This window comes from Triticum urartu, chromosome 1 (genome assembly GCF_003073215.2).
Source record: "Triticum urartu cultivar G1812 chromosome 1, Tu2.1, whole genome shotgun sequence".
Lineage (NCBI taxonomy): Eukaryota > Viridiplantae > Streptophyta > Magnoliopsida > Poales > Poaceae > Triticum > Triticum urartu.
Genome location: NC_053022.1, coordinates 255,227,201 through 255,299,289, shown reverse-complemented (window position 1 = coordinate 255,299,289; position 72,089 = coordinate 255,227,201). Strand labels below are relative to the sequence as shown.

Genomic DNA, 72,089 nt, shown 5'->3' with positions numbered 1-72,089 from the left:
AGAATGCACCCACAACTATTGAACATCACATTGCAGAATTGAACCAAACAAAACAGTTAACTAAACACCACAACAAATGAACCAAACGTTAACTGAGCACCACATTGAACAATATAACATACTCCTAATGGAAGATCAGACGGTTAACCAAACCAAGCCTGCTTAACAACATGGAAATATAACAATTGTATTTGTTTCTCATGTATTTAGTACAGCCAAATTCGATATATTTCTCACATGGTATACAATAACAGAATGCACCCACAACAATTGAACATCGCATTGCAGAATTGAACCAAACAGCCAACCATGTCGCTCGTTGGCACGCGAGGCGTCGACGGTGGCCTCGACGGTGAGGTGCTCCTCCAAGATCTGGGGGTCGACACGAATGGCAGCCATCGCGACCTCATCCGCGCATGCGGCCGTGATTTGCTTCTCCGCTGCCAAATGGTTCTTGGGATCCTGGCTATACTGCGTGCACCATGGCCTAGGGTGGCGCTTATTTGGTGGAGGGGTCAGTGATTTGGGTGGAAGGTGTCACGCCGGTGGTCGGGGCATGTGGGATGTGGAAGGAGAAGGAGGATGGGGGTCGGGTGTGGATTACCTGAAGGAAATATGCCCTAGAGGCAATAATAAAGTTATTATTTATTTCCTTATAATCATGATAAATGTTTATTATTCATACTAGAATTGTATTAACCGGAAACATAATACATGTGTGAATACATAGACAAACAAAGTGTCACTAGTATGCCTCTACTTGACTAGCTCGTTAATCAAAGATGGTTATGTTTCCTAACCATGAACAAGTGGTTGTTATTTGATTAACGGGATCACATCATTAAGTGAATGATCTGATTGACATGACCCATTCCATTAGCTTAGCACCCGATCGTTTAGTATGTTGCTATTGCTTTCTTCATGACTTATACATGTTCCTATGACTATGAGATTATGCAACTCTCGTTTGCCGGAGGAACACTTTGTGTGCTACCAAACGTCACAACGTAACTGGGTGATTATAAAGGAGCTCTATAGGTGTCTCCAAAGGTAAATGTTGGGTTGGCGTATTTCGAGATTAGGATTTGTCACTCCGATTGTCGGAGAGGTATCTCTGGGCCCTCTCGGTAATGCACATCACTTAAGCCTTGCAAGCATTGCAACTAATGAGTTAGTTGCGGGATGATGTATTACAGAACGAGTAAAGAGACTTGCCGGTAACGAGATTGAACTAGGTATTTGGAATACCGACGATCGAATCTCGGGCAAGTAACATACCGATGACAAAGGGAACAACGTATGTTGTTATGCGGTCTGACCGATAAAGATCTTCGTAGAATATGTAGGAGCCAATATGGGCATCCAGGTCCCGCTATTGGTTATTGACCGGAGACATGTCTCGGTCATGTCTACATTGTTCTCGAACCCGTAGGTCCGCACGCTTAAGGTTACGATGACAGTTATATTATGAGTTTATGCATTTTGATGTAACGAAGGTTGTTCGGAGTCCCGGATGTGATCACGGACATGACGAGGAGTCTCGAAATGGTCGAGACATAAAGATTGATATATTGGAAGCCTATGTTTGGATATCGGAAGTGTTCTGGTGAAATCGGGATTTTACCGGAGTACCGGGAGGTTACCGGAACCCCCCGGGAGCTATATGGGCCTTAATGGGCCATAGTGGAAGAAGAGGAGAGGCAGCCAGGGCTTGGGCCGCGCGCCCCTCCCCCCTAGTCCGAATAGGACAAGGAGAGAGGGGGCCGGCGCCCTCCTCCTTCTCTCTCTCTCTTTTCCACCTCATGAATCCTATTCCAACAAGGATTGGGGGAGAAGTCCTACTCCCGGAGGGAGTAGGACTCCTCCTGGCGCGCCATATGTGGCCGGCCGGCCTTCCCTTCTTGGTCCTTTATATACGGAGGCAGGGGCACCCCAGAGAGACACAAGTTGATCCACGTGATCTTATTCTTAGCCGTGTGCGGCGCCCCCAGCCACCATAATCCTCGATAATATTGTAGCGGTGCTTAGGCGAAGCCCTGCAGCAGTAGTACATCAAGATCGTCACCACGCCGTCGTGCTAACGGAACTCTTCCCCGACACTTTGCTGGATCGGAGTCCGGGGATCGTCATCGAGCTGAACGTGTGCTAAAACTCGGAGGTGCCGTAGTTTCGGTGCTTGATTGGTCGGGCCGTGAAGACGTATGACTACATCAACCAAACGCTTCCGTTGTCGATCTACAAAGGGTACGTAGATCACACTCCCCTCTCGTTGCTATGCATCACCATGATCTTGCGTGTGCGTAGGAAATTTTTTGAAATTACTACGTTCCCCAACATTACCTACCTGGATAGGCGAGGCCGAGCAGCGTGGAGGAGGGTCGCCGATGAGGAGGCGGCGCTGCAAACAAGGAGTTAAGGTTTCAACTTGGAAAGGAAGGCGGAAACAGGGGAAATGTGGATTTTGGTAAGGGCGAGGGGCAGGGAGGTAGATATTTCCGCGGAAGCCGAAAATTTGGAATCGCTTCAGCGAAAAAACTAGCGCGCAAGGTGTCATCAGACACGGTTCCTTATTCAGAACTGTGTACGATATGTGAACATCACAAACGATTCAAATAGCTTAACCCGTGTGTGTTGAGTTTGAACGTCAAAAATTTTGGTTTTAATTTCCCTGGTTATAGTAGTCATCCACGTCACTGCATAATTTGGGTACACAAAGGAGACTAACTTCTTAATCGAGCAAGTTCAACAATTAAACAGAACTAGCTGACCTAAACATTACTCTAACAAATTAAAGACCGGCGCTCTTAATTAAACAAAACAAAGAGTACTACTACGGCTGGTGCTCGTTGATCTCCGCCGCTGCCTCCATGTCCAGCTCGCGTCTGACGGTCTCCTGGGGAAGGGGCTCCATGGCATCAATTGCACCATACTCGACAAGCATCTCGCCATCCGCATCCGCCATATCTTTGAAATAGGCCGCCATGAGCTGGGTGTGGGAGGCCGCTATCTGGGCTCTAGCGATCTCCGTCGTGGCAAGGTATGCCGCGCAGGAACGGGCGGCTTCTCGAACTCTCTCGGCGATTGCCAACTCTTCGGTCGTGGGTTGTCGACCGTTGTCGGAGAAGCTTTGTTCGATTTGTGCGGTGACCGCCACGAGCTGGGCGTGGACGGCCTCGACATGGTAGTGGGCGGCCTTCATCAGGGCTAAGGCCGCCGCTGCAGAACGGACAGCTGTTGTGCCACTCTTGCCAGTTGCTATCCCCGAGGCAGATGTTTCTGCCGCCGCCTAAGAAGCAACAGCGGCCATTTGGGCTGCCTTGGTCGCCCGGACGCAGACTGTGGTCGCCCCCACGAAGCTTCTTAGAATGCGCCTGGCGGCTGCGGTTGCGCTCTCGTCGGAGTGGACCGCCAAAGTTGCCCTCACGACGTGGGTCTCGTCCCCATCTTTCACCGATGACGAATGAATAGTGAAATGATATTTGGGGAGTGAGCTAGTGTGCTTGAAACGTCGGCTGTGGACTGTAGCCGACGCACCTTCTCTCGTAAGCCATAGGCGTAGTATACACCCACGGTGCTCCAAGATATTTTGTGTTGCGTCTCACACGGTTGGTGATAATAAACTGTGTGTGATCTACTTGATTTATTGTCTTGATCTGAATTGCGTAATGGGGTCACAACTACAAAGGATGGTGTTTGAATTGCTAGAACTTTTATCTGTAGTGAACATGCAACTATAGGTGTGTCGTAAAAAAATTGGAATTATTCAGCATTCGTTTGGACATTTTTATACATTAACTTGGCTTTGTAGGCATTCAGGTGCATAATTCTAATTTGAACTACATGCAAATGCTCCAGTGCATATAAACGGGTTGAAAAATCAAATCTGTGTCCTTGGTTGCATGCTTAGGTCCCATGCAAGAAATAGGAATGAATGTCACACACCCTGCCACCGTCACTCGGCCGCAAACATTGAGATACCTGGTTTTTAAATTCTAGTAAATTCAAAACTCGTTTGAAATTCATGAAACTTGGCATGCTATCATGGAGCGGCATCAACATGTTGTGGTAAAAAATTTGTCCCATTTGGGGCAGGTTTGGGTATAAGCTTCTCATAAACCAGAGCTTCTCATAACAACCGTGATGGTTTCGGTAGGGAACGTGCCACCTTTTGGGACGAAACGATATCCGTTGCCTCTTATTGCTTTCAAAAAATTCAAGTGTCAACATAGAACAACAATATTGTTGTGTTTAATTTTAGAATTTTTCGGGGTTCATTTGGACATTTTTATACATTAACTGGGTTTCCCAGGCATTTTATGTGCATAATTCAAATTTGAACTACATGCAAATTCTCCAGTGCATATAAACTGGTTGAAGTATCAAATCGGTGTCCTTGGTTGTATGCTTAGGTCCCATGCAAGAAATGAGAATGAATTTCAAACACCCTGCCACCGTCACTCGGCCGCAAACATTGAGATACCTGGTTTTTAAATTCTAGTAAATCCAAAAATCATATGAAATTCATGAAACTTGGCATGCTATCATGGAGCGGCATCAACATGCCATGGTAAAAAAAATGTCCCATTTGGGGCAAGTTTGGGTATAAGCTTCTCACAAACCAGAGCTTCTCACAATAAGCGTGATGGTTTCGGTAGGGAACGTGCCACCTTTGTGGACGAAATGATATCCATTGCCTCTTATTGATTTCAAGAAAATTCAAGTGTCAAAATAGAACAACATGAGTGGTGTGTTTAATTTTGGAATTTTTCGGGGTTCGTTTGGATATTTTTATACATTAACTGGGTTTCTCAGGCATTTTATGTGCATAATTCAAATTTGAACTACATGCACATTCTCCAGTGCATATAAACTGGTTGAAAAATCAAATATGTGTCCTTGGTTGCATGCTTAGGTCCCATGCAAGAAATGGGAATGAATTTCAAACACCCTGCCACCGTCACTCGGCCGCAAACATTGTGATATCTGGTTTTTAAATTCTAGTAAATCCAAAAATCATATGAAATTCATGGAACTTGGCATGCTATCATGGAGCGGCATCAACATGCCGTGATAAAATTTTTGTCCCATTCGGGGCAGGTTTGAGTATAAACTTCTCATAAATCAGAGCTTCTCACAACAAGCGTGATGGTTTCGATAGGGAACGTGCCACCTTTGGGGACGAAACGATATCTGTTTCCTCTTATTGCTTTCAAAAAAATCCGAGTGTCAACATACAACAACAGGAGTGTTGTGTTTAATTTTGGAATTTTTCGTGGTTCATTTGGACATTTTTATACATTAACTGGGTTTCCCATGCATTTTATGTGCATAATTCAAATTTGAACTACATGCACATTCTCCAGTGCATATAAACTGGTTGAAAAATCAAATATGTGTCCTTGGTTGCATGCTTAGGTCCCATGCAAGAAATGGGAATGAATTTCAAACACCCTACCACCATCACTCGGCCGCAAACATTGAGATACCTGGCTTTTAAATTCTAGTAAATCCAAAAATCATATGAAATTCATGGAACTTGGCATGCTATCATGGAGCAGCATCAACATGCCGTGATAAAAAATTTGTCCCATTTAGGGCAGATTTGGGTATAAGCTTCTCATAGACCAGAGCTTCTCACAACAAGCGTGATGGTTTCGGTAGGGAACGTGTCACCTTCGGGGATGAAACAATATCCGTTGCCTCTTATTGCTTTCAAAAAAAATCGAGTGTCAACATAGAACAACGGGAGTGTTGTGTTCAATTTTGGAATTTTTTGGGGTTCGTTTGGACATTTTTATACATTAACTGGGTTTTCCACGCATTTTATGCGCATAATTCAAATTTGAACTACATGCACATTTCCCAAGTGCATATAAACTGGTTGAAAAAACAAATATGTGTCCTTGGTTGCATGCTTAGGTCCCATGCAAGAAATGGGAATGGATTTCAAACACCCTGCCACCGTCACTCGGTCGCAAACATTGAGATACCTGACTTTTAAATTCTAGTAAATCCAAAATTCGTATGAAATTCATGACACTTGGCATGATATGATGGAGCAGCATCAACATACCGTGGTAAAAATTTTGTTCCATTTGGGGCAGGTTTGGGTATAAACTTCTCACAAACATTAGCTTCTCACAACAAGCGTGATGGTTTCGGTAGGGAACGTGCCACCTTTGAGGATGAAACGATATCCGTTGCCTCTTATTGCTTTCAAAAATTTTCTAGTGTCAACATAGAACAACAGGAGTGTTGTGTTTACTTTTGGAATTTTTCGGGGTTTGTTTGGACATTTTTATACATTTACTGGATTTTCTAGGCATTTCATGTGCATAATTCAAATTTGAACTACATGCACAAGCTCTAGTGCATATAAATTGGTTGAAAAATCAAATATGTGTCCTTCGGGGCATGCTTAGGTCCCATGCAAGAAATGGAAATGAATTTCAAACACCGGGACACTATTGATTGCCAAAAAACGTTGAGATACTTTGTTTTTAGATTCTAGTAAATCCAAAACTCATCTGAAATTCATGATACTTGGCATGCTATAATGGAATGGCACCCGACATGCTGTGGTATTTTTCGTGTCCATTTTAAGAGAAGGCGCACTCGAATAACAGCCAACAAAGGCATTTTGAAACAAATAGTGTTTGTTTTGTTAACCACTGTAACATCTCTAACGTTTTGTATAATTTGAATTGTGTGTGTTCTGTTAACCATTCACGTGACGCCATGCCTCACTCTTTTAATGGCTAGGAGGTGCCGTCGGACAGGTGCTTGAGTGCTTGACTAAATGGAAGGCATGTGAGCTGTACTCCAATGCGGAGGCTCACCGAGAACCGTGCAAGCTATACGCCGCGTAGACTCACCGGGAAGCGGGCCCTTTGACTTTCATGGCCACCTGCCTTGCTCGCATCCTCTACATTAATGGCGCCCAAGCCATTGTTTAATATTATTTTTAAATATAAAACGCTAATCGCAAACGGTAGCTTCCCCAGGAAGCCAAGAGAAAATGTGTCGAGTAGGATTTATGCAGCTCTTGATCGCAAACGTTTTAGATAGAACACCCATATGCAAAATGAGAGCTATGGTCTTTCCCCTTAAGTCGAGGGAAAACCCACAGCGCAGGATTTGTGCATCCCTTCAACGCAAACGGTTGTTTTGGATGACCCGTGTGCAACCACGTACAAACAATTTGGTAAGATTTGCATCTGTCATATTGGGTATGTTGCCAATTGTCAAACTGGAAAGATTTACATTTGTTGAGTAACGTTACCATTTGTCAATCCTTGTAACACTGCGATTTGTCAAAATATGCAGCTAGAAATCACTAGCACTATCTAATTTTTGCAACTAAAATTCAGTAATTAAGCATAGATTTTATTTATAGATTAAGCATTCGTTCTTAATTTATAAAAATAATTCAAATCGACAGCTAAACCGGTGAAACTTTTCCCCAATTATTGCCAACCACGTACTGAAATAGCTAGTTCAACTAGATATACTAGCTAATTTTAAGTATGTTGTATAGTTCGACCACACGTTTATAATCAGATGAACTGAACAAAATAGCCCCTAAATACTAATACTACCACGAAGGGGCTTTGTGCTATTTCTGGCAGTCTCTCCTCTGCCGAGCGCGCTCAGTAAGATGCAGTTACGTGCGGCACAATGGAGTTACACGCTGCAAATTAGAACTGCCATCAGGGCTTGCCGATATTCCTGGCCGTTCGGCTTCCCCTTTAATTCCCGCGGCCATTATAACCTTAGTCTCTTCAACCTTTCGATCGCGCCCCACAACACAACAAGCACACCCATGACGACACATAGAGAGGGGATGTCCAGCGGCACTCCAATGGAGTTCGGCGAGGATAGAGTGGAGACCCACGCGAGGGAGACAGATCTCTCGGTGGTGTACACCATCGACCCAGCCGTGGTGGACGACTACATCAACAACGTTGAGCAGTTGCTTGCTCGCTACAAGTACAAGGTGGTCGGCATCGACCTCCACTACACCGCCGGTCGTCCCGACATAGATTAGAAGGTTGTCGTCGCCTAATTGTGCGTGCGCCATCATGTCCTCATCTACCACTACTGCATGGCCACAGGGCCTTGCAACCGTTTCAATAGGTTTTTCAACAGCACCGACTACAAGTTCACAATGGTGGAAACCACCGATGATGTAAACGCGCTCAGTGTTACGGGCTTGGCCTGCAAGAACCTTGTCGAAATCCGTGACCACTATAGGGTCTGAGGCAGCACGAAGGACTCCCTGGTCGAACTCGCCTCGGCCATCATCGACCCCTACTACGAAAAGATGAAGCAGGATGCCCAGAGAACAAGTCCTCTGGCATAGGGCCTGGATGACGCAACTAGATGAACCTCACCTCAGGTTCGCGGCCAAGAGCGTGTACACATGCTACGAGATGCACAGGCGGATCGTTGACATGAGGAAGTGCCTCGTTACCCAAATCGGCAAGCCCGGATCGAGCCACAAGCAGAGCAAGCGTCACAAGAAGTAGATGATGATCAGATGATCGTTTATGCTAGTTAATCATGCATGTAATATATAGTTTACTTTATTGCTGTATGGAAATGTCATGTGTGTAGTAGCCACCTATGTAATTATGCATGTAATAGTTTACTTTGATGTGTGCAAATGCCATGGTTGTAGTAGCCACCTATGTAAATGGATGTTTAATTTGGTTATGCAAGCATGTCCTTATAAGTGTGTGTGTGTGTGTTGTTGTTGTTGTTGTTGTTGTTGTTGTTGTTCTGTATACAATCCCATCACACAACACACACGTCTTATTAGCAGCAACTGTCTGTGTTATTATCGGTCTTCACACACATTTCTAATTACAGACCTGTTTGCCGCGTATCACCACATCTTGTTAAGTTGAACTGTTTCTGTTCTCATGTCTCAACGCAAACAGGTCATCCGAGTGAACCGCATGTCGTATATCACACACACCTTCATCTGGCTGACCGTTTCTTTTATGTTGCCTAATCACAAACAATTCATCCGAGTGAACCATATGCTGTATATCGCACACACCTCCATTTAGCTGCCCATTTCTTTTGTTCCTCCTCATCGCAAACAGTTAACTGAACTGAACTGTATGCCCTGCATCGCACACGCAACTAAAATCTGAACCGTGTTTGATGGCTCCGCCATCGCAAATGGTTTGCACCTTTTTTGACGGTTTTTTACACCATCGTTTGTGATTATGGCATCGCACACAGTTTCGTCGAAGGGTCTCTGATCATAGTGTCGTGTTAGCAGCATCCTGCAGTAGTGCCACTTTCTAATACAAAAATAATCTTTGCAAATAATGCACAGAATAAGTGCACAAAGCATAGGCCAATTATACCCTTTTACCTGTTTGACTAAAACATAGCACAAGCTCCTTCCAAATCGGCATGAATCCTAGCTCATAACACAGCCGCCGCCCCAGCTGTCCCGCCACCGCCGCCGTCGCCCCTACTGCTCTCCGGTGGCCCCTGCTAGCCCGCCGCCGTATCCCCTGCTGCTCCCTGGAGGCCTTTGCTGCTCCCGGCGTCTCGCGCTCACCTTGAGGTGGACCAACACAACGCAGCAGCACATAGCAGCGACGGCGGCAGCACACAACAGCAGCTTCACAAAGCATCATGGTCACAACCCAGCCAACAACAGAGCACGTGCACTGGTAGGAGCAGCCGCTCGAGTCACCGCCGCTCCTCATGCTGGTACGTCAAGCTCGGCCTCGACCGCTCCCCTCCTCGCCTAGATGCGAGTAAATTGCATGAAACCACTACTTTGAAGGCTAGGTTTGCAGAAAACACTACGTTACATTTTTTGCAAAAAACACCGTGTCTACCGTAATCATTTTGCAAAAACCACTGATCGGCGGATTAGAACGCTTTAAGTACGTTTATGACATGTGGGTTCTGATTTTGCTGACATGGCATAACGGCTCGGCCGAGACGGCGTTAGATCAAGAATTTGACTAGATTTACAAACTAGTCCCTGCAATTTTACATGAAAGCGCCTCAATCAAAATCAGAAAAGCAATCAGCTCCATGGGCTACCAAGCACGACGAGGGCATAACAGTCGATCCGATTCAGCTGCATCCGCAGCGTCTCCATGCAGCCCAACCCGGCCAACATGTATGCCTGCTGCCTTCAGGCGCGCGTTGACATCACCCAGGGCGTCCCGCGTAACGCCGCCGCCGGCTGCTGCCCCGACTGCTTCTCCTACCTCCAGCCGCAGCGCTCCTGGCTCCGTGCCGGCCCGGAGTCCCCCGAGCACCCGCTCGCTCGCCTACGGATCTCGCTCTCCGGCGTCGAGTTCGTCTTCTCCGAGCCCCACTCCAAGCGCCTCCGCCTCAAGCTCCGCCTCCGCAGCGAGGTCCTCAACGACATCGTCCTCGAGCAGACCCACCCCGTCGAGTTCGCCGTCCACGACCGCTTCTGTGACTCGTGCGCCCGCGCCCAGCCAAGCCCGACCAGTGGGCCGCCCTCGTCCAGTTCCGCCAGCACGTTCCACACCGCCGCACCTTCCTCGCAGCTCCTCTTCAAGCATGGCCAAACTGCGCTCGCCATCCGCGTCGCCTCGGCTCCCGGCGGCCTCAACTTCTTCTTCGGCTCACGCTCGCACGCCGCACGCCTCGTCATCTTCTTGGTACAGTCGAGCGTGCGTTCCACCATGAGAAACGGGATCGAGAAAGGGAGTAATTTCGGGTGAGAGGAAGAGAAGAATCGAAGAAGAAGATCCAGCTAACAAGTGGGCCCGTCTCTGGCGTGACGCCGTCTCGGCCGAGCTGTTATGCCACGTCAGCAAAATCAGGACCCACCTATCATAAACATACTTAAAGCGTTCTAATCCGCCGATCAGTGGTTTTTGCAAAATGATTACAGTAGATATGGTGTTTTTTGCAAAGAAAAATGTAACGTAGTGTTTTTTGCAAATCTAGCCTTCAAAATGGTGGTTGCGTGCAATTTACTCCCTGAATGCCGATGGGTTACAGCCCGGACATGCCCGCCGCGCCTGGCCATTGTGTCCGTGCAGGTGTAGCAACTCGTCCGCCATGCCGATGCCCACCGCGCAGGTGTAGCAGCTCGTTGTGGACGTGCCCGCCGTGCCTGGTCGTTGGGTCCGCCATGCGCAGCGCCATCTCACCGGCCGCAGTAGCTCGGCTACAGGTCGAGCTTGGTCATTGCGGCCACCGCGCGCAGCTCCAGCGATGAACCCCGCCGCCACCGCTACCCCGCCACTCCTGCTGCTTCCCATAGGCGGAGTCCCCGCACGCCACCCCGCTGCTCCTGGCCGGTGCCCCTTTCTTCCCCCCAACACCGCTGTCTGCTGCTCACGACCGTCGTCGCTCCGCACTAGCACGGGCCCCCGACCAGCCCAGGCAATAGTCTGCTACGCACCCGGTGGCAGCGTGAGCCACGTCCAGTACGCGCGTTGGGCAGGCAGCGCGCGGCGGCGAAGGATCAGGAGAGGCGCACCCGCGGATCCAGTGTGGTGCCTCATGGTAGAGGTGCAAGCGTGAGTCGTCGTCGAGGAGCCGCCGCCATCTCCTGCCATCTCTGCGGGCGAAAGAAGGGGATGAGAATGACGACCGAGAACTTCTCTCCCGTCCTGGTCAATCGAACGGCAAGGGTATTTTGGACTTTTCCTATGGGGCCCAACCGACAGATAGCAAATTATCAAAGTCCCAAGTAAAGGGTGGCACCAGAAAAATATCAAAGTCCAAAGTAAGTTGTGGCAAATAATCACAAATCCCCCTTTTTATGTTTTTTGAGTTTTGTTAGGATTTGTGTCCTGCTTAGAGATGCGAGGCGGCGGCAACTCTCTGTAGGTGGAATAAGGTCTTTCCTGCCTAGCCCTAGTTCTGATGGTGTTTCTAGCATCGTCAGGGGGCGTATGAAGGTTTATCTCCGGCGGATCTCATGGAATTCGTCCGGCGTTTGTCTTCGGTGGATCTACGTGGATCCGGTTTTCGTTCGTCTGTCTACAGGTTGGATCCTTCCAATCTACGCTTCTCTTCATCGGCGACGATTGTTGTTCTGATGCGTTGGTCCCATCGGGTCTTAGCACGACAACTTCTCGACTGTTTACTACAACAAGGTTTGCTCGTCTTCGACGAGGGAGGGTGATGACGGCGGCGCGCCTTCAGCTAGCTCCAGTGCTTATAGTCATCACTAGGTGGTTTACGAACCTGAATGTATTTTTTATTTCTGTGTTTTTTATACTACCTTAAGGGTCGAAGAATAGATTGGAAGTTTCTCTTGCAAAAGGAAAGTTTAGAGGAAGGGCTAGAAAGTTATGGATATGTTGAGAATGTGCTATAAATAAATCTCAAATGTAAATATTACGTACATTTTCCAATAATTTTAAGCCTAATAGGGTGCAGTCAACCAACAATTAAAATCGGATGCTCATTTTATTCCATATGATTTCTCTAAAAAATCGATATACGCAAACCAAGAAGCTGTGGGTAACTAGTAAGTGGTGGCATCAGTCAACAGGGCCTGCGACTGTGTCTCATACTTGAATCCTTGGTTCCGGGAATGGTCTGCAGCCCAGACAAAGATGCCGTAGAGCTTGCCCTGCCCCTGCAGAGTCCGGCAAGCACTGAGCGCGGTGTCGACCGGCACCGAGGTGTTCGTCGCCGCCGTGGTGAAGCTGGCCAGGATGTTGGCTCCAGGGTAGTTGGCGATCTGCTCGTCGAAGAGGCTGACGTACTTCGCCGCGGTGGTGCTTGCGCCGTAGGCGTAGAACTGGAAGTTGACGTAGTCTATGGCGGCCCCGTGCGCCGCCCACAGCGTCCTGTAGTAGCGCTGCACGTCGGCGTTGCCGTACGGCGCGATGGACGCGAACCTGATGATGCCGCTGCTCTTGAGCGCCGCCACGAGACGGCCGGCGCACTCGGCGAAGGTGCCCGGGTCCACCTGGAACTGCTCGTAGTCGATGTCGATGCCGTCCAGGTCGTACCGCTGGATGATGCCGGTCAGCGAGTCGACGGCGTTGCGGACCCAGGAGTCAACGCCGGAGGTGACGTTGAAGAACACGGGCCTGCCGTTGACCGTGGCGCCGCCGAGGCTGACGGCCACGCGCACGTTGGGGTTCCGCCGCTTGACCTCGGCGACCGCGGCGGGGGTGAGCACCGTGTCCTGCCAGAAGACGTTGAACCGGCCGTTGGTCGGGGACGGTGGCTCCGTCGCGGTGGTGTAGTCGATGACGAACGCGAGGATGAAGTCGAACCGGGCGCGCGGGTCGACCGGCACGTCCGCGAACCTGACGCCGTTGTAGAGGGCGCCGATGTAGTCACGGAAGAGGTTGGAGTTGGAGCTTCCTGCCGCGGTGGCCATTGCTGCTGGGGCGTGTAGATGGAGGGCGAGGAAGGCGGGGAGAAGAGTCGCTGCGATGAGCTTTGTGGAGCCCATTGGTGGCTTTTGTTACTCCTGCTTTTGTTCGGGGGAGCGATTGGTTTTTGCACAGCTTGGATGGTTCAGCCGCAGTATTTATAAATGCTAGTGCGTTTTGCGGCTAACGATCAAAACAAGCGATCGAATGGACTTGTTCTGCAGGTGATCAAAGTCATCTGCTTACTTTTCAACAGAAAATCTCCTCCTCAATCGCTGACTCTTGACATTGCAGATACATTCACACGGAATAATGCATATGGAGAATTCATAATGTAACAGATTAATTAAGCGAACTGTCTTCACTCTTCAGGAATATACGATGCTTTGTAATCCCTCTGTTCACTGTTCAAAAACGTCCTACATTAGTGAACAGAGGGTGTAGTAGTTAATAAGCAACTTTGACCACCAATTTTCAAACCACATAATATTTTATGTTCAGTATAATAAATGTTGTTTCATCTGGAAAATAATAATAATGTTGTTTTAGGGTGTTGAGATGGATATAGTTACTCCCTCTGTACCATAATTCTTGTCGTGGTTTTAGTTCAGAGGGGGTACTTTTATGTGAATATGTTGACATGGAATTCTAGGATACTATGAAAATACTAACATTTATATTTTACCAATCCAAATAATATATTTAAAGCTTATGGCATTCAAGATATATATTTATGTTTATCTTCGTCTTCATCTTCAAACTCGCCGGCAGGGAAAACTTGGAAAGGTCGGACTTGGTACTACCAAGATTTTAATTATAAGGTGGGAAGTCCACGGAAATGACTTCTATGTTCCAACATTACTGCCACAATGGCTGTGGGAATTCTTCCAGAAGATAGTACATGCCCTGGATGGCAGGACGGTAGGATTAGGCACACGATCCAAGAAGTCAACTGTTGCATTGCTATGTGATTGAGTTTACCAGCTACCAGCTACAGTACAAGATTGTAATTTTCATAGCTGTGACTGTAGCGACGTGGAAATAATGGTTACTAATAGAGAAATGTCTAACAGCTCTGGGTGCCCCTACACTCTCATGAACAGTAAATTCATAAAAAATTAAAAGAAAATAAAAAAAGCTGAAACTTTTAGGGATCAAAGACTATCAAAGGTTTGATGTTCCTGCAAAGTTTCAGCAACAAATAACCTTCGTGGAGCCCTCTCCAAAAAAACAAAATCACTGCTCAAAAATGCACATAAAGTTTGAACAATGATTTTGATTTTTTATTTGAGTGCTCTTTGAATGTTATTTTTAGCTAAAACTTTGCAAGATCATCAAAAGTTACATGATGTTCGATGTCCCAAAGTTTCAGATTTTTTTTTGTTTTGTTTTGAATTTTTTTTGAATTTACTGTTCATAGAGGGTGTAGGGGCACCCGGGGGCTGAAAATCATGTCTCTTACTAATAGTATCGCTAGCTTTTTACCTAAAAGGAGAAATGTATGTGTGGAAGATTGAGGAATTTTGAGTGTTTGGAGTTTTGACTTCGAGCATGTGTAGCAGTAAAAAATTCTCCTTACAAGATCCAAGATCCCAATTTGATAATGTTGGTATACCTATGACTTAAAGTGATTTATTTATCATAAAAGGCTAGAAAATTAATCCTTACTTAGATTTTGAGGGCTGAAAATCACTTTCTGGCGTAACATCCGGGCCCAGCTTGGATCGGTTCACTTAGAATACCTAAGTTGGGGAAGCATGACGAAATGATTTGAGAAATATGATTTTAGGAATAGCTTTAAAAAAATGGTAGACTTACACGTGATATTTACGGACTTAACAGGACTAACCCCCCTACTACCCTCACTACCCCCCCCCCCCCCCCCCCCCCCCTCCGAGCTTCAGTGTGGGCCTCGCTTCCCCCTAATTACGAATCAAAACAGCCCACATCAGCCTGTATGTCACCTCCCGAAAAAGTTGTGCGTAGTTGTAGCATTGCTCCTTTAGAAATAGAAGATCACAACAGTGTTATAAGATCAAGAGCCTTTAGAAATAGAAATAGAAATAGAAATATATATATATATATATATATACCTCATTATTATTTTTAATATACTTATGGGAGTACGTACTCTTGCTCCTCATATACCATATAGATGAATCTTTTATACCTTATTATTATTTTTAATACACTTCATTGATAATTACTAGATACCCTAAAATGGATTTCATGAAAAAAAAATCATGTGTGCCTCGTATTTTCAAAGGTTTATGTATATACTAATTTGTTTGTACGTGAAAAAGGTATATTACAAAAAGTAGGTCGCAAATGATATTTTTTTAACAAAACTCGTATTGAGATATCTTAGAATATTTAATGAAGTATATTGAGAATGATAAGGGGGTATAGTCAATGCATATACGAGGTATATTGAATATGGGAGCACATACTCTCAGGAGTACAGAAAATGAGTCCTATATATATGTATGTGTGTGTGTGTGTTTTTTTTCTTGTTATACATTCAAGGATCTTTCTCAATAAAAAAAGAGTTGCACCTTCCGCAGAATCCAAGGTAAGTGTGAGTTCCAGAGAAATGTGGATAATGTATTAAAACGACCAGACTGCTTTTCTGTCCTAGTAGAACTGGATTTCACACTTTTCATACAGCAAAATAAAATACAAAGGGACAATTTGAGATTACATTTGCATTCGAGAAATGAAGGGCAGCAAGTGTACAAACATATATGCTACCTATGTAGGCCCGATCCCCCCAAGAGCTTATGGACAAGAATAATAATTACAAATCTGCATATATTCTCGAGATCTCTACTCTACCAATGTGATAACCTTGTTATATACAAATTCCGCAGCAGTTGAATCTTGAATATTCAAGAGAACAAACCCTTGTTCTTTAGTTCGCGAGATGCTAAGAACCTTCATAATCCACATATCCAGGTTAAGTGAAATGAAAGCAGAAGAAAAATTGACAAAAACCTAATTATGTGCATACTTACGTCTATCTTAGCTTCAACAGACTAAGCAGAGCAACAAACCGGAAGAGTACACCATTAAGCATCATAATGCCGATGCAGATTGCAAAATAATTGATATTATAACCACCTTTTAGCAGTGCTCCACATCGAGTAATCAGCCATACACCAGAATACCTGAAGGGTAATACCGTAAGAATATGTGTTAGGATAAAGGGTAAAAGGCTTTAAGTTTGATTGTTATACTAACAGAAGAAACATTTGTACTGGACTTATAAAAGTTGGGGACCTGGTTACCTAAAATTTCTACAGGGCAACTGAACGAGGAACTGCTGATATTTAGTAATTTACTCTAGAGACTTTAGTACCAAATAAAAATAAAAATACATATGCACTAAGAGGATTAGTTACAATTTTCAGTATATGCCGGGGTGATCATTGCCTGCAACAACTTGCATGTGAAAATATTATAGATATGAATGAACAATTAGCTCAATATGCTTTTCTAGGAGTTAATGTTGCCTAGCCTGTGCTGCAGACAAGCTTAATTGAATGACAAGAACTCATCTTTTACTATTCATCGAGTGTCGATTTGCTGGTTAAGGAAATGGGAAATACTAACAACATTGAGGGAGAAACTACTAACTCTTTTGCTCCAGCAATAATGAAAGCTTCTAGTGTCCACTTGGGATAGCAGAATTGTTTAATAAATTGTGGAAATTTTGGGTCAGTGCCCACCAGGACCAGTACCACAGGTAGCAATGCAGAACACTGCAAGAGCAAAGTTCATTAAGCTAAATCACCTCCTGTAATTTGGATTTTCCATAGAATGGTAAAGTATTTGATAATTGCCTACTTACCAACTGAGCTAACCCCAGCTCAAACCAAATTGCGAGAGTATAACCTATGCCAGTTACACAGTAAACTAACGCAAGCAAGACCAAATAATTATCTCCAAGTGTAGACCGTGGATTGTTGAAGAAATAAAATGTTGAGAGGAAGACAATTGGTTTAACCACGGTGTTGAAATGATCAATAGTGTCTCTTGCAAGGAAGTAAGCTACAGAGCTCATGCCAGATTCTCTCTCCCTCCAGTATTGCAATCTTTCTGGTGAAAATGATCGCAGTGCTGCAAGCTGGCACAACAGTGCTGTGCACAAAGCAAATTAAAGTCAGGAAGAATGCTATTGTAAGTAACATATATTGCAGGTAAAGATGCCACATGAAGTGATAAATCAATTTTTTATTTTTATTTGACAAAAAATATTGTAAATTCTACAAGCTTATACTCCCTCCGTTCCTAAATACTTGTCTTTCTAGGCATTTCAACAAGTGACTACATACGAAGCAAAATGAATGAATCTACACTCTAAAATATGTCTACATACATCCGTATGTAGTAGTCATTTGAAATGTCTAGAAAGACAAATATTTAGGAACGGAGGGAGTAGATATGATAGAGGAGCCCTCCTCACCCCTAGCCCCCCCCCCCCCCCCCCCCCCACCCCTGACGCCCATGGCCTCCCCCTGCGGCAGCTCCGGCGACCTCGACCTCGGCTCCGCCAGCTCGCGCCGCTGGATGGACTCCGACGGCGAGTCCCCCGCGAGATCCTACAGCGAGGTTGCTCGGACGCCTCCGCCTGCCCCGGGCCTTGCCCTCGCCGCCTCCCTCCCCCCGGCTGCAACCGGCCCTGCCGCGCCGCCCCCACGCGCTCCAGCCGCCACCCGCCTCGGACCCCGCAGCGAGGTCCACCGCGTCCATGGAGGTCCGGAGGTCGACGCAGACGGCTTCCAAGCCCCCCGCCACAGGAACCGGCACCGGGGCGCGCGCCGCGATGCCACCCCACCGGCCCAGCGGCGCCACCGCCACAGCCCATCCCCGGAGGAGGCTGCTGGCCTCTGCTTCCGTTGCCTGGACCCCGACCACCCCGTGCGCGAGTGCACCAACGACGTCCGCTGTCTCCGCTGCCTCTACCCCGGGCACGGCTCGCGGAACTGCTGGAAATTCCAGCGCGGCGTCCTCCGTGCCCCCCCCCAACCACCGTCGCCGCCGCTGCGCCGACCGCTGTCACCCGGGAGACGCCACGCCCCCGCATCGCAGCCCCGCCCGCGGCGCCGCCCCAGCCCACGCCGCCCCCGCTCATCGACCCGGTGCGCGTCATCATTTTGCGCTCCATGGAGATGGACGAGGCCGAGACGGTGTTGCGCCGTGGGATGGTCGTCTCCATCACCGGAGATAGACCAGCGTTCGCCGCCGCGACGTTGAGCGCGTCATGTACTCATCCTTCGACCTCCTCCCCGGCGACTTCACCATCCACGCGCATCGCCTCGAGGACTTCCTCCTCATCTTCGCCACCAGAGAGCTCATGGACCGCCTCGCCGGCGACCACTTCATCAACGGCCCCGGGTTCACTCTGGCGCTCCGCCCGTGGAACAAGCTCGCCCATGCCCAGCTCGGCTCCCTGGACTGCAGCGTCGAGCTCGAGCTCCGCGGCATCCCGGCGCAGACATGGCATCTATCCACCGCCGAGCATCTCCTCGGCACCAGCTGCTGGATTGAGCGGCTCCACCGGAGCACGCGCTCTCGCGCCGACCTTGCCACCATCCGCCTCACCGCGCACACCCGCGACCCCGCGAGCATCCGCCAGGCGGCCATCCTGGAGATCGTCGAACCCGTCCCCTCCCGCAACCGCGCCCACGGCCGCACCCTCCCGCCTGCCGTGCGCACCCTCATCTACCCGGTTTCCATCATGCTCGCCTCGGCCACGCCCCGCCGGACCGCGCAGCCTCCCGCTCGTAATGGCCCCGGCCCGAGCGATGACGACGCACCAGACGGCAATGACGGAGACGTTGGTCGCGAGCATGCCGCGGGACGCAACCGCAGCCGCCGCCTCGGGCGTAAGCGCCGCCGCTCTTCCGGTGCCCCTGACGGCCGCGAGGACGGCATGGCTGTCGACTCCGCGTGCTGTCACGTGTCCAGCCACCATGGCCGTGCTGGTGGCGTTGCCGTCAACGCCGGGTGGTGCCAACCTCGCCGTCGTACGGCCGGGGTGGCGTTGCCCCCGAGGCGCACGCGCATGATGGACCCTGGCCTGCTGCTGGGGGACCCACGGGCTCTCGTCGCTTTTCCAAAAGGGGAAAGCGTCGGGGAAAGAAAAGGCTGGCGGCCTGTGACAATGCTACCCCACCCCCCTACGCCACCATCGTCCTCCTGCCCCGAAACCCGCACCCCACCACCCACCAGCTCGACAGCTGGCCGGCGACCATTGGCTCTGCCCTCCCCCAACCCTGCCCCAACCAGCCCGCCCATGTTGCCTTCCTCACATGGGGCGGGCCACACGATGACGGCACCGGGCGAGGCAAACCACGACATGCATGGGGATCAGGATGGCCCTGTGGACGGCCAATCGCTGGCTAGCGAGGTACCGGACTCCCAGCCTTCGACGCCTGCAGCTGGTCCGCTGTCGGGGCAAAGCAGCGCTCTGTCGCTGTCCCCCCTGGCGCTGCTGCGCTCGTTGCTGACTGGTCCACGGACCGAATCCCCGTGGTGGCGACCCCCGAGTCAACAGCTGGACCGGTCCTGGAGCCCCGGGAGGCTTCCGCAGGGGCCCCACCATGCATGGACGCGCCCCTTGCCCCAGCCGCGGCCGCTCAGCTGCTAAGATGCAACGCCCGCCCGAGGCCCAGCATGAGGCCCATCATGGCACGGGGCATGCGGCGGCCCGTCATGGGGACATGCAGGCGACGGCCCAACATGGAGACATGCATGCGACGCATTCTGTCGAGCCCAATGCCACGTCGTCGTGCCCGCCCGCGCGCTTCGCATCCCCCCCCCAATCACCCTACGCCGCTCCCACCCACGCGTGCCAGCGCCTACTTCCTGGACTCTGGGAGATTTCCTCGCCGCCGCCACCAAGCAGATCGATGTCGCCCTCCCACCCCCCGGCAGACGCCCGCGACGCGTACCTCCCAACTTCACCCCGCGACAAGGGCGCTCGACCGCCTCCTCGTCTTGCAAGTCCGCAGCCCCGCCGACGGCTGAGCGGCGCTCGCAGATCCACATGCTGCGAATCCTGGGCATCGTTGGGGTCGACCAAAGGATCACGTCGGCCGAGATGAAGGCGTATGAAGGCCTCTTCGCAACGCCCATCCCTCTGCCCATCCTCTCGGCCATCGCCGCGCTGGTCGATCGCGAGCTACCCGCGGATCCCATGATCGCGCCGATCACCACGGTGGTCGCCGGCAGCCCGATTGAGGCATGACCGCGCCCCCGCACCCCACCGTCGACCTCTTTTCCATGGATTACGAGCCCAAGATCCTGATCTGGAATGTGTGCGGCCTCAATGCGCGTGCCCGCCGCACCGCCATTCACTCACTTGTTGTAAGCGCTAATGCGTCCATCGTTTGCCTCCGAGAAACAAAGATGGCTTTGGTTTGCGCGTCGACTGTCCTTGAAGCGCTTGGCTCGGAATTCGATGACTATGTTTACCTCCCTGCGGACGCCACCCGTGGTGGTATTTTGCTTGCCTGGAAAAGCATGGAGGTGGCCATCTCGGACCCTGAGTTCACGTCAAACACCTTGACTGCTAGGGTGTCTGCCCCCTCTGGCGCGCGCACGCTGTGGTGGATTGCCGTGGTCTATGGGCCGCAGCTGGACGCCAACAAGATCGCCTTCTTACAGGAGCTACAAGACGTCCGGGCGGCTTGCGACGGCCCCTGGATGCTATGCGGTGATTTCAACCTCATATACCGCGACGAAGACAAGAACAACGGCAACCTCAATCGCCGCATGATGGGTCGTTTCCGGCGTGCTATCAACGACCTCGCGCTCAAAGAGGTCTACCTCAACATTCGGCGCTACACGTGGTCCAACAAGCAATCCCCCAAACCGTCGTGCACCTCAACCGCGTCCTCTGCACCCCCGATTGGGAGGACCCGCATGGGGAATGACATCTTCGATGCCTCGCCTCCGTCGTTTCCGATCACAGCCCCTTGCCGCTTGATTGCAAACCGGTGCCGCCAGGACATCGAAGATTCCATTTCGAGGAATTCTGGACACGGTTGGATGGATTCCACGACATTGTGGCGGGCGCCTGGCACTCCATCCACGATGACGACCCATTCCGGCGACTCATGCGGCACATGAAAATCACCGCGCGCAAGCTTAGTAGCTAGAGCACGCGAATTGTTGGCAACGTTCGCCTCAAGCTTGCGATCTCCAGGGAGCTCCTTCTCAGGCTGGACACGGCGCAGGAGAGCCGATCTCTGTCCCCGCACGAAGACTGGCTTCGGCGGCAGATCAAGGCCTCCTACCTTGGCCTCACCTCTCCTGAGCGCACCATTGCTCGACAGCGCGCCCGCATCTTGACTCTCAAGGACGGCGACGCCAGCACATCATTCATCCACCAGCAATGCACGTATCGGCGGCAGAAGAATCGGATACACGGCCTCACGATGGACGGCGCTTCGATCTCCGCCCCCTGCGACATGGCAGTCGCGGCTTACACGCACTTCGACGCCCTGCTCGGCCGTGAGACGCCCCGCGATTGCAGCCTCAACCCCACCGAGCTGATCACGTCCACAAACCTCGACGACCTCAACGCCCCCATTGACGCCGAGGAAATTTGGCAGGCGGTGAAGCACCTCCCTGCTCGAAAAGCTCCCGGCTCGGACGGCTACACCGTCGAGTTCTTGCGCGTGCCCATTGTCCGGAAAGATTTTGTCGACGTTTTCCAGCGGCTGTACGAGATGCGCGGTCGAGGCTTCTGCTCCCTCAACTAGGCACTGCTCACCCTGCTCCCAAAGCGCGCGGACCCTCGCGGCCTTGGTGACTTTAGGCCCATAAGCCTAATTCGCCTTGTCGCCAAAATCTTCACCAAGGTCCTTTCGCTCCGCCTCGCGCCGAAGCTCTGCAGCCTCGTCAGCACTTGCCAGAACGCATTCATCCCCAGCCACAGCTTGCACGACAACTTCATCCTCGTGTGCCAGTCCGCGCGCCTCCTGCACTAGCTCGGCGCCCCCCACGCCCTCCTGAAGCTGGACCTGGCTCGTGCCTTCGACACCATCAGCTGGCCGTTTCTTTTCGAGGTCCTCCGGCAGTACGGCTTCGACTCCCGCTTCCTGGAATGGCTCGCCATCTTTCTCTCCTCAGCCAGCACGAAGGTGCTCATCAACGGAGACCCCGGCCCCACCATCTGGCACAGGTGTGGCCTCTGCCAGGACGACCCCGTGTCTCCGCAGCTCTTCATCCTTGCCTTCGACGTTGGGTCACCTCCTCCGCCGCGCCACGGAGCTGGGCGTCCTACAGCAGCTGCACCCCTGGTGCCCGGTCCCCTCGGTCTCCCTCTACGCCGACGACGTGATCCTCTTCAGCCATCCCACCATCGGCGACATCACTGCCGTCAAGAGCATCCTGCTGCTCTTCGGCCGAGCTTCAGGCCTCCTGGTCAACTACTCCAAAAGCTCCGCCACCTTGATCCGATGCACTGCTGATGACGCCGCGCCCGCTGTCAACCTACCGGGCTGCCCCCTCGCCGAGTTCCCAATCACCTATCCGGGCATCCCCCTGACTCTACATCGCCCCACGGCTGCACAGCTACAGCCCGTCGTCGACAAAACGGCCGGCATGCTACCCACCTGGAAGGCGCATCTTATGAACAAGGCCGGCCGCCTCGCGTTCGTCAAGGCCATCCTCAGCGCAATCCCGATCCACCAGCTCCTCGCCCTCGCGCCCCCCAAGAAGACCATCAGGGCACTCGAGAAAATCCAGCGAGGCTTCCTGTGGGCTGGACGCGCGGAGGCAAATGGAGGCCACTGCCATGTCAATTGGCAACGTGTCGCTAGGCCGCTCTCGCTCGGTGGCCTAGGCGTGCGCGACCTCGGCCGGACCAGCCTCGCGCTCCGCATCCGCTGGTTGTGGTTCAGCCGCACGGACAGAACCAGAGCATGGGCTGGCCTACAGTTCACCGCCGAGGAGCGTGCATTCTTCTTCGCATCCACCACCATGCAAATCGGGAATGGCACGGAGGCCCTCTTCTGGGAAGATCGATGGATTGACGGGCGCTCCGTTAGCGAGATCGCGCTGCTCCTTTACGCTTGCATCCCCAAGCGTCGCCGCAAGCTCAGGACCATCGCCGATGGACTTCAGGCCAACCAATGGGCACGGGACATACACGGCACGATCGGCATACATGAGATCGGGCAATACCTACAGCTCTGGCAGGCAATCAGCCACGACCCTCTCCGCCGAGCCAGACCGCCTCTCCTAGAGGTGGAACCCCGCGGCGTCTACTCTGCCAAATCAGCCTACCTCGCCACCTTCAATGGTTCCACGGGCTGCGACGCATGGAAGCTCACCTCGAAGCACTGGGCACCCCCGCGCGTCCGATTCTTCCACTGGCTCGCCCACCTGGACCGATGTTGGACAACCGATCGCCTCGCCCGCCGTGGCCTGCAACACCCCGCACGATGCCTCCTCTGCGACCAGGCCCCCGAGACCATGCACCACCTCACCCTTGCCTGCCCCTTCGCCAGGAAGATCTGGCACCAGGTCTGCACTGGCTCAAACTCCCCTGTGCCCCGCCCGACAGCAGACTTCCCTCAACGACTGGTGGCGCACAGCGCAACAGGACACCCCAAAGCCCATGCGCAAGGGCCTCGCCTCCGCGACCCTCCTCGTCCCATGGATGATATGGAAGCATTGTAACGACTGCGTCTTCAACAGAGGCCGGCCCTCGACGACCGACCTGCTCACGAAGATCAAAGACGAGGCCGCCCTTTGTGCCAGAGCCGGCGCCCTAGGGCTTCGTGCCATTTTACCGCAAACATGGGACGTGCACTGATATGCCTCCAGGCACTGTAATTCCCTCCTAGGAGGATTGTAACCACAATGAAATGCAAGCTCTTCTTGCGTTTTCTCGAAAAAAAATGTTATGTATGGCCAGGTCAGGTGTTACAAATGTCTCTCGCCAATTATGCAGTCCGGTGTACCTAGTGTGTGTGGAGTGGTTCTCAATATTTTTGCAATCTAAGATGCTTTACAGGAACAGAATATTTCTTCTTCTGTTTTATTTTTTTGCTACTTTATGGTTTAGGACATTTATAAAAATAACACATGGTGCCAACTTACAGACTGCAATTATGGTATACCCATAAGAAGCTGCACCGAGTGTATCATCGTTTACTTTTGTGATGGTTCCAATGCATATGCCAGCAATACACAATATCAGGTAATCAACAGCCTGTTGCGTAGCTTCACGTAGACGTTGCTTAGCTACCCTGAAAACATAATTTGGCTATGGAGTTACAAAATGATTCACCAAACTCAAAGCAAGTTAGAGAAATGAAGGAGATCGGATTACCTCCCTAAATAGTATCTGTATTGTGCAAGTACACCGGGTGTTTTCCTATTCAGTAAATCATTTCTTTGGCTGACATTTTGGTGCACAGAATGTTTACTCTCTGTCTGTTCTACAGAAGATAGTTCTCTAGTAATGGACCCTACAGTATATAACTCGTGCATCATATTGATCTCCTCAAGGTCCTTCCGCATATCTTCTGGAACATCATATCCATTATGCAGAATCCAGAGAAGTGGCAAATGTTTAGGAGTGGCATGTCCGCTCATTTTTGTCTTTGCTATTCCCTCTAAGATGTCAATATAATAGTCTGGAGGATTCTCGCGGTCAGGAACCTTGATCCCCAGGCCTGAGAAATAATTTTCAACTTCACTTATAGGCCCATGGTAAGCAATAAGGCCGCCTCTTGCCAAAAGAACAAAGTCATCAAACATACTGAACAAAGTATAGCTGCGTAAAATGTTAATACATATTAGATCCAAATTCATCTTAATGAAGTACTCCCTCCGTTCCAAAATAAGGGTCTCAACTTTGTACTAGAGCTAGTACAAAGTTGTACTAAGCTTGAGACACTTATTTTGGGATAGAGGGAGTAGAAAAGAATGTGTAGAGAAGATTATTTTAGTCACACAGGGATAAATGACTTCCTGACTAGTCATATTTATACGACTCACTGTATAAAGTTGGGCATTACTACTACTCATGTCGATGAATTTGTTTTACCAAATTTTGGAACGCCAACTGATAGGTAGACCTAGTGTATTGGCCAGCTGATCAATTAATGTTACAATAAATTGCAAGAGCACTTTTCATATGAGCTATGTCTTTTCAACTCAAGATTAGAAAAGGATTCTTTCTGGAAGAAATAAAGGAATGATTAATTCAAAGTTTACAAGGAAACCTTGGTTGGTGAATCACTGCGCAAACATTCACGCCTTGGGATGCCTCATGACGAAGAGCTCTTAGAAGTTGTTGGGAGGAAGCACTATCTAAGCCTGTTGTTGGCTCGTCTAATATCAGAAGAGATGGTTCCATAACCATTTCAATCCCAACATTCACACGCTTCCTTTGTCCGCCAGAAATACCCCGCTTTTCCACTGTCCCAACAAGGGAATTTCTGATTTCTTGGAGCCCTAGTGACCCTATAACCCGTTCTAGAATGAGAACCTTATCAGCTTTTGACATGCTTTTGCTTAACCTGTTTCACAAAAGAATAGTGATTGTTAGAGGAAAATGATTGCCTTATGAAAGTACAATAAGGATATCATCAAAAGAGTTGCTGAAATTAATTAGGAGATATCACTTCTTTTAGATGCCTAGCAAAGAATATGCATCAACTATTAGGAGCCATCTAGGCACAGAACTTATGCCATACAAGAGATGATTAATTTATGTATGTGAAGGGGGGAATATGAATAAATAAGTAAATAAATGATATAACACTTTAATAATCAAACTAAACTATATCTGAAAAATTAAACATCGTTTTCAATGAATTTCGTGAAGAAACTGTAAAGAATAATATTGTCGAATTCTGCAGCGAATTGAAGTCTTGCAATGCTATGTCACTGATCCTAATAAAATTGTGCATTGAAAATTTTAGTGTAAGGCCAAAAGAATACTTTGGGAACACAAATGAATTGCGCTTTGTTATGTATCCAGTACCTGCAGCGTCCACTAAACCACAGATTTTCCTCAACCGTCAGGTTTCCATGTACGATATCATCTTGTGGAACAAAACCAATTATCTTCTTATATGACTGCATCGATCCGGATTTTCCATTTACAAGGACCAATCCATCCTTCTTATAGCCTGATGTTTTGCCTAACACAGCGTTGAGAAATGTGGTCTTTCCTGCTCCAGAAGGACCCATAATAGCCGTTATCCTACCTGGTGAAAGTTTTCCAGTAACGCATTGTAGAAGTTTCTTTTTCCCAATGGATAATGTCAGACCTTTGAAGGCCACCTCAAGCATTGGCCTCTGTGGTCTGTTTTCAGCAGCTCGAGACACTATTCCAGCGAGTGTTAATTTGTCTTTGTCTAGCTGCAGAGCTCTTTCCTTGTCAATCTGACTATATGCACGTCTGAACCTTTCAGTGCGAACATTTAGCTTTCTGCGATTTTTTGATCTCTTACCATTACCTTTATCAGCATGTAGTATCCCATCAGATGATGTAGCTAATTCCTCAGGTGCATCAGAAGACTCATACATTTCCATCTCATGCCTTAGTACAAGTTCTTTTGCTAATTTCCATCTTTTCCGTGCTGTTGCCGATTCTTGCGCAATCTTTGCTGCCTTTTTACGAGACTTCGATAAAATTTTAGCTCGAACTGCAATGAATTGATCAGAGCAATTGTACACCAGTAGTAAAATGACAATTAAGACAACCTGCATAAACAAGATCACGAGCGAATCGTTTACTAAATACTAGCATTAAAGAACGAGAACAAGATCGTTGGCTCTAAGTAAATAGGTATTGGTAACAATTTAGATGCTCCTGTTTATGTTGTGTGGGTTTCTACGAAAATCACTTGAGAGAGAAACTAGGATGCCTTACAGTCACAACTTATGCAGAAATTTACAGCATATAAACTTGCATTGGCGATAACAATCATATATATTAACAAAATAACTGGATCGTATTTACACAAAAGGAAATAAGACTTGCATTGGCAATGCATTAACATTGCATGTAATTCTAGGACTTATCAAATTGTTGTCTTGTTACAAATTCTAACAAGACAACAATTTGATAAATCAAAAGGTATAAGTTAGCACTATGTTTGTCGAGAAAATGTTTAGTGAAATGTATGAGTCGAAATGAGTGTCGTGGCCCAGAAAGTTGGCAAATTGCACTACTCACAATCAGTATGCCACCAAACAAAGCGATTTCTTCTTTTTCTGAATTCTCCTTACACCCGCCTTTCCATCTACACTCTGCAAAATTACATTAGATAAGTGATACAAAGGGTAGATCATAGCAATTGTAAACTTGCACGACTTGTTTGAATCAAGTGCTCTAGGCTATCTAGCTTTTAATTAAAAAGGTATGTCAAGCAACCGAAGGGGGTGAAAATTTATCTTTAGCAGACAAATGGAAGCGTTAAAATCATGTTTGGAGCTCTTCCATTTTGTCAAGCTCCAAACATGATTTTAACTCTAGAAGGAAGTGGGTGCAAACTAGTCGTTAGGATTCCAGGAAATGTTAAAATCATGTTTGGAGCTTGACAAATCATATACAGTATATTTGAACAAGACGCTTCTCAATAAGTAGAAGCACAGGTTATTCAATAAGTAGTAATTCTAACTCATGCTTCTCAATGGATGAAATTCAGAAGAAAAACAAACAAGATGCTTACTATTTTCACCAGTGGCACCTTTCCTGCAATAGGACCTGAAAAATACAAAGTTTGGTATTAGTTATCACTATAAACATAACAACGTACCACAGAAAGAGAAGGCTAATACACTACCCCTTGCTGCAGTTAAGTTTTTGGGTAGTGGTTGGGCAATGGTGCCCTGGAGGGCAGAAGACATCATTGGTAGTAATCACATCAGCCCAAGTATCTGCACTGCCGCATGTCTGGTTTGATCCGGGAGTTATTTGGTAAGAATACCTAATATTTTTTGTCACAGAGAAACAATATGTGCTATGAAATTCGTATGAAGAATGTCGCATGGTAAATAAGGAATCTTCAGTGTACATTACTCTTACGGGTCACAAAGGTTGGTAGTTTTATTCAGTGTCCCAAGAGGACAATAAGCACCCAAAGGACAAGCTGGACAAAAGAAGAATGGATTTAGAGCAAGTAAACATAACATTGAGAATACAGAATACCAACAAAAAAAGAAGTGGAGGAAGAAACTCTAAAATGATTGATGTATTGGGACTTGAGGAATATAGTGTGTGTGCGGGAAGGAATATAATGCTGTTGATTGCATGCATCATTAAGTTAGTGTCTAGGGGGTAATTTGTTTGGAAAGAAACACTTACGCATCATGCAAGTCAGTCCACGAGGGCAGAAGAAACCTGGACAGCATGGCCTGCAATTCTCTGCTCTGGACGGAACCGGGTTTTCAAATGAGTTGTTTGCGAATGAGTTCGTGTCCTGGGTTGAGCAAGCCCAGCCAGATTGGCACCCAGGTGCCCATGAGAACTGATTGCAATTCCTACTAATCCTTACACTGCTCTTGCTTCCCAAGCTGCTGAGATATAACTCTATTTCAGCTTTCCTGCACATCATCGCAACCAATCTCCCTGCATACACAACACATTTATTTTATTCTGGAAATATTTATGGGACACATTTTCTTTCATCAACAGAACTAAAGGCATGTACTTCAATTCTAGCTCCGGTCAAAGCAATGTGATATCTTCTTTGGATGATGTTAGTATTACCTCTTGGAAGGTACTCGTATACTGGTTGTAACAACATCTTATATTATGGGACGGGAGGAGTTGTACTCTTATGCTTTGTTTGAATGTATGTATTCAGCCCAACGAGTTGAATTGAGCTGCAATACCAAATCAACCAAGGTATTGAAATAGAATGCAATTCAAGATTTTCTGTTTGGATAATTTGAAATCTAAAGAGAGCAACCAATTATAGTCCCTTTCTGTTTGGAAGTATTGAATTGCAGAGTTTGACCGAGTCATCCCCGTCTCCTCTTTCTCGCGTACACAGCCTGCCTGGCCTCCGCCCCCTTAGCGACCGGCGTGCTCAGCCGCGACGATGCCGCCGGCTGCTGCTGCGCTGCGCGGCGCTCCTTCCAGAACGCTTCTGCTCGCCGCTGCCCTTCCAGAACGGCTTCTGCTCCGCCCGCGCGCAGTCCTTGTCCAGCTACAGCTGCGGCACGTGCGCCTGCGCCCCGGTCTCTTCTGCCCCGCACCGGAGCAGCAGCAGCATGCTCGAGGACCTGCTCGTGGCCGCCAACGGTACTGCAGGAGCTCGAAGTTGCGGATCTGGAGGGCTCGCGCGCGTGGGTGGGGGTGGGGGGAGACGCGGTCGCCGTCATCGAGGCCACCCCCTCTCTTCTCCTCCCTATGCGGGAGTGCCCTCCATGGTCGAGCTCCTGGCCACCTTATTTCTTTTCGAGAGAAGCGAACCTAAAGTTTTACGCGACCAGCGATTTCAGCAGAGCAACTAGCTACTCCCTCCGTAAATTAATATACGAGAAAGCTAAAATCCAGTCGGCAGGATTTCTGCAACGGATCCAAACACATTGGATCTCGTCCGTTCTAGATCCTACGGTCGTGCGCGACCCCATGTTTTCTTCTTCTCTCCCGCAGTTTTTGCGCTCGCTCCCGATGATTTCGTTCACCGCGGTCGCTCCCGATGATTTCGCTTCGACTTTTTGAGATCGTGAACGAGATAGGCGGGGTTTGTTTCCTAATTTTTTGGCGAAGGAAGGTTAAATCAGATTCCTTTTTTCTCGTATATGGGCAGCGAATTTTTGGGCGGAGGTTGATCCTCGTACGTGGGCAGCAGCGATTTTTTGGCGGAGGTTGATCTCTTGTTTTTAAATGCAAAAATAAGAGCTACTTGGGAATCGATCACCCATTGTCTTGGTAAAGAAATTTGGCAACTAACCAACTGACCTAGTGCTTGTTTTGTGGTAACTATAGGATAATCACACCCCGCACGGAGAGGTGTGGTTAGGGCTGTGGTGAAGGCGCACAATGTGGCCATGGCATGTATCCAAGAAACCAAATTATCTGTGGTGGACAGTAGGATGGTGCAAGAGTGTTGTGGGGCTGAGTTTGACAAGTTTACCTTCTCTCCCGCGGACGGGACGCGAGGTGGAATTTTACTCGCATGGGTTGGGGCGAAGTTCAATCTCCCTAATGTGGATGCTCGTAATTCCTTTATTGCGGCGCATGGGAACACGACGGATGGAGCCCCTTTTGGTTTGGTGACGGTGTACGGACCACAACAAGAAGCAGAGAAGATGGTTTTCCTGGCTGATCTGAAGGCAACGGTGCAAGCCTTTCCAGTGGGCACGCCAATGTTCCTCGGAGGAGATTTCAATCTGATAGCACAGGCGACGGACAAAAACAACAATAACATCAACCGCAGATGTTTGTCGGCCTTCAGGGGCTTCATCAACAAGCTACAGCTAAAGGAATTATACATGCACAGCCGTCGGTACACTTGGAGTAACGAGCAAGAGAGGGCCACTTTGGTGAAGTTGGATCGTGTTCTGTTTAATGACGCATGGGACGCTAGTTTCCCTGGATGCCTGCTGCAAGCCCTCTTGAGCGAGATGTCAGATCATTGCCCGTTGCTTCTCACATGTGACACTTCCTTTCGGCCGGCGAGGCAGTTTCGTTTCGAGAATTTTTGGCTCAAGATGGAAGGGTTTGATGAATTGGTAAACAGGGTGTGGCGGCTTCCAACGACTAATGAAGAACCTATTGCCTGCCTTGCGGAGAAGCTGAAGCATATTGCCAGAGAGTTGAAGAGCTGGGGGGCCAAGATGGTGAACAACATTGCGCTAAGATCGGCGATAGTGAGTGAAATTGTGGCCAAGCTGGATAAGGCGATGGAAAGGAGGGATCTTATAGTTGAAGAAAGACAGTTCAGGGCGGCTCTGAAGGTGCAGCGACTTGGCCTTGCCGCACTGGAGCGGACGATCTGGAGGCAAAGGGCGCGCATTCAATGGATCAAGGAGGGAGATGCTAGCACCCGCTTCTTTCACTCCAAGGCATCGGCGAGAAGACGACGGAAGTATATCCACAGAATTCTGTTCGATGGCAAAGTTTGCACTGAGCAGCCGGACAAACTGGAAGCTATGCACAATTTTTTTGAATCCTTGATCGGTGCAAAAGGAGAGAGAACGACCTGCCTCAATTTCGAGGAGCTGGAGATCCAGCTGGTGGATCTTACGAAGTTGGAAATGCCGTTCACGATGGAGGAAGCTACAGCTGCAGTAAATGAGATGAATGGGGAGAAGGCGCCAGGGCCGGATGGGTTCACCAGACTGTTTTACAAGCACTGTTGGGGGATCATCAGTGAAGACATCATGAAGGCGCTGCAAGCATTATACAGAATGAATTTCTCCAAATTTCACCTGCTCAACGACGCCAATCTAATCCTGCTGCCCAAGTGAGAAGACGCCGCGACACCGAGAGACTTCCGCCCCATCAGCCTGATTTCCAGTTTTGCGAAGCTCTTCACCAAAATACTGGCTATGCGGATGAGGGATCGAATGAAAGAGATCGTACAGCCGTGCCAAAATGCATTCATCCGTGGGCGAACTATCCACGACAACTACACATATGTTAGTGGTTTGGCAAAGGCGTTCAGACAGGCGAAGACCCCAGCGCTTATGATAAAGCTCGACATTGAGAAAGCTTTCGACACAATCTCGTGGGAATTCCTTTTGCATGTTCTGGAAGCAAAGGGTTTCGGGGGTAGGTTCAGAGATTGGATTGCCGGCCTACTATCTTCCTCTTCGTCAAGGGTCATGGTGAATGGAGGGCTATCGGAGAAAATTTTGCACCAAAGAGGGCTGCGGCAAGGGGACCCCCTCTCGCCGCTGTTATTCGTGATCGCCATGGATTGCTTGGCAGCCCTATTCAATTCGGCAGCGAAGGCTGGAGTTCTTCAGGAGATTGGCGCTCAAAGGATGCCATTCAGGACGTCTTTATATGCGGATGATGCAGTGTTGTTCATAAATCCTTGTGCTCAAGAGATAATGGCAGTGGCCGATCTGCTCAAGGCCTTTGGGGGCGCTACAGGTCTGATGACAAATTTTACAAAGAGCTCTATCACTCCCATTTTGTGTAGTGGGGTAACACTGCCGGCAGTCATCCACTCGCTCGGATGCGAGATCAAGGCTTTCCCCTGCACCTACCTCGGTATGCCACTGTCCGACTCAAAGCTTCGCAAGGTGGACTACCAACCAGCGCTTGACAAACTTTGCAACAAGATGAAGGGTTGGATCCGGATACACTTTTCCATGGATGGTCGAATTCTGCTGGTGAAGCATGTGCTCTCTGCGATGGTGGTTTTTCAGATGATGGTCGTTCAAATGCCGGTGTGATTGCAGAAGAAGATTGATAAGCTCAGGAGAGGCTTTCTCTGGGAAGGAAAAGAATTTGCAGTGGGCGGCAAATGTCTGGTGAGCTGGTGCATAATTTGCAGACCAATGATCTTCGGAGGGCTGGGGATGACGGACTTGGCTGCGCAGAGCACAACGCCGAGGCTGAGATGGTTGTGGATGTCCTGGACGGACCCAAGCAAGGCCTGGTTGGGGCTGCCTCTGCCCACCGATGCTAGAGTTCAGGAGCTGTTCATGGCTTCAGTTCAGTTCCATCTTGGGGATGGACAACGAATTTGCTTCTGGACGGAGCCCTGGATGCATGGAATAAGTTTCTGTCATAGCTACCCAGCGTTGTTCAGTGTCTGCACCCGGAAACGGCTCACGGTGGCTCAAGCGCTTACCGGCGATCGTTGGACGCGTCACCTAAGGGAGAATCTGACGCCGCAGGCTGTCCATGAGTTCACCGCCTTGTGGGTTCAGCTACAGGGCGTGGCACTAGGCCAGCATCCGGACGCAGTTTCCTGGCGGTGGACGGCAAACGGCGAGTTCTCCGCTCAGTCGGCCTATGCTATTCAGTTTGAAGGATCGATGCGGACGAGTTACAAATAGCTGATCTGGAAGTCAGAGGCACCACTGAAATGCAAGGTGTTCTCATGGATGGCCGTGCTTGGCAAAATCCTGACCGGGGACAATCTGGAGAAGCGAAACTGGCCTCACAACCCGAGGTGTTGCCTCTTTAATGCCCAGTGAGAGACGCCCGCTCATCTCCTTGCTAGCTGCCCATTCACGATTAGCTTGTGGGAAAAGATTATGCAAAGGTGCAATCTGCCTTTGGCCCTCGTGCCATCGCCAGGCTCCGAGAACATTTGGGACTGGTGGTACCAATCAAGACAGCAGGTGCCGGTGATCCACAAGGCAGCTTGGAGCTCACTTGTGCAGCTCACGTGGTGGACTGTGTGGAAGGAGAGGAACGCACGCATATTTGAGCAAAAGAACTCGATAGAGGAGCAAGTGCTTGATCGGATAAAGAATGATATCATCGATTGGACTTTGGCAGGCAAGCACAAGGTAGCATGGATGATTCACAGGCCACGGGAACCAGATTAATACACTTCATCGTTGGTAGGCTAGTCTTGGTGCTTTCATCTGTCGGTCGCTAGATACTAGCTTTGTATCCTGGGCATATCCAAATGCCCCTGTAATAACTCTATCCTAATTTCAATGAAATGCTGCATCATGCAGTCTTTTCGTAAAAAAATAATAATCATACTATTTTAACTTGGTTCATCTCTGCTATAATAGCCAACCTTCGTTCAACAAAAAATTTATCACGTCGTTTCTCTGACTTTTCGATGTTGGTAATTTTGTAGTTAAGTAGTAGCTCGCGGAATAGTTATCGAGTTCCTAAAGGTACAATTATCTTCATGGTTATAGTTACCAAACTGTTCATGTTCAAGTTATCTAGCTGCTCATCTTGTGGTTACCAGACTTGTGTGCAGATAACATGGTAATATACGCACCATAGAGATGATAACTCACATACAAAACACCGCGGTAACTATTTGACCCACGAAAAAAGTTGTTAAAAACATACTCATAGTAAATTCTCTGTAAATTGCATGGTAATACACGCACATCAGAGCTGATAACTTACTTAGCCCAAACGTGATAACTTTTAACCAGGAAAGAAAAGTTTGAAACACCCCCGGTGACTCATATGTAAATAACATGATGGTATACACATAGTAGAGCTGATAACTCACTTACAAACAACACGAAAAGATGTTAAAACATACCATCGACAAACTTGTGTGTAAATAGCTTGATAATATAGACTCACGGATCTGATAACTTAAGTACAAACACCACGATAACTTTGATCCGTGAAAAAAGTTGTTGAAAACATATGACCGATAATTTTTGTCTAAATAGCATGATAATATAGACTCTCGGGCCTGATAATTTAGGTACAAACACCATGATAATTTTGAATCTGGGAAAAAGATATTAAAAACATATCACTGATAATTATTTGCGTAAATAGCATGATAATATAGTCTTTCGAACCTGAAAACTTAGGTACAAACACCACGATAACTTTGCCCCATGAAAAAAGTTGTTGAAAACATACCACCGGTAACTTCTATGTAAATAGCATGGTAATATACGCTCCAGACCTAATAACATGGTAAATAAACAAGCGATTCGGGTGACAAAACATTTTGAAATTTCAAAACAAAAAGAACCCGCGATGACATTAGCTTTTCTGCACTTTAGTGCATTTGCATGTGGGGAGAAAGTTGAAAGAAGTCATTTTTATGCCCGAAATTTGCCTATGTAAACATCATGGTAACTAATGTAACATATATGTGATAACTGGCATACCCTATGCGTGGTAACTTTACGTAAAAAAAGTCGTCGGAACATATCAACATGGGATCTAGTTTCGAAGTTCTCGCCGCGACGATTCTTTTATGTGAAAACAATTTTTCAATCGGAGCGATGGTTTGGCCTACGAAACATTTTGAATTTTTTGAATCACGAGGGAATCTATAGTGATGTCATCAATTTCGTCTCACATGCATGCATGTAATTAAGCTCTCTAAAAAATGCCATGTATGTACATGATGGAGAAAAAAATCACTAATTATCACATGCATATGGAAAAATGGACTGCATGCAATCGCGAGGTAGAACGGACTGCATGTGGATCGTCCGGATCTATTGCTAAAATCAGGACATCTGGAAGATAGCACTGTCCATTAATATAATAGCATTTAGATCGCTACTATAGTAATCTAAACGTTCTTATATTTCTTTACAGAGGGAGTAGTAGTTAACTAGGGCTCCTTGGAAGCCTCGCAACGACCATTTAACGCGCTTTCACCCATTCATTACGTGTCGCGCTCTAGGCGCTTCTTTTGAATTTTGTTTTTTTATTTTTCGCACGCGTTTTCGCCTTTTAAACGGTTTTTCGGGGTTTTTCGACATTTTGTTTTTTCATCGATTTCCCATAGCTTTTCGATAAAAAAATAGATTTTTTTCACGAAAAAACGTGTTTTTTCCTTTCTTGAGCGTTATGTTTTTGCTTCCGCGACAGATACGGTTGTGCTTTAGCGAGAGTCATGGTCGTGTCTCTTGGAAACGAAAAAAACGCATTTTCTATTTTTTTTTCTTTCACGAGAGTCACGGTTTGTGCTTTCGCGAGAGTCACGGCCGTGCCTCTCGAAAACGGGAAAAAACGTGTTATCTATTTTTTTTCCTTTCGCGAGTCACGGTTTTGCTTTCGCGAGAGGCACGCTTGTGCCTTTGCGAGAGTCACGGCCGTGTGTCCTTGGAAACGGAAAAAAATCGTTTTCTTTTTTTTTCCTTCTGCGAGAGTCACGGTATTGCTTCCGCGAGAGGCACGGTTGTGATTTCGTGACACGCACGGGCGTGCCTCTTTCGGAAAGAGAAAACACCGGTGCTCCCGGTTCGGTTTTTTCGTCCGTTTTTTTGTTCGGTTTTTTCGTAAAATAAAGTTCGTCAAAACCTATCAACATGAAATCTAGTTTTGAAGATCTCAACGCGAGGAATCCAACGGCGAAAACGGTTCAAGATTTGGACGCACGGTTTGAGAGATAAAACATTTTGAATAAACATATCTACGAAAAATGGGAAAACTTTCAGGTTGCGACAAGTGGCGCGCTGCATGGGCGCCACTTGTCGCAACCAGGGGAATTGGAGTGATCTTTGCAACGAGTACTCCTCAACTAGTGATTTCGCGATTTCAGAGCAATAGATCGACAACTCGGTAAAGGTAGCCAAATGGGTCGGTCCTGGCGTGCTGGCTGATAGCCCACGTGTCTGGCCCGTGGTGGACCTGGCCTGAAACATTTATACTCGGGCTGTGCCGGCATGTGGCCCGCCTAGGGCCGTGCCTGGGCCAGGGAGCGCGGTACGAGTGCCGGCCTGACACGGCATGTGTCTTAGGCGTGTCTGGTTGGGTTGTGTCATGCCAGCCCATTTAGGACAGGTCGGACCGTGTCGTGCCGACCCATCTGGCCAGTTCTCCTCGGTATCAAGGGACTCGAAATTAAGTCAAGTTTCCAGCACTCAATACCATGACCATCCAAATGGATGTATTGGGTGCTAGCGAAATTCATGTTGAATACATACATGTGTAGTGAGTTGAGTTGGTGTCAATGATTTCCCACAGGCCGAAGAATTAGTTAATGGATGTTTATACATAATGTTTGATAACTTCCCAACACCTCTTGAAAAAAATCAATGGTGAAGCTGTTAGGTCTGGATGCCTTCCCCGAAGGAAGATCAAACAAACACCACTAATTTGATCTCGCCATCTCGGCATGACTTGTCCAGAGAAGAGAGGTCAAGTCTAGGGATATTCGGCAGGTCCGAGTTAGAGAACTCGATAGCATTCTCAAGTTCCTAATGGTGGACGAAAAGTGCTTGTGAAGCTCAAGGTGTTTGCCAGCCTAGGTGGTGAACTGCCCATTGTCAGTTTGCAACAGTGGGATGAAGTTGCAACAACGGGGGCCATTAGTCTTGATGTGGAACAATTTGGAGTTTGCATCTCGCATGCGCAGCCACATCACCCACGAAGTTGGTGAATTCAGATGCTTCAAATAGAAGCCACACAAAGGAGCTTATGCTTAACATGTTGTCTGAGGCCGATATCAGCAATGGTTAGAGCTCGGTGGTTTTGGGGTTGAGCATAACAAGCATTGAAGGAAGAGCCGCCCCCGGTCTGTGGAGTAGAAAGTATGACCGATCTCGATTTTCTCAATTGACACAAAGACGTCCATGCAACTGTTGTTCAAAGAGCTCCATGATGTTAAGAGCCGCACATAACACATTGACCAGCCTCCGATTGATCCCGTATTGCTCTTATCCTTGGCCATGTACAAAGGTTGAACATGCACATGGGAAGCCATGTTGACAACAGGGAAGGACAGATAGCCTTGAGTTGTTGATAAAGGCAAGTTTATTAGTGTCTCCCTGAGGCCCATACACAACAGTGACACACCAGGAGGCAAGAGAGGCGCGCATATGGATAGTTGTCGGTGTCAAAACCGACTGATCTCGGATAGGCGGTCTCGAACTATGCGTCTGAGGATCGAAGGTAACATGAGACGGGGGACACGATGTTTACCCAAGTTTGGGCCCTCTTAATGGAGGTAATCCCCTAGTTCCTGCTTGATTGAGTTTAATGAGTATAGGGGTTACAAGAGTTGATCTACCTCAAGATCGTAATGGCTAAACCCTAGATGTCTAGCATGTATGATTTGTGATTGCCTCTACGGACTAAACCCTCCGGTTTATATAGACACCAGAGGGGGGCTAGGGTTGTACAAAGTCGGTTTATAGAGAAAGGAAACTACACGTCTGGCCACCAAGCTTGCCGTCCACGCAACGGAGAGTCTCATCCGGACACGGGGGGAAGTCTTCTATCTTGTATCTTCTCAGCCCATCAGTCCGGCCCAAATCACATAGCCCGGGCGCCCGAGGACCCCCTTATCCAGGACTCCCTCAGTAGCCCCTGAACTTGCCTTCAATGACGACGTAGTATCCGACTTTATGTCTTCGGCTTTGCAAGGTGAGTTCTCCATTACACTTCAGATTTGATGATAATTCGGCTCCACATTAAATATTGATTCTTTGTTGCCGTCGCCTCGGCTTCCACGTGTCGGGTGAATGCGAACGGCCTAGGTGCTTCTTTTACAAATAACCCCTCGACCACGCACGGAAGTGATACGTCTCCAACGTATCTATAATTTTTTATTGTTCCATGCTATTATATTATCAACCTTGGATGTTTTATATGCATTTATATGCTATTTTATATGATTTTTGGGACTAACCTATTAACCTAGAGCCCAGTGCCAGTTGCTGTTTTTTCCTTGTTTTTGAGTATCGCAGAAAAGGAAAACCAAACGGAGTCCAATTGACCTGAAATTTCACGGAGATCATTTTTGGACCAGAAGAAGCCCACGGAGTACCAGAGATGGGCCAGAAGAGTCCCGAGGCTACCACGAGGGTGGGGGCGCGCCCTACCCCCTGGGCGTGCCCCCCTACCTCGTGTCCGCCTCGGAGACCCCCTGACTTGTTCCCGACGCCAAAACCTCTTATATATATCCAAACTTCCAGAGCATAACCTAGATCAGGAGTTCCGCTACCGCAAGCCTCAGTAGCCACCGAAAACCAATCTAGACCCGTTCCGGCACCCTACCAGAGGGGGGAATCCCTCTCTGGTGGCCATCTTCATCATCCCGACGCTCTCATGACGAGGAGGGAGTAGTTCACCCTCGGGGCTAAGGGTATGTACCAGTAGCTATGTGTTTGATCTCTCTCTCTCTCTCATGTTCTTGATTCGGAACGATCTTGATGTATCGCGAGCTTTGCTATTATAGTTGGATATTATGATGTTTCTCCCCCTCTACTCTCTTGTAATGGATTGAGTTTTTCCCTTTGAAGTTATCTTATCGGATTGAGTCTTTAAGGATTTGAGAACACTTGATGTATGTCTTGCATGTGCTTATCTGTGGTGACAATGGGATATCACGTGATCCACTTGATGTATGTTTTGGTGATCAACTTGCGAGTTCCGTGACCTCATGAACTTATGCATAGGGGTTGGCACACGTTTTCGTCTTGACTCTCTGGTAGAAACTTTGGGGCACTCTTTGAAGTTCTTTGTGTTGGTTGAATAGATGAATATGAGATTGTGTGATGCATATACTATAATCATACCCACGGATACTTGAGGTGACATTGGAGTATCTAGGTGACATTAGGGTTTTGGTTGATTTGTGTCTTAAGGTTTTATTCTAGTACGAACTCTATGATAGATCGAAGGGAAAGAATAGTTTTGTGTTATTTTACTACGAACTCTTGAATAGATCGGTCAGAAAGAATAACTTTGAGCTGGTTTCGTACCCTACAATAATTTCTTCGTTTGTTCTCCGCTATTAGTGACTTTGGAGTGACTCTTTGTTGCATGTTGAGGGATAGTTATATGATCCAATTATGTTATTATTGTTGAGAGAACTTGCACTAGTGAAAGTATGAACCCTAGACCTTGTTTCAACGCATTGCAATACCGTTTTCGCTCACTTTTATCATTAGTTACCTTGTTGTTTTATATTTTCAGATTACAAAACCTATATCTATCATCCATATTGCACTTGCATCACCATCTCTTCGTCGAACTAGTACACCTATACAATTTACCATTGTATTGGGTGTGTTGGGGACACAAGAGACTCTTTGTTATTTGGTTGCAGAGTTGTTTGAGAGAGACCATCTTCATCCTACGCCTCCCACGGATTGATAAACCTTAGGTCATCCACTTGAGGGAAATTTGCTACTGTCCTACAAACCTCTGCACTTGGAGGCCCAACAACGTCTACAAGAAGAAGGTTGTGTAGTAGACATCAGGAAGTCGTCTATTTAAGGAGATTAGATCTTAGATGCCATTCCACACCACGCAGAAATCCTTAGAACTCGCCATAGGAAATTGTCCAAACATGGCCGGCGCTCCTAGCTCTTCCTCACGCCCCCTCGGCCCTCAAAAAGGCGACTGGGAAAACTGCTCAGTATCCCGCGCCCATCTGAATAAACTTCAGACGCAGGGATATCTTCCTCCAGCGGATCTAGTCTCCGTTCGGGCTGGATTAACTTCCATCAATGGCGAAGCCCTGGCGGAGAATCCCCCCAATCCTTCTAAAAAGGAGCGGGTGTGCTTCGTTTCCTTCCTTTTGAGAGTCGTAGGATTTCCTATCCATCCTTTCCTCAGAGGTCTCCTGGAGTATTACGGCCTCCAACTGCACAATCTGACGCCGGGCTCCATCCTGCACACCGCGGGCTTCGTTGCTCTTTGCGAGTTGTTCCTAGGCTGTGATGCTCATTTCGAGCTATGGCAAAAAAAATTTGCCTCGTCCCCCGCTCCCAAAAGGGATCTATATTTGAGGTGGGCGGCGCTGAAGTATGGCGCATAGCCGGGACAGGATACCTGTGCGGCACTCCGAAGAAGGCATCCGAAGAGTGGCCCTCGGAATGGTTTTATATCAAAGACGTCGTTCTTCCGGACCCAATCCGGCGCGGTCTTCCTGAATTCTCCAGTGCTCCTTTAAAGAAGCGCGTCAGTCGGCGTCCCCGAAGCCTAGAGGAAGGAGACAGTGCGGAGGTCGAGAGGCTGGCAAGCAAGATCAGAGTACTTGCCAACTCTGGTCTGTCTATAATCGAGGTAATGGCGATTTCAATGACGTGATGCGTTCAGCCGCTCCAATCTAGAGGTTTCCCTATGTGGAATTACAACGGGGAGGACAATGTGTCTTGTTGTCTACGCAAGGGTCCAGACAATTTTGCCACCCTGGCCACCATCCTAGCTGACATTTACAAAGGGGAGAAAGGAGGACTTCACTCGCTTGAAATGTCGGGAAGGTTTTTCCATGTATAACCCCATCGACTGGGTGAGTTTTTTAATTATTGGCCTTACTCAACCATTTTCCAGAGTTATGCTAGTCGAATTTAATCCGGCTACTTTTAATAGGAACGGAGAAAGGTCGTTGAGGGGGTCTGCAGCCCCGCTCTGCAGCCAAAGGACCATGTTCGAGACCTGGATCCCAGATATGAAGAAGATCCGGATATATTCATAGAACTTAAGGAGGGGGTCTTCTATCAGGCGAGCTACGACGGCACGGAAGTGGCCATTATAGCCGATTACCCCGGTCTTCTCCCCTCTTCCCAGGTAAGTACCCAAGAAAGGTCTCCTCCAAAAGAGTTTTCCCATCGCGCCTCACCCACCGCACTGTCTCATGCTCCGAAGGGGCGGCGCTCGTCTCACCGAGCTGTATCAAAGGCGTCCTCTAAGAAGGCGACGCCCGAGCAAGGCGAGTCTTTGAAAAGAAGGGCAAGCGGTGGTACTACCGAGCCCCCGCCTTCACCAAAGAGGTATAGTTTTTAACATGCACTTGGTGGATAGACCGAATTGTGATGTTTTCCACCAGGCCATCTTTCAGGAAGAGCATACGCCAGACTATATCCAGGGACCTCGCAGGCCATGCATCGACCAATCCGGCCCTGGACCCTGTCATAAGGACTAGGGTTGATACGGACAAAATGACGGACTGTCACCTCCAAGAGGATTCAGATAATGTATCCATCACCAATTCCGAAGTGGAGAGCGCGATGAATCATCGGCGACGGAAAGAGGCCATGCGCGACCCAAGTTTCACCGAAGAGGCGTTCAATGCCTCAGCTCTGCGGACATATATCTGGGCTGCTCGGGATGGACTTGCCGGAGCCACTCACCAGCTTTCAAAGGATATGCGGGTAAGAACTTTGTGTAGATTCAATAATCATGTGTCAGTAGCCCCCGAGACTTGAAGAAGTTGGCCCAACTGATTTGAGGGTCGTTATATCATCAGGTACTCACGAAGAAAAATAACATGCTATCCAAGGAGCTTGAAGAATGTCGGACCAAGCTAACTGTTGTCACTGCCGAACTGGAAAATTTGAAGAAATCCAAGAAGGCACCAGATGGTAAGCACAACAGTGTCCAGAAAATACGATTCTGCGCCAACAATGATTGTTAAATATGCATTGGTTTGTTTACAACTGCAGGATCGGTCGATCAATTGAAGGAGATGTTGAAGGCTGCTCAGGCGGATAAACAACACACCGAAGGGCAAGAAGCCGCTGGTCAACGTGTATTAACACGGATCATTAATGTAAGGAACAAGCTACATGATGCCACCATCAAGCAAGCCGAAGAGCTAAAGGACATACGAACCCAACTGTCGGATGCCTTGAAGGAGAATAGAAAGCTGAAAGGCGGCATATTCAGTATGTCCCTTAACCTAACTTTGATGGAGTTCTCTGATGGAAAGGTCTTACGAGATTTGTTCCTGTAGGTCTGTTAACTGGGCGGCCCGACGAAGAAGTGTCCGGATTTCAAGGCGACTTGCTGCAAGAGCTATCCAAAGTGCACGAGCGAGCTCGGAAAGCAATGAGGAACATGGCTAAGGCTTTATGGCCCTCCGATTCTCCTCCAGGAATGATGGAGGAGCTCGCAAATTTATTCAAGGGAGCTAATCTTCGCTTTGAACTACGGAAGGCTTCAGCATGTCGAGAAGGTGCACGAGAAGCCTGGGCCATGGTGAAAACGTGGTATACCGGACTTGATCCGAATCATATGGCCCGGGTCGGACCTCGAGGACCAGACGGACAAGAAATTCTGGTTAGCTTTGTGTACGACCAAGTAAAGACAGCCGCCAAACTTTCACAACAGGACTGTAAACTAGATAGCCTGATAGATGGTATAGATAAAGAGTAGGCGTTTGATTCCATGCAACAATGTACTTTATCACCAAACTTATCTCCGTCCGAACTAGAAAAGATTGTCATGGCAAACCTTCCGCTTCTACCTCCGAAACCCAAGGGTTGGAGTGTTTCCGAATACTATATCTGTGGGAAACACCAAGTATGTTCGGAAACCAAGCAATCCGATCACAGTGCTTGAACAGACAAACTGTATTCGGGGAGTTATGTTATATTACTTTTAAATGTAAGAAACATCTTCCAGAGAGAATAGTTCCATTAAGGGTTCCTCTCCCTGGGTCAGCATGTACTATTTACGCATGCCTAAGCCGTGATGCGAAAGTATCACATGAGTTTTTGTATTTTGAGAGTTTATATTGCAACGAAGGCAGTTCGTCGTTTGTTCGCCGACCAATTATTCCCTTAAGAACGCTAGCTTTCGGCTTCACCCATCTGAGGTACATGTCCGGATGACCCGGTTGTAACAGTCGCAGAGGTGCTCCCTTTATGCCCTAGCCGAACAAGCGGGAACGTAGGGCATAAGCACAGGAGCCACGCAACCCAGCTTGGCAAAAACTTAAGTCATAGAGGTGCATATAATGGCGAAGACAGGACGTATATGAGAAAACAACACACACACATATATATATGGTGAGCTTTATGCTAAAAATAATAATAAGCTTCTATTGAGTGAAGCCCCCAGGTATGGTGGGGTGTGTACATTTAAGGATGTATACCCCTCAGGTGTGTGGCTTACCCAAACACATGCTAGAAATCGTAAAAACATAACAAAAAAGAATAAAGAAAAAATTGAAAAGGAGAAGAAAGGGACGCACAAAGGTGTATGTCCGGACTTAGGCTTAGAATCTTCGGAGCCGAGCACCGTTCCATGGGTTCGGCTCTAAGCGATTATCCGATGCATTGCGAAGGCGATAGGCTCCCCCAATGAGAACTTCATCTATAATGAAGGGACCCTCCCATTTGTGCTTTAGCGAGAGTCATGGCCGTGCCTCCTGGAAACGAAAAAAACGCATTTTCTGTTGTTTTTTTTCGCGAGAGGCACGGTTTTGCTTCCTGGAGAGGCAGGGTTGTGCTTTCGCGAGAGTCACGGCCGTGCCTCTCGGAAACGGAAAAAAAACTGTTATATGTTTTTCCCTTTCGCGAGAATCACGGTTTTGCTTCCGCGAGAGGCACGGTTGTGCTTTCGCGAGAGTCACGGCCGTGTGTTCTCGGAAATGGAAAAAAGGTGTTTTTTTTCTTCTGCGAGAGTCACGGTTTTGCTTCCGCGAGAGGCACGGTTGTGATTTCGTGAGAGGCACGGGTGTGCATCTTTCGGAAAGGGAAAACCCGTGCTCCCGGTTCGTTTTTTTCGTCCGGTTTTTTTTGTGAAAAAAGGTTCGTCAGAACCTATCAACATGAGATCTAGTTTTGAAGATCTTGACGCGGTGAATCCAACGGTGAAAATAGTTCAAGATTTGGACGCACGGTTTGAGAGATAAAACGTTTTGAATAAACAGATCTACAAAAAAAGGGAAACTTCCAGGTTGCGACAAGTGGTGCGGTGCATGTGTGCCACTTGTCGCAACCAGGGGAATTGGAGTGATCTTTGCAACGAGTACTCCTCAGCTAGTGATTTCGCGATTTCAGAGCAATAGGTCGACAACTCGGTAAAGGAAGCCAAATGGGCTGGTCCTGGCGTGCTGGTCGATAGCCCACGTGCCTGGCCCGTGGAGGACCTGGCCTGAAACATTTATACTCGGGTTGTGCCGGCATGTGGCCTGCCTAGGGCCGTGCCAGGGCCAGGGAGCGTGGCACGAGTGTCGGCCCGACACGGACTGTGTCTGGTTGGGTCATGTCATGCCAGCCCATTTAGGGCAGGTCGGACCGTGTCGTGCCGACCCATCTAGCGAGTTCTCCTCGGTATCAAGGGACTCGAAATTAAGTCAAGTTTCCAACACTCAATACCATGACCATCCAAATGGATGTATTGGGTGCTAGTGAAATTCATATTGAATACATACATGTGTAGTGAGTTGAGTTGGTGTCAATGATTACCCAGAGGCTGGAGAATTAGTTAATGGCCGTTTATACATAATGTTTGATCACTTCCCAACACTCTTGGAAAAATCAATGGTGAAGCCGTCAGGTCTGGACGCCTTCCCCGAAGGAAGATCAAGAAACACCACCAATTTGATCTCGCCATCTCGGCATGACTTGTCCAGAGAAGAGAGGTCAAGTCTAGGAATATTCGGCAGGTCCGAGTTAGAGAACTCGATAGCATTCTCGAGTTCCTAATGGTGGACGAAAAGTGCTTGTGAAGCTCAAGGTGTTTGACAGCCTAGGTGGTGAACTGCCCATTGTCAGTTTGCAACACTGGGATGAAGTTGCAACAACGGGGGCCATTAGTCTTGATGTGGAACAATTTGGAGTTTGCATCTCGCGCGTGCACCCACATCACCCACGAAGTTGGTGAATTCAGATGCTTCGAATAGAAGCCACACAAAGGAGCTTATGCTTAACATGTTGTCTGAGGCCGATATCAGCAATGGTTAGAGCTTAGTGGTTTTGGGGTTGAGCATAACAAGCATTGAAGGAAGAGCCGCCCTTGGTCTGTGAAGTAGAAAATATGACCGATCTCGATCTTCTCAATTGACACGAACTAACACACGTGAATTGACGTCCATGCAACTGCTGGTCAAAGAGCTCCATGATGTTAAGAGCCGCACATAACACATTGACCAGCCTCCGATTGATCTCATATTGCTCTTATCCTTGGCCTTGTACAAAGGTTGAACATGCACAGGGGAAGCCATGTTGGCAACAGGGAAGGACAGATAGCCTTGAGTTGTTGATAGAGGCAAGTTTATTAGTGTCTCCCTGAGGCCCATACACAACAGTGACACACCAGGAGGCAAGAGAGGCGCGCATACGGATAGTTGTCACTGTCAAAACCGGCTAATCTCGGGTAGGGGGTCCCGAACTGTGCGTCTGAGGATCGAAGGTAACAGGAGACGAGGGACACGATGTTTACCCAGGTTCGGGCCCTCTTAATGGAGGTAATACCCTACTTCCTGCTTGATTAACTTTAATGAGTATAGGGGTTACAAGAGTTGATCTACCTCGAGATCATAATGGCTAAACCCTAGATGTCTAGCCTGTATGATTTGTGATTGCCTCTACGGACTAAACCCTCCGGTTTATATAGACACTGGTGGGGGGCTAGTGTTGTACAGAGTCGGTTTACAGAGACAAGAAACTACACGTCTGGCCGCCAAGCTTGCCATCTACGCAACAGAGAGTCTCATCCGGACACGGGGGAAAGTCTTCTATCTTGTATCTTCTCGGCCCATCAGTCCGGCCCAAATCACATAGCCCGGACGCCCAAGGACCGCCTTATCCAGGACTCCCTCAATAGTCGCCGAGACCATGTTCATGGCCAGAGAGGTGGTCTGGTTGTTGAAGAGATCAGAGTTGAAGGCCACTATAGTACCACATCTAGTCTCGTCCAATAGCGGGCAACAAAAGGTATCGGCGAACAGAAGGCCAAGAAGCTCAAGAATGAGGGCGCGACCAACAATAGAGAGCTTCATCTCTTGAAGATAGACAGTTGAATTACAATTTTGTAGAACAAGATCATGGACAATTAGGCGACACTAAAGGTTGTTGAGTCCCTGTATGTTCCAATTGAAAATGAATAGTGGCCTTAACTCATTTGGAACTAGAAGAGCTCATTCAAAATATAATGGGCAATGGACATGGAGGTGGTCTAACTCACGAAATTGAAGAAAAGGAAAATTGACAGTAGGGCATAAATTGCAAGATACAAATATATGAGCCCTAGGGGTAACGATAGGGGTCCTCCACAGGTTCTTACAAGTGGAAACCATGGGGTGGTGATTTACATAAAGAGCGGAGTGCTGGAGGACCCGGCATCACTTGGCGGCGGTGTCTTGGTGCACAACTGGCAGCCCGTGGCTAACATGGTCAGGAGTGCGAGCTTGGCCTTGAATATTTGGCATAAGCCAAGGAGTGCCTTGACGGCAACAATCTCGTTCGTGGTCATTGGCTCCTTGAAGAGATCAAGTACATGTTAGAGCGGGGCCTTGTCCAAGGTAGTGTCGACGTCATCGTCAACAATCCCCATTTTCTTACGAAGGACCCCTTTGTCCCTTTCAATGGTGCCTAGCATGAATGTAGATTTGCTGGCAAGGCGATGACTGGTACTGTGAGGTGGTGCCATGGGATGGTGATGACTGGGATGGTGATGACTGGCACCTCGCAAGGAAGCAGTGGCTGGATCTTGGAGGTGATTGCCACATCAAAAGCCATGGGGTCAGTGAGAATAATGGAAGCAGAAACAACTAGTATTGCATCGATGTCGACAAGAACCAAGATGGTCCCAAAGAGATCGGCGCCCAAGTCCTGAATGGGTCGTTCGAGACGGGGCCCAAGAGGATAGAATCACCCTCCATGCTGGTAGTGGGGGATCTTTTCGGGCCCGCATTAGTTTAAGTCATGTGATTTAGCATGAAAACATCAGTGCCCACTAGCTGAACAACCAGATCCTGCACCCCATCTCCTTAAACATGGTCAACATGAACTAGTGACGTACTACTGACAGAGGCAATATGGAATCAAAGGCTTTGAAAGACACTTGGTCGGTATCCGGACTCAGGGGAGGTAGAGCATGTGTCTGCACTAGCGCAGTGGCAACTACAATCTGAATGACCAATACTGGCAGTACTAGTGGCATGGTGACATTGGTGTGGATCGTCATGGCACCGTTACCCTCGGTTGGCGTGGTGACAAGGTCTCCATTGCATGGAGAGGCAAGGTCACCATTAGGGATTTGCTAGTCGAAGGAGGCGTGTCATCCACGTCTTGGTGGCGATGGTTGTCGGAGGAGAAGCCACTGCATGCCCTGAGCGAGATAGAGGAAGTGTTGTAGCCGTGAATGGCATGATCATGGGATTTGCTAGTCCCGCCTTGGCTCCTAGGATCGCCTGACAAGAGTTCATGGCCACTAGGGCTGGGCCTTTTGTGCGCATGTCGGCTATCCACTGGTCGCCACCCATACTCGAAGGCAAATGACCACCCAAAAGAAAGCTTCCAAGAGTAGTTGTCATCGGGGCCATTTGATGGGATGTCGTTTTGGTTGGAGTCACTGCTTCCTCTAGAGAAGTCGTCGTGGCGCATCGAGTAGTCCCATAGCTTGCATAGGTGTATAAGGATTGAATAGGACAGAAGGTTGGTCGGTCCCTCAACCACTAGCAGGGAATCGTGGATGCCGAGGTCTAGGAAGTCCATGGGCGGCAACGTGGTGCGAGGGCGCTCCTCTAGAGCGAGAGAGCCGTTGCGGGCATTCATCTCCGGGCCAGCCAACCAAACCCAAAGGCCACCGTATCCAGTTGACGATCGTGCTTGGGCACCCCTTTGAGGCAGATGCGGGCACGAAAAGGCAATGACATGAGCTCGACCCTGACGAGGCGAGAGTACGGATGAAAGGTGAGGGAGGCATAGTTGCCCTACAACGCGTGGGGCATGTAAATGTTGTTGTTGTGGACGACCGGGTCATTGAACATTACGAAGAAGTCTCTCCATGCAAGAGCATGGTGATGAAGAAGGTTCCCGGAGTGAGGTCAAAACTTTTTACCACTTCCGCAACCACCTGACTCACACGGAGGTGGCCGGTTGCCAATGGTGATTAGCATGATGTCATAGTCCTTGTGGTACCACTCAGCCGACATCATGCCCAAGGTGAAGGCCGTGATCCCAGTGAAAAAATCCGGGTGGTTGCATGCGTTGTCGGGGACTAGATCCAACTCCATGTAGGTGAAAGGTGAAGGCACTAGTCCAAGAATGGATGGCATGGTTGAAATGATGGTGTGGGAAGGATGGGGTGGTCGTATGTTGGCTTAGTGGAAGGGTGAGGCAGGAGGCGACCGGTTGCCAGAGTGGGACTAGGTGGTCCGGAGAGGCGTGTGGAGGCGGGCATGCATGTGGAGTTGGGATGATCCAAGGGAAAGACCAGGCGATGGACATGTTGGTATGTTGGAGCACCGTTGATCTTTGTGGTCGGGCTGCCCATAGAGGAGTTTGGTGGGAGTCCTTGATGCAGTGGAGCGAGGTTAGGCAGTTGAAGTATCTTCATGCAATGCCAACTAGGCGAACTGGTGAGTTGACGCACTATTAAATGAGGAAAGATAGGAAGGCGGTAACATATTATGTTACCATCACATAGTGCTTTCCAAGGCACAATGAGTATACACACTAATAAATGCAACCATCTATGATACTACCTCTAAGTTATTTTGCACTATGAAGGTGGTAATATAGACAGGTGGCATATGCATGACACTACTCTAAGTTACTCCCCGCTATGACTAGCCTAAGAGGGCGATGAATGACATGGGGAGGGGGCATGGATCTGGGCGTTTCATGAATGCTCTGACGACCCTGTTGATTGCGGCTATTCATGATACACTACTCGTCCAGAAGGCATGTGCTTTACTCCCTTTGCCATCGAGCTTTTTTCCTTTGGGTAGACTAGTTATTGGAGGGTCCTGGGTCGTTGCCTGCATGCGGGTCACCCCCTTGAATCATTCTCAAAGAGGAGGCCATGGTGGGACGAGCAAGACCAACATGAAGGAGTAAATGGCCTTTCCTCCGTCGGTTGTTGCGGCGGGCGGCGTAGATAGCAAGGCATCCTTGAGGGTTGCCCTGGTGGCGGTGACATGGATGGTGAGGAGAGCGGGTTGCAGGATAGATCAAGCCCATGTGGATGAGGTCTCGACAAGTGGGCGGCGGCAGCCGGAGTAGTCCATTGTCGATGAGGCTGGATGGTTGGGGCTCGATGGAGGTGGGTGAGCGGGGTTGTCCACCAAAAGTCATTTTTTTGGCAACCCGATGAGTAATTTCTACCTTCAGAAGTGACGAACATTATATAGAGTGCAGGGCAGCCATGAGGTGTATTGGTGCGCTAGGCGAATACAAAAATGTGTTATACAAGTCATTAAAATTCTGAAATTAATTTATGGCATAGAGATAACTATGTCATAAAATCTTAGATTTAAATTCTGTTCACAACCAAACCATGAATATATTGTAGCAAATTCAAATCTGGGCGGCTCGTTATCTAGGTGGACGAGTTGTCTATTTTTTTTCTTATTAAGCTGCGTGCCGTTGCTATTCGGAAACAAATTGTCTTTTTTTCTTAAATTGTGTTTTCAATTCGGACCTGAAAATTTGTGACGTCATACATATATGATGAATGACGAAAAAGCAAATATTTTCAAAATAATATAAAATGTTGAAATAGAGATGTAGGTAGACCCGGCCATGGGCAGCCCGGGCCGGTCGACCTGACACGACCCGACCCAAAAAAGCCTGACCTGGCCCGGTCCGACCTTGTCCATGGGCCGGGCTCGGGCCTAGATTTCAAGCCCGATGGCCGGGCCAGGCCGGGCCCAGGCCCGTCATATTCGCGTGTTAACAAAGAGACCCGGTCCGAGGCCCCGCAGGCTTTTAGCTTGATGGGTCGGGCTCGGGCCCGATGACCGGGCCAGGCTGGGCTCGGTCCTGGGTTTTTTTGCATCGGGCTTTGGTAGGCCCGGCCCGAAGCCCAACCCGACAAATGGCCAGGTATAGATGTAGGACATGTTTGATTTTACCCTAGCCTTGCCCTACCAAAGATTGGTCTGCCAAATTTTTGGTGAAGCTTATGCATGCCCGTGAATTAGGTAACATTGACTAGATAAGTTAACTAGAATAAATAAAGAAGCATTGGCATGCCAAAATATTAGAAGCCATCCAAACATAGACCAAGATTTTAGGAGTAAATAGCGTAAAACTACTATAATTCGGGTTAGAGTTTCAGAAAACCACTAGATTTTTTCCCACCGAGAACTACCAAGCTTGGGGTCGGTTGTTTTGAAAAACTCAACTCGCCGAGTTCTTATCGATTGATCACGATTATGGCAGTTGGGGCCCACACGTAAGTTAACCGTTTGTTTGACCGTTAACTTACATGTGGGTCCCACATGTAAGCTTTCTCTTCCTCTCTCTTTCTTCTTCCTCTCTTCCTGATCTCTCTGTCTCTTCTCTTCTCTCCTCCCGTGATCTCTCTAGAGCTAGCGGCCCTCTCCCCTCCCGAGCTTACATGTGGAAGAAGAAAGAGAGGAGGAAGAGGAAGCTTACATGTGGGGCCCACATGTAAGTTAACGATCAAACAAACGGTTATCTTAGGTGTGGGCTCCAACTGTCATAATCGTTGGCTGTGTGCATTCTTGATGTTTTTGGACATCTTGTTGTTGCAGAGCCTGAGTGTAATTGATATCTTAGCGATATTAATATATTTCTTTTTATCAAAAAACTGTCATAATTATGATCAATTGATAAGCACTCAGCAAAAAAAAATTTGGAACAACCCGCGCCAAACTTGAAAAAATTCCAGTAGTTTTCTGGAATCGTAACCCAAATTGTAGTGATTTTATACTATTTACTCAGATTTTGGCCATGACCAAAAATTGGTAGTGTGGGTGTTGACCACGGGCCAAACAGAGCTTTGCATTAGTATACACGTGAAGGTGCTCCGGTATGCCCCCAGAAATCCCCGAGCTATTGTGTACGGGAAGTTAAGCAAAAGATTTAAATATCATGAAGATACACGTGCTACAGCGAAGTTCTTCGGTTTTAGGTTGAACTGCTAATCACCAATATTTTTGTGCAGGAGCGGACAACTGAAGAATAAAGACCAAACTGGGCCTGACCGTTGACCTAGCTAGAAGGAGACTCGTGCTATCTTACTCTAAGTGGCCGATCGACTTAGCTTGAATGTTGTTTGTACCTTGGGTTTGCTCATTGCACTCCGAGATGAAGCTCGGATCGGAGGTGAGGTCGAACGTCTGGTCGAAATCATTGTTCCTACGAATAAAAATTCCTCGTTTCTCTCAGCTCACGACCAACAGACCAATATGCACACCAAGCAGCGAAATAAACAGCAAGGGGAGGTAAACTTGGGCCGGTTCCGCAGCGCAGGGCGAGAAGACGTACACGCTGGACATGCAGAAGCCGTACTTGCTCTGCACCTCGTCGGCGAGCTCGCGGCTGACGGTGTTCATCCTGGCCATGAGCGCCGCCGTGGCGGCGGACGAGGCCGACGGCGGCAGAGCGCGGTCGCGCACGCCGGGGCCGGGGTTGTCATCGCCCTGCTGGCATCGCCCGCCCGCTGGGAGCAGCGCGAGGACTAGGGGGAGGAGCAGCACGGCGGCGAGGGGCGCTGGCAGCATGGTGTCGAGCTGAGCAGGTAGGTAGGGGGAAAGAAGGAGCTTGACACGGTGGAATCTGTGTATTGTGTAGCCGCCGGGAGGGTATTACGTGGAAGACCGGGCTTTCGCTGGGCGACATGGTCCGAGTCTCGACAAGAACGCGCGCGCGTGTCTGGTGGGAAGTTCCTGTCATTGATTACACGTCGCGGTTGACCCGGCCAAGGGCAAAGATAATAAAGAGTGGGTCAGCCACTCTTGTTCTATCTCATTTGTTCATAATGGAACCTGGGAGCGGATTCTGTTCCACGAGAAAAAGGTCGAAGGAATTTAAGTACTACTCACATTAATAGAATGTTCGTGCGTTTCTATAGGCTATAATGCATATAAATGAGTTATTTTCCCTCTCATATATATTAGGCATCGAATTAGCGTTCAACGTGTTTCCCAAAATTCAAACAAATGGACAGTCGGGGCTCAATCAAATCCAACCCACATGTGAGGGAAAAATGTGCTTGTCCAGACTATCTGACATGTTATCTCCAACACACGGCCTCAACACAAAAACCGACCCACAAGAAGCCTTCTTCTTTAAAACTGGATGACATCCACCTCATCATCATCATGACGCCCTCTCTCCTTCACACCGTACTTCCCCACGAACCATCAAGGATGAGCCCCCCTCCCCCCGCTAATCATCCCAATCTCTACCCTACTCCCTTTTCTCTGTGTTTGTGCCGATCCGTCACCACCATTAAAAAGGTCGATTGGTCAAGCATGGGACGCAAATGGTGTGGCGGTAGCGTAACCATCAGAGGAATGATGAGGGGAGTTTAGTACATAACATAGATAGGAGAGGACAGGAGCAGCATGTACTGGTGAATCAAACAGGAATAAAAACATTTCAATAAAACCAATGCGTGCAAGGTTGGAAGGTGGAGTTGAAATGAACGAAAAAGTATCACCCAAATGCAACTTGCTGTCGGATCACGGGTTCCGACAAAATCCTTAAGGTTCGAACACTGGGGTGCGCGCGAAGATCTCCCCCTCCCCTCTACCGATCCACGTCCTAACTTAGCTTAGATCTCACGAACTAACTCGACGAACTCGCAACACAAAGGACACAAGATTTATACTGGTTCGGGCCATCGTTGTGGTGTAATACCCTACTTCAGTGTGGTGGTGGTGGTGGATTGCCTCTTGGGCTGAGGGCGAACAGTACAAGGGGAAGAACAGCCTCCTGAGGTTGAGGTGTTCTTGTGCTTGGTGCACTTGTGTGGTTGGGGATGATCTTGATGATTCGTCCTTGCCTATGGTGGTGGCTAGTCCTATTTATAGAGGCCCTGGTCCTCTTCCCAAATGTTGAGCGGGAAGGGAGCCAACAACGACCAATTTGAAAGGGGACAACTAGTACAAGCTATCCTGACAAAAGGTGGTCTTCGCCTGCCAAAGATTCTGGTGGTGACGCCGTCCTGGACTCCATGGTGACCTCCATCTTGTCGTCCTTCTGGTCTTGGTCTCGTTGCACCAATATGGAAACCTTTGCTTGATGCCTCGGTACTCCGCGCCCGCGCTTGCCCCCTTAGCACCAAAGAGGAAACAAGGATGCTGCGCGCGCTGGCGCCCACCTGGCGCCCGCCTAGTCTCGATCGCCATGGCTCACGTCACAAGAACCTCGCGAGGTTTGCCTGATATTGAACTCTCCGTCCCTCACGAGCCGGCATGGCGAGGCCGCTCCTGAGGAGGTCTTGTGTTGTCCGCCTCGCGAGGCTTGGCCCCTTGCGAGGGTCTTGATTTCTTGTTGATGAAGATGGGCCGTACAGGCCTGCTAGCAAAGCCACGCCGTGGGCCGTAGATAGGCAAGTCTGAGGACCCCCGTTCCCAGAACGCCGACAGTAGACCCCGGGCCCAAGGCGCGCTCGGGCTTGGCTTCGAGGCGAAGCCAAGGGTCAAGTGCGGAGCGCCGCGGGCCCCAATAGCCTGCGGCCTCGGTCGACATGTGGCGGTTGATTGGACGTGGGCGTCTCCGCTTCCCCACACTGTCTCAGTAACTGCCCGACTGTCAAAAGGCTGGCGTAGACAATGTTCGCCTTCATTGTTTTCTTTCGCCTTGCTTAGATCCCCTTTCTTGCTCCCCGCTTTCGAAATTTTCAGATCCGCTCCCATCCTTTCCTGCATCAGCGATCGATGGCGCCCCGGAGGGTTAATGATGAGGACATCAATACCATTGTTACACCCACAACCCCTGCTGCTATACATAATGGACCAATTACTAGAGCTCGCGCACGCCAATTGAATTATCAGGTACTTTCGTTTCTTGGTAACGATTCTAATGTTCATGAGAATATGATGCTGCCTAAATTGGATAAATTTGTTTTGCTTACAAATGAAGGGCCTAGCTTGGACAAGAAAGATGAACCTTGGAGCAAGTTCAAGCATGGAGATAATGGCATGCGCAAGGGGATCAAGAACGGAGTTACAAGTGATGATTTCAGGACTTTGAAGCCACCATAAGGAGTGCATGAAGCCTTGGACGAAATATACAAGATGCCACTTCATAAATTTCGTTCAGAGACTATTTTAGGTGCTGCGTCACCTTATTATTGGGCCAGGCCCATGTATTTTCGAAATACTTAAGTATAGGCTGTTTTTAGAGTTCGTGTGTGTGGGGAAACAAGAGTTAGGGTTGATTTCGGACCCCTCCTCCAAGGGCCACGAAATCCCCCCCTCTTCCTCCATATATACAGCCCTTAGGGCGTCGTTTAGACTTTGGATTTTGTTTAGATTAAAAGTTTGCCATAGCTGCAACTTCGCGTTACTTCGTTTGTGTCCAGCGACCAGACCAAGACGTCACAGAACCCCACCTTGATCAATAAAGTTTTCATCTTATATTCGCAATATCCAGATTGCAATCTCAGTTTCTTGCTTGTTCTTCGGTTGTTCGCAGGAAACAGGCCCTCGTGGTCAGGTTGATCGTGCTCCGACGTGGTCAATAACCCCTCGGAGTTGGTTTAGCAATTGCTAAGGCGCGACGTCCTCGCACGTTCGTAGTCGGATGGTCAAAGTCGACTTCCTCTAAAACAATAGCCACCATCTCATCGAAAGACGGGACACCTTTGCCTCTATGAAGTGGTATCAGATTTCCAGGTTGCTCGGTGAGATTTTACAGTTTTTCGTAGTTTAGGTCGAGTATATTCTTCATATCTATAGTCTACGAAAAAGCCAAAAAAAATTAGGGTTAGGTCATCATATCCGAACCAATCTGAGCCTTTGCATAATCTTTTTAGAGTTTTGCTTTGTTGAATTTGCGGTTGCATCGTCGTGTCGAGTTGCAGGTCTTAGTGTCTAGTCCCTTAGAGTTTCGAGTTCTGTTCACAGGTTGTCACGCCGCCGCCGCACCATCGTCATCATCATTACCATATACCACCACCCCACCATATACATCGCCGCTGCCATATACAACCACCAATCCGAGTCCACATATACCATCGTCATATACCACCACCAATCCGAGTCCAGATATACCATCGCCAGATACAACCACCAGTCCGAGTTCCACCAGATTCATCTCCGCCACTAGTCCTAGTCCGAGTCTAGTATTTGTTGCTTTGTTTTCGAATTCCAGATCATGCGATACTTCGAGTCGTGACCAAGTCGGACTCCCCAACTTCCGTGCTATCCGCAGTAGAAAAATAGTTCCAAACTCAAAAAAACTAAGTCTGGAAAATTCTGGCTAGGCAGTTTTTAGACCATCTGTAGACTTTTTCGAAAAAAAATTGTTGCGGAGCAAAAAAAAAGGAAAAAAAGTACAAAAAAAGTGAAAAAAGGATTTTTTTTCCAGAGCGTGCTCCTCCCTTGTTTACGTGTCGCACCGTGATTTTGTTCGTGTTCTAGGCTCGCGTCTCTAGTACGGTCTAGCCTAGGACCAGCACAGTACCGTCGTTGAGCATTTATTCAACTTTGCATCTCCGAATTGATTATTGCTGACATTTTTGCTACCATATCATAAGCCTTCCCAGCTCCACATACATCTACATCGTGCGTTTGACACCACCTGGCAATCGCTCTATCCAATCTTTGAGAGTTTTGACTACGACAGTTGCCGATCACCACCTACTGCTGGGTAAGAACTGGTAAGAATTTGAGATTCGCTTGCCGGATTTGTGATACACCAGCACCATCACCACCACCACCGCTTCCTAGTAGTCTGTAGGATCATATTCTTGTGTGTTTCTATTGCTGCTAACCATGGCAGGATCACAAGCCGATGAGACAGATTGGGAGAACATGACGAACAAAGAGCTACATGATAAATTTCAGCAAATGATGAGTGGACAGGTGCAAGATGTGCTAAAAAGATTTGAAGAGGCCATGGAGAAGATAGATGGCATGGAGAAGACATTCGAAACAAAGCTCGATAACAAGTTTAATGAATTTCTCGCGCGTCTTCCACCACCACCACCGGCTGCACCTAACGCACCTCTACAACAACAACAACAACAACAACAACAACAACATCGCCTTCCAAATCAAGTGGGATGGGCGCTGTGCATTCCCCTTGAGCCTGGTCAAAATTCTGGTGCCGCTGTTGATGCTTCTGTAGCTCCTGCTGCTACTGCAGAGGTGGAGGACCATTACAAGGATGAGGTTGATCAAAATCAGTACTACGTGCAACCACCAGCACCACCGCCGCCAGGTCGTCCTCATGCATATCATCGCAATGGTAGGGCTTCACAACCACCTCAGGTACGTGATCATGACCATCTCCCTAAACTGAAATTGAACAATCCACCATTTGAGGGTAGATATGTTCCTGATATATATCTTACTTGGGAGTTAGAAACTGAACAACAATTTACATGTTTACAATATCCTGAGGAGGGATGTGTTCCTGCTGCTGTTTGTGCTTTCACTAGCTTTGCATGTGTTTGGTGGTCTGAAAATTGTAGTTATATCCTATTCCAGCTACTTGGGCTGCTTTGAAAACTGCTATGCGTACTCGTTGGGTTCCACCATACTATCAACGTGAATTACTTCAAAAAGTGCAACGCTTAAGACAAGGAAAAAACTTTGTAGAAGAATATTATCAGGAATTATAAACTGGCATGATTAGATGTGGTATTGTTGAGGAGAATGAAGCTATGCTTGCATGTTTTATGGGTGGATTAAATAGAGAGATTCAAACCATTCTAGAGTATAAGGAGTATACTAATATCACTCCTTTATTCCATCTTGCTTGTAAAGCTGAACGTGAAGTGCAGGATCGACGGGCATTGGCGTGAACTAACTTTTCTGCAGGTCAATCTTCATCATGGACACCACGTGCATCCTCTATTTCCACTGCACCAGCACCTCCATCAGGTGCCACCTCCAGCCGTGATACAAGAAAGCAAGCACAATCACCACTATCTGCCAAGAGCACACCTGCTGGGCCTGCACAGAGTTCTTCTTCTTCCATGGCATCAACAGGGCACACAAGTGATACTATTTGTCGTCATTGTAAAGGAAGAGGACATTTTGCGAGAGAATGCAAATCTCAGCGTGTGATGATTGTTACTGAGGATGGTGGGTATGAGTCCGCTAGTGACTATGATGAGGAGACTTTGGCTCTTATTACACATGAAGAACACGGTGAAGAGGATTCTGATCATGAGACGCAATACATGGCTGCTGAAGATGCTGACAGGTATGAATGTTTAGTTGCTCAATGTGTTTTGAGTGTGCAGTACACAAGCTGAGCAAAATCAGAGGCATAATTTGTTCCATACAAAGGGAGTTGTGAAGGAACGTTCTGTTCGCATCATCATAGATGGAGGGAGCTGCGATAACTTGGCTAGCATGGAGATGGTGGAGAAGCTATCTCTCACCACAAGACCACATCTACATCCTTACTACATCCAATGGTTCAACAACAGCAGCAAGGTTAAGGTAACACGTACTGTTTGTGTGCATTTTAGTATCTCTACATATGCTGATTATGTTGATTGTGATGTGGTACCTATGCAAGCATGTTCCTTATTACTTGGTAGACCATGGCAATTTGATAAAAATTCTGTACACCATGGTAGAAACAATCAATATACTCTTGTTCATAAGGATAAAAATATTACTTTGCTTCCTATGACTCCTGATTCCATTTTGAAAGATGATATTAATAGAGATAATAAAGCAAAACAGGAGAAAAATAAGAGTGAAAATCAGATTGTGGCAAAAGAATTTGAGCAACAAATGAAGCCTAATAATAAACCATCTAGTGTTGTTTCTGAAATTAAATTGAAAAGTGCATGTTTACTTGCCACCAAATCTGATATTGATGATCTAGATTTTAGCAAATCTGTTTGCTATGCTTTTTTGTGCAAAGAGGCATTATTTTTATTCGAGGACGTGCCTTCCTCTTTGCCTCCTGCTGTCACTAACATTTTGCAGGAGTTCGCTGAAGTCTTTCCACAAGACGTGCCACCGGGATTACCACCTACTAGAGAAATTGAGCATCAAATTGACTTAATTCCCGGTGCATCGTTACCCAACCGTGCACCATACCGTACCAATCCAGAGGAGACGAAGGAGATTATGCGTCAAGTACAAGAACTGCTCGACAAAGGTTATATACGCGAATCCCTTAGTCCTTGTGTTGTTCCTATCATTTTAGTGCCGAAAAAGGATGGTACATCGCGTATGTGCGTTGATTGTAGAGGCATTAATAATATTACTATTCGTTATCGTCATCCTATTCCTAGGCTAGATGATCTGCTTGATGAATTGAGTGGCTCTACAATATTCTCCAAAGTTGATTTGCGTAGTGGATACCATCAAATTCGTATGAAATTGGGAGATGAATGGAAAACAACATTTAAAACTAAGTTTGGATTATATGAGTGGTTAGTCATGCCTTTTGGGTTAACTAATGCACCTAGTACTTTCATGAGATTAATGAACGAAGTTTTACGTGCTTTCATTGGACGATTTGTGGTAGTTTACTTTGATGACATATTGATTTATAGCAAATCTTTGGAGGAACATTTGGAACATTTACGTGCTGTTTTTATTGCTCTACATGATGCACGTTTGTTTGGTAACCTTGGAAAGTGCACCTTTTGCACCGACCGAGTATCTTTTCTTGGCTATGTTGTTACTCCACAGGGAATTGAAGTTGATAAAGCCAAGATTGAAGCTATTGAGAGTTGGCCGCAGTCCAAAACGGTCACACAAGTGAGGAGTTTCCTTGGCCTCGCTGGATTCTATAGGCGTTTTGTGAGAGATTTCAGTACCATTGTTGCACCTCTCAATGAGCTTGCAAAGAAGGATGTGCCTTTTGTTTGGGGTACTGCACAGGAAGAAACCTTCACGATATTGAAAGATAAGTTGACACATGCTCCTTTACTCCAACTTCCTGATTTTAATAAGACTTTTGAGCTTGAATGTGATGCTGGTGGAATTGGATTAGGAGGTGTGTTATTACAAGATGGCAAACCTGTTGCATACTTTTCTGCAAAATTGAGTGGGCCTAGTCTGAACTATTCTACTTATGATAAAGAATTATATGCTCTTGTTCGGACCTTAGAAACATGGCAGCATTATTTATGGCCCAAGGAATTTGTTATACATTCTGATCATGAATCTTTGAAACACATTAAAAGTCAAGCAAAACTGAACCGTAGACATGCTAAATGGGTTGAATTCATTGAGACTTTCCCTTATGTCATTAAACACAAGAAGGGTAAAGAAAATGTTATTGCTGATGCATTGTCTCGTCGTTATATTATGCTTTCACAACTTGACTTTGAAATATTTGGTTTGGAGACCATCAAAGATCAATATGTGCATGATGGTGAATTTAAAGATGTATTGCAGAATTGTAAGGAAGAGAGAACTTGGAACAAGTTCGTTCTTAACGATGGATTTTTGTTTCGTGCTAACAAGCTATGCATTCCAGCTAGCTTCGTTCGTCTTTTGTTGTTGCAGGAGGCGCATGGAGGAGGATTAATGGGACACTTTGGCGTGAAGAAGACGGAGATATACTTGCTACACATTTCTTTTGGCCAAAGATGAGACGGGATGTTGAGCGTTTTGTTGCTCGCTGCACTACATGTCAAAAAGCTAAGCCACGACTCAATCCTCATGGTTTATATATGCCTTTGCCTGTACCTAGTGTTCCTTGGGAGGATATATCTATGGACTTTGTTTTAGGTTTACCTCGAACAAAGAAGGGGAGGGATAGCTGAAAGCACAAGTGCTCCCTAGGTGGTTTTGATAATTGATGACAACATATCTCTTGTTGGACTAACATTTCTATCTAGCATGTTTCAGATAAGTTCAACAATGGAGTGGCATAGACTAAAGGTTGTGGGAACTCCTTCAAGATGCTAAGGACAAAGGATTGGCTAAAGCTTCAAGCTCAAGACTCTTCATTTTACATTTTAGTGATCCAAGATCACATTGAGTCCATAGGAAAAGCCAATACTATCAAGGAGGGATGAGGTGTTGCTTAATGAGCCTCTTGCTTCATGTGCTTAATGATATGCTCCAAAATCCTCAGCTACTTTCCCACTTCCACAAATGACCTAAACCCTAAGCCAAACTCGGTCCTACCGATTCTTTCTATCCGGCGCCACCGAGTTTCACTTGTCATAAGCCACTGCCAAACCCTAGCAATTCGGTTCTACCGATAGGGATCTCGGTCTCACCGAGATGGGATTGCAAACTCTCTGTTTCCCTTTCGTAACTTTTCGGTCTCACCGAAAGAGCGAATCGGTCCCACCGAGATTGCAGTGTAAACTCTATGTTTCCTTTTTTGTAACTTTTCGGTCTCACCGAAAGAGCAAATCGGTCCCACCGAGTTTACCTGACCAACTCTCTGGTTAGCTTATTACCAAACTCGGTCTCACCGAGTTTGTGTAATCGGTCTCACCGAGATTACATTATGCCCAAACCCTAACCATATCGGTCCTACCGAGTTGCATGTCAGTCCCATCAAAAATCTCTAACGGTCACTAGGTTTACCTTTTCGGTCCGACCGAGTTTGTTGATTCGGTCCCACCGAGATTGGAAAACTGTGTGTAACGGTTGGATTTTGTGTGGAGGCTATATATACCCCTCCACCTCCTCTTCATTCGTGGAGAGAGCCATTAGAACACATACACAATTCCAACTCATATGTTCTGAGAGAGAACTACCTACTCATGTGTTGAGACCAAGATATTCCATTCCTACCATATGAATCTTGATCTCTAGCCTTCCCCAAGTTGCTTTCCACTCAAATCTTCTTTCCACAAAATCCAAATCCTATGAGAGAGAGTTGAGTGTTGGGGAGACTATCATTTGAAGCACAAGAGCAAGGAGTTCATTACCTACACACCATTTGTTACTTCTTGGAGAGTGGTGTCTCCTAGATTGGCTAGGTGTTACTTGGGAGCCTCCGACAAGATTGTGGAGTTGAACCAAGGAGTTTGTAAGGGCAAGGAGATCGCCTACTTCGTGAAGATCTACCGCTAGTGAGGCAAGTCCTTCGTGGGCGATGGCCATGGTGGGATAGACAAGGTTGCTTCTTCGTGGACCCTTCGTGGGTGGTTGCTTCTTCGTGGACCCTTCGTGGGTGGAGCCCTCTGTGGACTCGCGCAACCATTACCCTTCGTGGGTGGAGCCCTCCGTGGACTCGCGCAACCGTTACCCTTCGTGGGTTGAAGTCTCCATCAACGTGGATGTAGGATAGCACCACCTATCCGAACCACGGGAAAAACATCCGTGTCTCCAATTGCGTTTGAATTCTCCAAACCCTTCCCCTTTCATTCTTGCAAGTTGCATGCTTTACATTCCGCTGCTCGTATACTCTTTGCATGCTTGCTTGATATGTATTGTGTATGTTGAAATTGTGCCTAAAACTCCACTCAAACCAAAAAGGCCTAAAAATTGCAACTTTAGCACTAAGTGTCTAATCACCCCCCCTCTAGACACATCTACTTCTAGATCCTACAAGTGGTATCAGAGCTTTGGTCTCCATTGCCTTGGTTTAATCACCATTGGAGGAACATGGATGTGTCTACCTTAGGGAGTCTTAGACATAGAGTGCCTATTCTTGATGGAGAGTATTTTCATGAGTGGAAAAATGAGATGCTTGTAATTTTCAATCATTATCATTTGAACAAGTATATTGCTAGCCCTTGTGCACCTCATATTGGTCCTTTGCATCCTACCCTAGATGAAGATATTGACATGATTCGCAATCTTAGAACTATTGAGCTCATCATTAGAGGATTGCCCAAAAATTTGATTGCTAGTTTGCCTACTCTTAATTGTGCCTATACTATATGGAAATTTCTTGAGGAACGATTTCCCGATCATTCCTTGAAAACTTTGGGTGAAATTCTCCATAAATCTATTGCCTTGAGTAAGATGAGCTCTAGTGATCCTAGTTTTGGTAATTGTCTATTTGAACTTACCAATCTTAAGCATGCTAAAGGAGATGTTGGAATCATTAGTGATATCATATTCGAAGCTATAGGAATTCATAAAAGTGACCACTTTGATGATCATTTATCTAATGAATTACCCTCTCTAGGAAATGATGAGTCACAAGATCATGATGAACATGGATACTATGATGATGATGATAGTGACTTCGATCTTGATGATGCAATGAGACATTTTGGTCTTATGGCAAATCTTCGGGGATATGAATCAGGAGGAAAGAAATGGGTTCTTGATAGTGGATGTACTGATCATATGACCGGAGATGAAGAGATGTTCTGTGAGCTTGCTGAAAATGACGGTCCTCGAAAATATGTCACCTTTGGTGATAATTCAAAGGGTAAAGTGATTGGCCTTGGTAAGGTGGCCATCTCACATGATAGTTCCATTCAAAATGTCATGCTCGTTGAATCTCTTGGCTACAACTTACTTTCAGTATCTAGACTTGCTGATTTCGGTTTGAATGTCCTATTTACTGAGGTAGATTGCCAAATATTTCGTCGAGACAATCATAAAATGGTCTTTACCGGTATGCGTAGAGGTGATCTTTACATTGTCGATTTCTCTAAAAAGGCACAACCTAAAACTTGCTTTTTTGCTAAATCCTCAAAAGGTTGGTTGTGGCATAGACGACTAGGTCACGTTGGCATGAGAAACCTTGACAAGCTTATTAAAGGAAATCATATCCTTAGAGTTAACGATGTCATATTTGATAAGGATAGACTTTGCAGTGCTTGTCAAGCAGGTAAACAGGTTGGAGGAAGACATCCCGTGAAGAACATCATGACCACAAGGAGGCCACTCGAGCTACTTCATATGGATCTTTTTGGTCCCAACGCCTACAAGAGTCTCGGTGGAAATTCTTTTGGTCTAGTTATAGTTGATGATTTTTCAAGATTTACGTGGGTGTTCTTTCTTAATGACAAGTCGCAGGTCCAGAAGATCTTCAGAAACTTCGCTAGGAAGGCCCAAAATCAGTTTGACGTGAAGATCAAGAAGGTTCGGAGTGACAACGGAATGGAGTTCAAGAACGCAAATGTGGACACCTTTCTTGACGAATAAGGGATTTCACACGAGTTCTCGGCTACATACACACCTCAACAAAATGGAGTTGTTGAGAGGAAGAACCGGACGCTCATCGAAATGGCAAGAACGATGCTTGATGAATAAAAGAAGCTGAAGCACTTTTGGGCAGAAGCGGTTGAGACAGCTTGTCACACAACAAATCGCTTATATCTTCACAAGCTACTCAGCAAGACGGCATACGAGCTTCTCACCGGTAACAAACCCCAAGTTGGATACTTTCGAGTATTTGGCTCAAAGTGCTACATTCTTGATAAGCATCGTCGTTCAAAGTTTGCTCCTAAATCTCATGAAGGTTTTCTACTTGGTTATGGCTCAAACTCTCACACTTACCGTGTCTACAACAATTTCACCCGAAAGGTTGAAGAGATGGTAGGTGTGAAGTTTGATGGTAGATGCTCATATACTCTTTGCATGCTTGCTTGATATGTATTGTGTATGTTGAAATTGTGCCTAAAACTCCACTCAAACCAAAAAGGCCTAAAAATTGCAACTATAGCACTAAGTGTCTAATCACCCCCCTCTAGACACATCTACTTCTAGATCCTACAATAGCATATTTGTTGTCGTGGATAGGTTCTTGAAAATGGCAAACTTTATACCATGTCATAAAAGCGATGATGTTGTTAATGTTGCTGATTTGTTCTTTCATGAAATTATTCGCTTGCATGGTGTGCCAAATACTATTGTTTCAGATCATGATACTAAATTTCTTTGCCACTTTTGGAGATGTTTATGGGCTAAGTTGGGGACTAAACTGCTTTTTAGTACTACTTGTCACCTCCAAAATGATGGACAAACTGAAGTAGTCAATAGAACATTGTGTACTATGCTTAGGGCTGTTATGAAGAATAACAAGAAAATGTGGGAAGAATGTTTGCCTCATATTGAATTTGCTTATAATCGTTCATTGCATTCTACTACTAAGATGTGCCCTTTTGAAATTGTGTATGGTTTCCTACCTCGTGCACCTATTGATTTGTTGCCTCTTCCATCTTCGGAGAAGGTTAATTTTGATGCTAAACAACGTGCTGAATTGATTTTAAAAATGCATGAGTTAACTAAGGAAAACATTGAGCATATGAATGCTAAATATAAACTTGCTGGAGATAAGGGTAGAAAACATGTTGTGTTTGCACCTGGAGATCTTGTTTGGTTACATTTGCGTAAGGATAGATTTCCTAATTTGCGCAAATCAAAGCTAATGTCACATGCTGATGGTCCTTTTAAGGTGTTAGAGAAAATAAATGATAATGCATATAAACTTGAGCTGCCTGCAGATTTTGGGGTTAGTCCCACTTTTAACATTGCAGATTTGAAGCCTTATTTGGGTGAGGATGATGAACTTTCATCGAGGACGACTTCATTTCAAGAAGGGGAGAATGATTAGGACATCAATACCATTGTTACACCCACAGCCCCTGCTGCTATACATACTGGACCAATTACTAGAGCTCGTGCACGCCAATTGAATTATCAGGTACTTTCGTTTCTTGGTAACGATTCTAATGTTCATGAGAATATGATGCTGCCTAAATTGGATACATTTGTTTTGCTTACAAATGAAGGGCCTAGCTTGGACAAGAAAGATGAACCTTGGAGCAAGTTCAAGCATGGAGATGATGGCATGTGCAAGGGGATTAAGAACGGAGTTACAAGTGATGATTTCAGGACTTTGAAGCCGCCATAAGGAGTGCATGAAGACTTGGACGAAATATACAAGATGCCACTTCAGAAATTTCGTCCAGAGGCTATTTTAGGTGCTGCGTCACCTTATTATTGGGCCAGGCTGTAACGCCCTCGATGCGGCTATATCTCCCACGTGCCGAAGCACGACTTAGAGGCATAACCGCATTGAAAGCAATGTCGCAAGTGAGGTAATCTTCACACAACCCATGTAATACATAAGGGAAAGAGATACATAGTTGGCTTACAATCGCCACTTCATACAATACAAGGATAAAGCATTACATCATCCAAATACAATCAAGGTCCGACTACGGAACCAAAATAAAAGAAGAACCCCAAATGCGACAAGGTCCCCGATCGACCCCAACTGGGCTCCACTACTGATCAACTGGAAGCGGATCAACATAAAAGACAAGATCTTCATCGAGCTCCTCCTTGAGCTTGGTAGCTGTTGGCTGTTGGGGAACGTAGTAATTTCAAAAAATTTTCCTACGCACACGCAAGATCATGGTGATGCATAGCAAACGAGAGGGAGAGTGTTGTCTACGTACCCACGCAGACCGACTGCGGAAGCGTTGACGCAACGTAGAGGAAGTAGTCGTACGTCTTCTCGATCCGACCGATCCAAGCACCGTTACTCCGGCACCTCGAGTTCTTAGCACACGTACAGCTCGAATGACGATCCCCGGGCTCCGATCCAGCAAAGCGTCGGGGAGGAGTTCCGTCAGCACGACGGCGTGGTGACGATCTTGATGTTCTACCGTCGCAGGGCTTCGCTAAGCACCGCTACAATATGATCGAGGTGGAATATGGTGGCAGGGGGCACCGCACACGGCTAAGGAACGATCTCAGGATCAACTTGTGTGTCTATGGGGTGCCCCTGCCCCCGTATATAAAGGAGTGGAGGAGGGGAGGCCGGCCCTCTCTAGCGGCGCCCTAGGGGAGTCCTACTCCCACCGGGAGTAGGATTCCCCCTTTCCTAGTCCAACTAGGAGTCCTTCCATGTATTAGGAGTAGGAGTCAAGGCAAGGGAAAAGAGGAGAAGGAAGGAGGGGGCGCAGCCCTTCCCCCTAGTCAATTCGGACTAGGCCTTGGGGGGGCGGGGGGGGGGGCGCCCAACCTCTCCTATCTCTTTCCCCTAAAGCCCAATAAGGCCCATATACTCCCCGGCGAATTCCCGTAACTCTCCGGTACTCCGAAAAATACTCGGATCACTCGGAACCTTTCCGATGTCCGAATATAGTCGTCCAATATATCGATTTTTACGTCTCGACCATTTCGAGACTCCTCGTCATGTCCCCGATCTCATCTGGGACTCCGAACTCCTTCGGTACATCAAAACTCATAAACTCATAATATAACTGTCATCGAAACCTTAAGCGTGCGGACCCTACGGTTCGAGAACAATGTAGACATGACCGAGACACGTCTCCGGTCAATAACCAATAGCGGGACCTGGTTGCCCATATTGGCTCCTACATATTCTACGAAGATCTTTATCGGTCAGACCGCATAACAACATACGTTGTTCCCTTTGTCATCGGTATGTTACTTGCCCGAGATTTGATCGTCGGTATCCAATACCTAGTTCAATCTCGTTACCGGCAAGTCTCTTTACTCGTTCCGTAATACATCATCTTGCAACTAACTCATTAGTTGTAATGCTTGCAAGGCTTATGTGATGTGCATTACCGAGAGGGCCCAGAGATACCTCTCCGACAATCGGAGTGACAAATCCTAATCTCGAAATACGCCAACCCAACATCTACCTTTGGAGACACCTGTAATGCTCCTTTATAATCACCCAGTTACGTTGTGACGTTTGGTAGCACCCAAAGTGTTCCTCTGGCAAACGGGAGTTGCATAATCTCATAGTCATAGGAACATGTATAAGTCATGAAGAAAGCAATAGCAACATACTAAACGATCGGGTGCTAAGCTAATGGAATGGGTCATGTCAATCAGATCATTCATCTAATGATGTGATCCCGTTAATCAAATAACAACTCTTTATCCATGGTTAGGAAACATAACCATCTTTGATTAACGAGCTAGTCAAGTAGAGGCATACTAGTGACACTCTGTTTGTCTATGTATTCACACATGTATTATGTTTCCGGTTAATACAATTCTAGCATGAATAATAAACATTTATCATGATATAAGGAAATAAATAATAACTTTATTATTGCCTCTAGGGCATATTTCCTTCAGTCTCCCACTTGCACTAGAGTCAATAATCTAGTTCACATCGCCATGTGATTTAACAGCAATAGTTCACATCACCATGTGATTAACACCCATAGTCCACATCGATATGTGACCAACACCCAAAGGGTTTACTAGAGTCAATAATCTAGTTCACATTGTTTATGTGATTAACACCCAAAGAGTACTAAGGTGTGATCATGTTTTGCTTGTGAGATAATATTAGTCAACGGGTCTGTCACATACAGATCCGTAAGTATTTTGCGAATTCTATGTCTACAATGCTCTGCATGGAGCTACTCTAGCTAATTGCTCCCACTTTCAATATGTATCTAGATCGAGACTTAGAGTCATCCAGATCTGTGTCAAAACTTGCATCGACGTAACTTTTTACGACGAACCTTTTTGTCACGTCCATAATCGAGAAACATATCCTTATTTTACTAAGGATAATTCTGACCGTTGTCCAGTGATCTACTCCTAGATCACTATCGTACTCCCTTGCTAAATCAGTGCAGGGTATACAATAGATCTGGTATACAGCATGACATACTTTATAGAACCTATGGCTAAGGCATAGGGAATGACTTTTATTCTCTTTCTATCTTCTGCCGTGGTCGGGCTTTGAGTCTTACTCAACTTCACACCTTGTAATACAGGCAAGAACTCTTTCTTTGACTGCTCTATTTTGAACTACTTCAAAATCTTGTCAAGGTATGTACTCATTGAAAAAACTTATCAAGTGTCTTGATCTATCTTTATAGATCTTGAAGCTCAATATGTAAGCAGCTTCACCGAAGTCTTTCTTTGAAAAAACTCCTTTCGAATACTCCTTTATGCTTTACAGAATAATTCTACATTATTTCCGATCAACAATATGTCATACATATACTTATCAGAAATGCTGTAGTGCTCCCACTCACTTTCTTGTAAATACAGGCTTCACCGCAAGTCTGCATAAAACTATATGCTTTGCTCAACTCATCAAAGCGTATATTCCAACTCCGAGATGCTTGTACCAGTCCATAGATGGATTGCTGGAGCTTGCATATTTTGTTAACATCTTTAGGATCGACAAAACCTTCTAGTTGCATCGTATACAACTCTTCTTTAATAAATCCATTAAGGAATGCAGTTTTGTTTATCCATTTGCCAGATTTCATAAAATGTGGCAATTGCTAACATGATTCGAACAGACTTAAGCATAGATACGAGTGAGAAACTCTCATCGTAGTCAACACCTTGAACTTGTCGAAAATCTCTTGCGACAATTCTAGCTTTGTAGATAGTAACACTACTATCAGCGTCCGTCTTCCTCTTAAAGATCCATTTATTTTCTATGGCTTGCCGATCATCGGGCAAATCCATCAAAGTCCATACTTTGTTCTCATACATGGATCATATCTCAGATTTCATGGCCTCAAACCATTTTGCGGAATCTGGGCTCATCATCTTCCTCATAGTTCGCAAGTTCGTCATGGTCTAGTAACATGACTTCCAGAACAGGACTACCGTACCACTCTAGTGCGGATCTCACTCTGGTTTACCTACGAGATTCGGTAGTAACTTGATCTGAAGTTTCATGATCATCATCATTAGCTTCCTCACTAATTGGTGTAGGTGTCACAGAAACCGGTTTCTGTGATGTACTACTTTCCAATAAGGTAGGAGGTACAGTTACCTCATCAAGTTCTACTTTCCTCCCACTCACTTCTTTCAAGAAAAACTCCTTCTCCAGAAAGTTTCCGAATTTAGCAACAAAATTCTTGCCTTTGGATCTGTGATAGAAGGTGTACCCAACAATCTCCTTTGGGTATCCTATGAAGACATATTTCTCCGATTTGGGTTTGAGCTTATCAGGTTGAAACTTTTTCACATAAGCATTGCAACCTCAAACTTTAAGAAACGACAGCTTAGGTTTCTTGCTAAACCATGGTTCATACAGTGTCGTCCCAACGGATTTAGACGGTGCCCTATTTAACGTGAATGCAGCTGTCTCTAATGCATAACCCCAAAACGATAGTGGTAGATCGGTAAGATACATCATAGATTGCACTATATCCAATAAAGTACGGTTATGACGTTCGGACACACCATTACATTGTGGTGTTCCAGGTGGCATGAGTAGTGAAACTATTTCACATTGTTTTTAACTGAAGGCCAAACTCGTAACTCAAATACTCTTCTCTACCATCAGATCGTAGAAACTTTATTTTCTTGTTACGATGATTTTCCACTTCACTCTGAAATTCTTTGAACTTTTCAAATGTTTCAGACTTATGTTTCATCAATTAGATATACTCATATCTGCTCAAATCATCTGTGAAGATCAGAAAATAATGATACTTGTTGCGAGCCTCAATATTCATCGGACCACATACATCAGTATGTATGATTTCCAACAAATCTGTTGCTCGCTCCATTGTTCCGAAGAACAGAGTCTTAGTCATCTTGCCCATGAGGCATGGTTCGCAAGCATCAACTGATTCATAATCAAGTGATTCCAAAAGCCCATCAGCATGGAGTTTCTTCATGCGCTTTACACCAATATGACCTAAACAGCAGTGCCACAAATAAGTTGCACTATCATTATTAACTTTGCATCTTTTGGTTTCAATATTATGATTATGTGTATTACTATGATCGAGGTCCAACGAACTATTTTCATTGGGTGTGTAACCATATAAGGTTTTATTCATGTAAACAGAACAACAATTTATTCTCTTACTTAAATGAATAACCGTATTACAATAAATATGATCAAATCATATTCATGCTCAACGCAAACACCAAATAACACTTATTCAGGTTCAACACTAATCCCGAAAGTATAGGGAGTGTGCGATGATGATCATATCAATCTTGGAACCACTTCCAACACACATCGTCACTTCACCCTTAACTAGTCTCTGTTCATTCTGCAACTCCCGTTTCGAGTTACTAATCTTAGCAACTAAACTAGTATCGAATACTGAGGGGTTGCTATAAACACTAGTAAAGTACACATCAATAACATGTATATCAAATATACTTATGTTCACTTTGCCATCCTTCTTATCCGCCAATCACTTGGGGTAGTTCCGCTTCCAGTGACTAGTCCCTTTGCAGTCGAAGCACTCAGTCTCAGGCTTAGGACCAGACTTGGGCTTCTTCACTTGAGCAGCAACTTGCTTGCTGTTCTTCTTGAAGTTCCCCTTTCTTCCCTCTGACCTTTTCTTGAAACTAGTGATCTTGTCAACCATCAACACTTGATGTTTTTCTTGATTTCTACCTTCATTGATTTCAGCATCACGAAGAGCTTGGGAGTTGTTTCCGTTATCCCTTGCATATTATAGTTCATCACGAAGTTCTACTAACTTGGTGATGGTGACTAGAGAATTCCGTAAATCACTATCTTATCTGGAAGATTAACTCCCACTTGATTCAAGCGATTGTAGTACCCAGACAATCTGAGCACATGCTCACTAGTTGAGCGATCCTCCTCCATCTTTTAGCTATAGAACTTGTTGGAGACTTCATATCTCTCAACTCGGGTATTTGCTTGAAATATTAACTTCAACTCCTGGAACATCTCATATGGTCCATGACGTTCAAAACGTCTTTGAAGTCCTGATTCTAAGCCGTTAAGCATGGTGCACTAAACTATCAAGTAGTCATCATATTGAGCTAGCCAAACGTTCATAACGTCTGCATCTGCTCCTGCAATAGGTCTGTCACCTAGCGGTGCATCAAGGACATAATTCCTCTGTGCAGCAATGAGGATAAACCTCAGATCACAGATCCAATCCGCATCATTGCTACTAACATCTTTCAACACAATTTTCTCTAAGAACATATCAAAATAAACACAGGGAAGCAACAACGCGAGCTATTGATCTACAACATAATTTGCAAAATACTACCAGGACTAAGTTCATGATAAATTTAAGTTCAATTGAATCATATTACTTAAGAACTCCCACTTAGATAGACATCCCTCTAATCCTCTAAGTGATCACATGATCCAAATCAACTAAACCATGTCCGATCATCACGTGAGATGGAGTAGTTTCATTGGTGAACATCACTATGTTGATCATATCTACTATATGATTCACGCTCGACCTTTCGGTCTCCGTGTTCCGAGGCCATATCTGTATATGCTTGGCTCGTCAAGTATAACCTGAGTATTCCGCGTGTGCAACTGTTTTGCACCCGTTGTATTTGAACGTAGAGCCTATCACACCCGATCATCACGTGGTGTCTCAGCACAAAGAACTTTCGCAACGGTGCATACTCAGGGAGAACACTTCTTGATAATTTA

General features: G+C 46.9%; 2 protein-coding genes across 3 annotated transcripts; both read right to left on the bottom strand.

The window, feature by feature from the left end:
* Nucleotides 1-12,419: 12,419 nt before the first annotated feature.
* On the bottom strand, nt 12,420-13,496 carry LOC125528653 (chitinase 2-like). The gene has a single exon (XM_048693125.1). The coding sequence runs from the start codon at nt 13,439-13,441 to the stop codon at nt 12,497-12,499; it is 945 nt and encodes a 314-aa protein (XP_048549082.1). The 5' UTR covers nt 13,442-13,496; the 3' UTR covers nt 12,420-12,496.
* Nucleotides 13,497-15,961: 2,465 nt separating this feature from the next.
* Nucleotides 15,962-52,445, bottom strand: LOC125506089 (ABC transporter G family member 25-like). Of its 2 annotated transcripts, XM_048670967.1 has the most exons (15): nt 52,131-52,445; nt 51,925-52,001; nt 28,705-28,968; nt 28,426-28,489; nt 28,184-28,327; nt 28,070-28,104; nt 27,574-27,647; nt 26,374-27,098; nt 25,610-25,906; nt 24,712-25,158; nt 24,480-24,628; nt 17,212-17,501; nt 16,998-17,122; nt 16,376-16,528; nt 15,962-16,295 (listed from the first exon to the last, which is right to left on the bottom strand). In XM_048670967.1, the coding sequence occupies exons 1-14, from the start codon at nt 52,364-52,366 to the stop codon at nt 16,378-16,380; spliced, it is 3,078 nt and encodes a 1,025-aa protein (XP_048526924.1). In that variant the 5' UTR covers nt 52,367-52,445; the 3' UTR covers nt 15,962-16,295; nt 16,376-16,377. The 2 variants fall into 2 exon arrangements, with proteins under 2 accessions (XP_048526924.1, XP_048526931.1); XM_048670974.1 differs by lacking the exons at nt 51,925-52,001; nt 52,131-52,445 and adding an exon at nt 29,110-29,793.
* Nucleotides 52,446-72,089: the final 19,644 nt, after the last annotated feature.

Coding starts and splice junctions, on each gene's coding strand:
- LOC125528653 (XM_048693125.1), bottom strand. CDS start 13,441: ATGGGCTCCACAAAGCTCATCGCAGCGACTCTTCTCCCCGCCTTCCTC.
- LOC125506089 (XM_048670967.1), bottom strand. CDS start 52,366: ATGCTGCCAGCGCCCCTCGCCGCCGTGCTGCTCCTCCCCCTAGTCCTC. Junction 52,002..52,130: donor GGCTTCTGCATGTCCAGCGT/GTACGTCTTCTC, acceptor TTTTATTCGTAG/GAACAATGATTTCGACCAGA. Junction 27,648..28,069: donor AGGTGCCACTGGTGAAAATA/GTAAGCATCTTG, acceptor GTAATTTTGCAG/AGTGTAGATGGAAAGGCGGG.